Below are 72,089 nucleotides of genomic sequence, written 5' to 3'. Positions count from 1 at the left end.
CTGCCCTGCCATCCGCCACACTCTGCGCTAGGCTCTCTAGTGACGGTCTTGCTGTCACTGCGAGATGCCGCCATAAGCGGAAACCACTTTTTTAATCAGTCGTCAGTCATCAGTCAGTCCGTTGAGCACATGCTCTTATTTTTAACAATCGTTATTAAAGTATTTTATGTAGTTTGTACGCGAGTGTCTATTTTGATTTGTTCAACAAGACTCCCGACCTGCCCCGCGCACAGGACTACAACAGATAGGAAGAAAAATGTAACGATTGTATACAGGACACGATCACGGTGACAACAAATATGTTCGGAATAACTGCCTCGAGTATACACATTTCTACTTTCTTGGCGATTACAATTAGCAAAATTATTTGCCTTAAATCGATCATTTAAACAGGGGCGGATCCAGAAAAAAATTTCGGGAGGGGTCAGAATTTTCGATTTTAAAATGAAAATTGTACAATTCGTAATACCACAGATAACAGACGTTTAGGCTAGAACAAAATTTCTTCAAAATCCTGTGTAAACTTTCAAATTGATAAACGTTGGAAATCCGTGTTTCACTATTGCCATCTTCGCAACTGTTTGCTACACGTGTTTGACAGCTGCACTCTAACTGCATTGTATCGATCACTGCGCCATCTACAAACGTTTGCCAAACGTGTTTCACACGTCTGATTTATTCGGAATTTCAGTAGCGGGTATTTACACACGATTAAAATTGAGCCTAAACGTCTGTTATCTGTGGTAATACGTTACAATCTTATTTAATGAATAAGTTTTGCTGGTTAATTTTTTTTGGAATGATTTTGAGTTTGAAACTAATATAAAATTTGAACTCATTTAAAATTTCTCAATAAATAAAATAATTTCGGAGGGGGTCCGGACCCCCAGGACCCTCCCCCTGGATCCGCCACTACATTTGAAAAAAAAAAAATGGAAATAGGTTGGTCACTTCAGAAAATAAATTCAAAACGAGTAGCTTCATCATTGAAAGCCGTTGTGTGGAAGTCCATGCTCGCTAAAAGAAATATGCAGTTCTTCTCATCTCATTTTCTAATTACATTTTCAATAATGTACTGATGAACTTAGGACAACAATCTATAGATTAAATATTTCTTAATCGATTAATGGCTAGACAAATAAAATTATTCAATAAATTACAGTATAATTACCATGCAAATCTGAATTTTTCACATTGTAGGATCAAACCGTATCCAGTTTGAAACATGTAAGTTTGGCGGCTTTTTGTTTTATACAGCTTCAATGTGGAACTAGAACTGAAATAATTTCATCGCCAGTATAGCGTTTTGTTTTATAATTTCGAATATTTTTGTTTCAAAAGTTGAATTGGTATACACCGCCGTTTTGTTTGTTGATTAATTTAAAACTGGGTTACTGCTTTTAGGTTGACTACCAATAATTGCTAGTTTCGCAACTTTTTGATGCAAAACTGAATCTGCTCTAACATAACTCATAACTACTTGCCTACCACAATCTTCAACAAACCCCGGCGTTTCAGTAGACACTCACCCAGTTGAGTCCACCCGTGCTTTCGACATACCTACAGACTTCCTTAGTGTTAAAAAACGCATCACGTATATCCGAAATATGAAACATGTGTGCCAATAGACGCATTATCCTTCGTACCTACAAACCGCTGAAAACATTTTAGCTTGAGAATTCTCCCGTACCGTCAACCTAACGCACAGTGAGTCCTAATATGCAAAAACGTGTCTTCAGCAAAGTTTATTTATAAAATATTGCCCATTTTATAGAAGTATTAGTTTGGTGATTAATCCCCATAAACCTGAGAAGCAAATTTTGTTTAGTCATTTATGAAAAAAATGGAAAAAAGTTATTGGGAATATAATAAGCAACAACTTTGGTGGAGAACTATGTGTCCATCTGTTGAATTTTATAGACATGCGTCCAGTTTTATATAATGCAACCCTGAAAATCACTTTTTCAAAATAACTTCCTGGTGAATTTTTAGAATTGCAAAATGTTCTACGAAAATTTGTGTACTAGATCTGTATTGGTTTCTACCCTGGAGAATTTTCGAGTATGATTCTCTCTAAAACTTACGATAACTCCGCAGATGTTGGATATAGAAATATACTTGGATCACAAAAATTCAGTATTTTCTTATGCCGGATAAAATATTAAAACATTTTGCAAATCTAAAAAATCATCAGGAAAAGTTACTTTTAAATAATATGATTTTAGGGGTTTATCATACATAGGAAGATCCACAAATGTCTATTAAAATCAACAGACAGACACATACTGTGATGAACAAAGTTGTTACTTTTTATACTCCCTGTAACTTTGCATTTTTTTAAATTTTCATTAATGACCAAATAAAATTTTGCTTCTTAGTTTTAGTGGGATTATTCACCACTCTAATAGTTCTATAAAATAGGCAATATTTTATGATCAAACTTTACTGAAGATACTATAGCTCAAAAATCGTGGTCAAAACAATTTTGATAATACCTTTGCCTATTTCAAAACTCTGTACAACTCACACACCAACTTAAAATTAAATTAATTTGCCCCAACGTAAACGCGCAAGCAGCGCACACACGTCGCATCCCGCAATGTTGAACTCAATCCAAAAGCCACCCTTCCCACCCACTTTGCAAATGATGGTGTGTACACAACTCGCATCAATTGCATTCCTATATTCGTGCATGCATGCAAAGTTTCAAACCGCACAGCAAGCTGAAGAGCGCACTCTAAACTTTGCCTGCAGCGAGGAAATGGGTACAAGTAGAAAAACTCTAGAAAGAGAACTTCGGAGAGAAAAACAGCATTTTTGGCAACTTATGCCCCGGCATTGTATGGCAACACGTCCAATGTTATAAGGATAGGCAATGGTCGATTGGATTCGTTTTTTGACAGCTAAGCGCGAATCCAATCGATCCAAAATGGAGTCTCCGCAGTTCTCTGTCTAGAGTTTTTCTAGGTAGAACGAGATTACGAAAACTGAAGAAAGAAAACAAAGGTATCGGTGGGAAAGGAAAGCGAAAGTTGACAGACAAATCAATCGGTCAGCTAACAAAATTTTATGGGCTGGCGATTCGGAGAAATTCACATTCTGTAGCAGTGCAGTAAAATTTCATTGAATTCAATCGAAACTGAATGAACGCAGTCAATCTACGTCGTCTACGGTAGCATTCATATTCATTTAACGCATCAGATGCTGTTGATCTGAAGCTCGGTTCATGGCTCTTCACTCACCGTCGCTTTCAAATGAGTCGCAATTCATAGTCAACCTCCTTCGTTTGATCCTCTCAAATGAATAGATCCGCTTTCAATTTACCCAGTGAGCACCAGTCAAATGATATCAGGGTAAGCCTAAGACAAGAAGAGACAGACTTCGTGTTTTTGGTTATCTTGCCTTTCTTGTGCCAGATGACAGATGAGTGTATACAGCTAGCGCGGTTGGCAGTGCAGCCAATTTCTTTGTCATATTTAGATTGCTATAATACACATAATAATGACCGTTATATTAACACACATTTCGCCAAAATTTATCTGGTGCTAATCAATCCAACATTTTTATCACATACTAAATGTTTCTAGCAAATTTGACCAGCATAACAGCCTATTCATCAGAATAAAATTTTCAACAAAAATATAATAGAGATAAACTACCAAATACGTTTTTCATTGCAACCAGTTCCAACAAGCTGTTATTACTAGATTCATTATTTTTTGTCTGAAATCTGTAAATTTAAGAAATTTTGAAAAATAATTATGATAACCGCAGTATGCTATCATAATTGTACGAAGCTGTCAAATCCATTGCTAAAATCAAATATGTAATTCAGCAATTTTCTTTGCACCTCTACCAATATTTTCCTGTTCCGATGACATGGTAAGGGGGTAAAACACTTCCTCACAGTCTACAGACACGAGAACAGTCGATGTTTTCTTTCAGAAAGAATTCGAAAATATTTTGCTGGACATGCCATAAACAGGTCATATCGATGGTGGGTTTATTGATTTGAAGTAACCAAAAGTCGCCATATTGGATTGATTGAAAAATATCCTCAACCATCAGTTCCCGTCATCTACTGACCAGTCTTGCAAAAGTGATATAGATTTATGTTGATTATGATTTTCGCTTTAGTGGTTATTGGAAACCGCCATCTTTGTTCTCAAAATGATTATTAATTAATTAATAATCTTAATTAATAAATTCTGGTGTTTTAAGACTACTTTAAATGATACCCGTATTGATAGTTGTTTTCACTTTTTCTTGGTAACCAAAGGCCGCCATCTTGGATTTCAAAATGGACTCACCTCCTTTTAAATGGTATCCATGTTGCCCTCATCTCTTATTTTAAAATGATTTTAACCATCGAGCTTGAGCTTGAGGTTGATCTTATGCGACCACCCGTGGTTGTCACTCCGTTATCGTTCTGGACTAGCTGAAGTTGCACAGGGAATCAGAAGGTAATTATGCTTGGGATTAGGGAAACATCTTTCAATGTGCAACTCCTGGTAATCCTAAAGTGTTTATTGATCAAAACCGGCCAGGCCCGAACGTAGATTGCAGAAGGAACGTTAGTCCGATACTTTCTTTTGCTAGAGGCCGTATATACTACTGCGCACTCCACAAGTATCACGGGAGCAGGATATTTGTTAGTAACTAGATATCGACCCATCAACTCATGGACCGGGAACCAACGGCTTTACTTCTCTTCCGAAGGAACCATTTTCACCTCAGAAAAATCTCAACGACCTCGGCTGGGATTGAACCCAGACCAACTGGGATGGGTGGCTGTCACGCTTACCACTCAACCAACTGCGCCTTCATTGAAAATGACTTTAACCATCGATTTCCGTTATCTATCATCTTGGACCTTTAACGAGTTCGACCGTTTATTCAACGTTTATTCCTAAGACAAGACAAGGCAACTAGTAATACGATTTCTGTATATTTCTGTATTTTGGTAGAACGTCCATCATCAATTTTTGTGGCAAATTTGATTCTGATGAATAGGCTGTTATGCTGGCCAAATTTGCTAGAAACATGTAGTATGTGATAAAAATGTTGGATTGATTAGTTTCAGATATATTTTGGAGTAATGTGAGTTAATAAAATGGTCATTATTATGTGTATTATAGGAAAATATCTAAATATGACAAATAAATTGGCTGCACTGCCCACCTCGCTGCATACAGTCATCAGTCAACAATTAGTCAGCAAGGTACAAGAAAGGTAAGAAAACTAAAAATACAGAGACAACTGCTCCAAGATCAATAGAAAGAAAGGTTTGGAAAATTTGTCATTATTGAGTGTATTTGTTTTATACTTGTTAAATCAAGCATGGCCGCCGGGCCCCCGGTAGTAAACATATTCATCAGGACGAGCAACCCGATTCTTTGGCGCACGATGAAAAGAGAGAAAAGGCCTTTTTTTGAAACTACTACATCAAAATAATTACTACCAAACCAAAACAAAACTTATCTTAACAGAAAAGCCCACTACGTCATTTGATTATTCTTTTCTTTTTCATATCCTCCTGATTTATCAGCTTCATCGAAAAAAATGACAACCGCACTCATACAGAGAAAAAAATGTTCCTAGCTGTATCCGTCTTGAGTTGTCTCGTATTATCATAGCCTTTACCCTATATGTATTTATTATCTTGATCGGAGTTATTTTCATGTCAGTGAGTGTTCATTCATATTCATTTGTGAGTGGTTCAATGGAATGGTTCACTTCCATTAGCTGAGACCGTGCTAATGTGGGGTAGGTTTTCAATAGAAACTAAACAGGCAAAAACGTCGAATGACCAGAATCTGTTATTCAATTGACAGTGAACTCTGAGTGACTCAAATGAAGATGGTAGCGGAACTCAACTGATATAGTGGTGGTATGCTTATAGTGAATGACTCGCAGTTTCAATTGAAACGAATATTTTCGTTTGAAATTGATATTCTACCGCACTGGTATCTACTGCATTGAATAGTTCCGTTGATCCAACACCTGTTAATGTTTCGCTTGAACAACTGTTTGTTAAACTGAAGTTACATGATCGTTTTGTCAGCATAGGTGTAATTTACTTACCACCAGATCGTAAGAGTGATCTAGTCAGTGCAACCAACCATGTGCGATCAATTGATGCTGTTTTTTCTTGCCTTGGAAGTAATGACTGGGCAATATTGTTTGGAAACTACAATCAGTCTGGCCTCATTTGGGACACACATGACAATGTCGCACCAGTTGTCAACGTACTTCGCTCTTACATTTCTACCGCTTGCGCTGCGCTATTAGATAGATTCAGCTTCAACTGTCTCACACAAATTAATAGCATGGAAAACCGTTATGGTCATATCCTGGACTTTGTCTTATTGAATGAGACTGCACTTGCCGACTGTCAGATCCGCGATCCTGCCGAATCCTTCTCTGTTATTAATGCAAATCATCCACCAGTACAAGTTATTATCAGTCTGCCGAAACCTGTTATTTTTGAGGATATCCCGAATGATCTTGGTTTTGACTTTCACCCAGCTGATTTCTTGGGACTTGCATCAGCACTCCTTCATACTGATTGGCATTCACTTGAGCATACGGAAGATATTGACTGCGCCGTTGAACATTTCACTGCCGTGATTAATGCTCTCATGGCTGAATATGTTCCTTTGCGTAGGCCAGCTCGTAAGCCACCGTGGGGTAATGCACATCTACGATATCTTAAACGGCTCAGATCTAAAATACTTCGATTGTATTGTCGTACACGCTTTCGTTTCGCCAAATATCATTTTGCGCAAGCGAGTAATAATTATCGACAGTTTTGGAAATTTGTGAACTCCAAGCGGAAGGAGAACGGCTTACCTACTGATATGTTTTTGAAGGAGCAGACCGCCAATCTGGCTTCGGAGAAGTGTGACCTATTCGTTAATCACTTTAAAAGCGCATTCAATGAAACAATTTCATCTGCTGATCAAATTGCGCACGCTTGTAGAGACACTCCATTAAATATTTGTCCTTTGAGAAGTTTCACTGTTACAGATCGGCAGGTTATTGCAGCAATCAACAAGCTAAAATATTCAGTCACTCCTGGTCTTGACGGCATACCTTCATGTGTTCTCAAGAAATGCGCGGATGTACTAATTTTACCGTTGACAACTCTATTCAACAGTTCCTTCAGGCAGTGTCGTTATCTTTCCAGCTGGAAAAGATCAATTATGTTTCCTGTATTCAAAAAAGGAGATCGGCGAAATGTTGAAAATTACAGAGGAATTACATCGTTGTGTGCCTGCTCCAAAGTTTTTGAGATCATAATGAACGATGTGCTCTCTGCATCCTGCCAAAGCTACATTTCCCCTGATCAACACGGATTCATCCCAAAAAGATCAACCTCCACGAATCTCGCTCAATTCGTGTCATTCTGCTTATGTAATATAGACGCTGGTGCTCAGGTTGACACTGTATATACCGACTTGAAATCAGTATTTGACAGAGCTAATCACGCAATACTTTTGGAACGGCTGAAGTTATTAGGAGTGTCTCTTGATCTGATCCGTTGGCTCGAATCGTATCTGAGAGATCGAACACTTGTAGTAAAAATTGGATGTGTGTTCTCTGCCCCTTTTACGAACAACTCGGGTTTTCCCCAAGGAAGTAACTTGGGCCCACTCTTATTCACACTCTTTATCAATGATCTAGCCACGGTATTACCTCCGGGTTGTCGTATATTCTACGCTGATGACGTTAAATTATACATGATCGTTAAGTGCATCAGGGATTGTTTAGCTTTACAACAGCTCTTGGACACTTTCAATGATTGGTGCAACTTAAACTAGCTTACAATTAGTGTTCACAAGTTCAGTGTAATATCGTATCATCGCAAGCACAAGCCAATTTCGTACGACTACTGTATTGGAGATCAACATCTTGAGCGTGTACGACAAGTGTGTGACCTTGGAGTCACTTTGGATTCTGAATTCTCACTTTCCGACCTCACTTCGACTATATCATTAACAAGGCAAACCACCAGATGGGATTCATGTTTAAAATTTCGAATGAGTTTAACGACCCTCTTTGTCTTCGCTCACTGTACTACTGTACTGGAATCGAACTCCATAATATGGTGTCCGTATCAAGCAACATGGATAGCAAGAATTGAAGCCATTCAAAGAAAATTCGTTCGTTATGCGTTAAGACGCATTCCGTGGCAGGACCCTATTAATCTTCCGCCGTACGAAGACCGCTGTAGATTATTAGGTCTACACACGCTTGAAACGAGAAGGAGAGTAGCCCAAGCTGTTTTCGTCGCTAAGATTCTTCTAGGTGAGTTAGATACGCCGGAATTATTAGGTCAACTCCACATCTATGCACCAGAACGAGTGCTCCGTCAACGAAGCTTTTTGCTGTTGGAACATAGGAACTCCCTATATGGTGGTCATGATCCGATTCGTTTCATGTCTGCCATATTCAACGATGTGTTTGCGGATTTCGATTTCAACGTGTCATCCATCACTTTCAAGAACCGGCTGCTAAGGAGTCTCTGACTTGACAGTTATTTACCGACGACTTTTTAATCTGAAGTTTTATTTGCTGCTTTTCTTTTATATTTTTTAAACTTTTTCTTTGCTTTTTTTGTATTAGCCTGTTCTGTTACATTTTTTTTCTTTTTTTTATTGTTAAGTTATTATTGTTATTGTTAAGTTCTGTATTGTGTATTCAATTGAAAAGATATGGGGTTTTTATGCCAATTTGAGAAGAGTTAATGTTTCACTCAAATTGGCTTTTCCCAATCCCCATATTCATTAAGACTAACTAGATCAGATGATAAATAAAACAAAATAAAATTTATTTGGTTAAAATAAAATAGGGGCACTCGATTCGAGTTTTCGGGGCGCTTAAACACGAGCATTTCAACGTTTTCAAGGCATATGTGTGATCATATTATATTGAAGCAAAGCTGTTGATACCAATTTGTACGCATCAGATATCTGCTACGCCGCCATGATTTCAAAGCCAAGATCTAAAACGTCGCGTTAAGGTCGATCCACAATAAATATAATCGATTTCATTCGACACAACTTTGTGATGGTCCAGTTCGTTTAATTTGTTGGTATCATGACGAAAAGTTTTTGTTATTCACTGACATGTTCAAAACAACACTTTTCTTCACTTTTCGGTCCATTTTTTTTCACTTTTCGACAAACATCTAAAGATCGAGTTATACCGTACGGTATATGATTAGTGCAGAACGAGCTTCAAGCAAAATGAGCAGAACAATCTGAACTGTCAGTGGGGCCCCTAATTTGTGTGCCCGCTGAGATGTTGACTTATGTCAGTTCAATGCAAACGGGATAGGGGTGACATATACGTGGTATGCATTCTATTGATAGTAGGCCGTGTAATTAATAAATTCAAGCAAACTTATTGAAAAGGTCCTATGTGCAAATGAGAGCCTCTCTTTGTTTACTTTCTCTTCCGCTAATAACACGGTCGCATTTGTGTATGCTGCTTAACTCTTTGCATAATATGCTAGTCGAAATCGTACTCTACCAATATGTACTGGAACATTATTGGAAATATTAATAATAAACCCGTGATAATCGAAAGAGAAAGTAAACAGAGGCTCTCTTTTGCACATAGGTCCATTTCAAAAAGTACGCGAGAATTAGTGCGGCACTTTTCCCTAACCTTCTAATATATAAGTTTCCTTCCTGGAAGTACGGTTTTTAACCAAGAGAAAAGAATCAATGCAGCATTCACTGTGTGTAAAAATTGTAATGGTTTATTTTAATACCGCGGAGGCTTCTGCTATCGTTGGCTGTGGAAAAGTATTAGTATCATTGAGAGATCACAATCGCGGTGGAAGCAAAGTTCGTGATGGTTTCATTTTTATGTGAAAGAGAATTTTATGTAATTTTCAACGAACGCCGTGTGATATGAATATTGCGCCAAATTGGATCCTGTAGAGTCTGTGCTTAGATTTTTAACCTTCAAGGTCGTTAGTCACTAAATAAAACCAACAAAATCGTAATAATTTTTTCCATTACCAGAGCAGTCCTTCGCGAAAGCACTGCTGCGCCAGCCTACCAGCCGACCAGACGGGTACACCGCGCATTTCGCAGCAATCGAGCCCCGATGAAATACGATCGGTCCACTCGCGCCCAGGGTGGGACCAGCGAACTGCCACACAGCCCGTCCATAAAACGGTGCAATTTAACAACTAAATCAATCGCTGTTTAATAGGCGCACACTCACCCCCGAGAGCATCGGAAATCACGCGCAATCAATCGCCGTTTAGGAAGGAGCTGCAGTCGAACGCGCCAGGAAGAAATAAGAAGTTGTACAACTTTACAACACCAATAACTTCCCGATCGGATCGCGCAGATGATCTGATGGGACATGGGAACCGGCCCAACCAATCACCCGGACGGCCCCAAGGAGTAAGTAAACGCATAAACTGATTGCCCATTAAAATCAATCAAAATGAAAAATTGCAAATAAAGCATTAAATTTTATTTTAATGACCGCGCAAACCGTCAATGATGACGATCATCATCATCATCATCAGGGGGATAAACTTGACCCTCGCTTGCAGCAACGAGATAATTAGTCCGGCCGCAAACCGACCCGAAACCATTGAATCCGACCGACGAACGAGGATCCTCAAATTTCTGCAATTTTCACAACCGTCAGTGTCAGTGTTTGCCTTGCAATAAAGATTGATTGATGTTGATGGTAATTTGGGGCCGTACTGCAGCACACCGGGTGAGGTGCCACGAACATAAAAACAACACGCCAAATTTTCGTAGTCCGGCTGCCTTAATATCTACACAACGAAGCGACTACGGGTACGTTCGCCAGGACTCGCTGAAATCCTGACTGGATAAATGAACTGTTTGGCGGTACGGGTCATAAATTGTCACTCATTATGCCTCGGGAATCAACCGACCCAGGTGAGATGGGTGGAATTGTTTTTTGGCTTTAAATGCGAAGGCGAATGATTAATGGTTTGGTTGTTTTTAGTTAAATGCCTTGCGCAGCACCATGGCTTTTGAACCCAGATAATGTGGTGCATCTTCCGTTTATTCGTTATTGTGTTTCTTTCCCATTAAGATATTTTTTATTTGTGCTAAATTTGGAACATCTCACACTTCTATAATTGGTGTTTGCTTTTTGCTATCTGTGTTATTATTACTTACTTCAGCTTCCTTAACTCTTTTTATTCATGAATTTGATTTGACACGTCCCGTTACGTTAGGTTTAAGTTTTGTAAGTTTACGTAAATATTTAAAAAAAAATTCCGACTATCAGAAAATATGTCCCATCCCTCGACAGCAAATGTCATGTTTGTGGACACATTTCTCAAATCATTGAGCAGGAGTCTTATCTCCGTCTTCGAAGAGCGAACCGAAATAGAGCCATCAACATAAAACGTTCCATAAGTGTCACCCGAAAAGGAATTTCGATATGATTTTATCTTCGCATTAATATTTCTCCCCTTTCGGATGAGGATTTTCAGTCTGAACAAATCTCCATATTCTATTCTGCTATTATGCCGGAGCTAAGTTCGGCGATCGAGCGGTTCAAATCTTTGATGATAATTTAATTTCTCACACCCGACGCCCGACCTCGTCCTCCGGTGTTTTTTTTTTTTTTTTTTTTTTCATTTCGCGCCAGTCAGTATAGAACCTTGCTGATCCCAGTCAGCTTGTAGCTATAATCGAAAGGCAGTTCGAAGGCGACAGTAAAATCTGAAAACCCGAGGACAAACAGGAATATCCATTATATTAAGTGTGAATGGATTCGGAAAGCTTTCGGTCGCGGCCCGATGCGGCTGCGAAGGAGATAACGAGCGGCTTAGGGGTCGTGGCGATCGGCGCAGATCGGTCCCAAACAAATGTCCACTAATTCGGTGAATAAATTTCGGAATAATATGCATCGTACCTGTGCCAGCCGCGGGGGAAAATTGGCGAAAATTTGCATAATTAAGTCGTTGCCGATTTATTTTCATATTGGTTTTGTAGTGTGATTTGGGTTGATTGGAAGAATTTCGACGTCGTCACCGGCGAATGGTTCCGGGGCTCATCGGGGGCTACGGATCGGCCGACAGCCGCTCGCGGAGATACTATTGAGGAATATATTGGGTCGTTAGGGTGTTGCGAGGCGTTGATCTCGAGATTAAAATATGTTCCAGTTCCGATTCGATCTTGGTGGGGAAGGTGGTTTGGAGACGCGGGGTAAAAGGGACTTGTGTAGAGCAAATTTCTTGGTGTGTTGTTTGACACTTCAATCCGCCGACGGCAACATGCTGGTACATTTGGACCAATTTTCGCAAATTAACACAACGGAATGGGACGTAAAATGTACAAATATCCTCATCGATGAATACAATGTGTTGATTGGGTTGGCGTTGATTTATTTGAAGCAACTAATTTAAAGAAAGTCTCGACCGTGTGTGAAGGACGTGCAATAACTAAGGCTTTAGTTGGGCTATTCATAATATATATGGGCCACAACTAGGAAGATTACTCTCAGCCTAAGAATTATCAGCGAAATAGAACTCCAAAATTACGCAACAGCGGAGAACGAAAAAATTGTTTTGTTCCGGAACAGGCACGATCATAAAGGGATAAGCCATTAAGATCAAAACCAGGATCGTTCGCGAGGGTTATTAGCTCTCCTATAATTGGGTTTTGAACTGCCGTGAAAGTTTTAGAGATAATTGTTAAAGGACAATCGATGGGTTATGTACATAGATAGTGCTGGTATATTGTTGTGTGAACAATCAGCGCTCCGGAAAAACCATTCTTTTGAAACAGGGCTTAATCCAGGGGCGGCGAAACACGCCCGAGTGGGTAGAAAGCATAGGGGAGGGGTCCATTAGTAAGGATTTTTTCGCTTTTCGCAATGCACATGCTTACACGTTCGTTTATGCAAATGGAATTGTGGTCCATCGATGTTTTCAAATGTGTGTAGTGCGAGATACATGCGTTGCTCATCTATTTTTTTTTTGAAATGGTTCAAAATATCGAGTGGGTAATTACCCACTCGGTTATTTTAGAGTGGGTAGTACTATCCATACTACCCACGCTTTCCGCCGGCCCTGGCTTAATCTATTATTGTTGGAAGCAGGCCATTGAGAATGAAAAAGTTGTTTTGACAGTTTCTGTTGACTTAAAATGAGTATTTGGAACAGGCGGTGGTCAGCTATTTTCGTCCGCGTCCCTTATCACCTATTTTGTAAGGTGATTCATCAACGGTGCTATCTTTGAAAATGAACTACCTTGGTTATTCAACTAATTTTTCCGATCTTATTTTATTGGAAATAATTATATTATTATTCATTATATCCGGAATTGCACATGGTGTGTCGTATGTAATTTTAAATGTTCTTTGATTTGATGGCATTGCAAGGGACCACATATCCGCCGGTTGATGCCAATCTATCTGACATCTCTTTGGACTGAGCAAACTAATTTTTTTTTGATTAGTGTTTATTTGATCAAATAGGGAACTAATCCACTCGGCATTTAATGTGCGTGAGGAATACGCATGGTATTGTCTGAGTGAAAAAAATGGGAATTGATAGTTTCTCGAGAAGAATCAGAAGCCAGCTACCAATTCGCAGCAGTCATACCAGCACGAAGAACATACGTTTTATTGTCATATTCATTGGCTCACTTTTAGGCCAATAAATCAATTAAATTAAATCAATAATTTATGGTCCATTTTATATTGTCGACAACACTCCCGACAGCCGGCTGTCCGGAGTTCAAGTTGCTTTCGATGAAACAAACTCTCGATAAACAGTTATCCAGAGGTTAAACACCTTCACATAGCGAACATTTACGTATCCTAGTCAAAAAACTATTTAAACTTCTTATGCAATAAATTCTCAGTCGTATCGCTTGCTTGAGACGAATCCTGACTAACAACCCACCCACTACCCAATCCGTGATACTTATGGGAGTGTCACTGAGTCGGGGCCTTCCGTTAAGTAAGCACCACATCAACACTTCCTTTCTCATATCCCAAGCTACGGTAAAGATGGTCATGGCTAGCAATGGTGGTTCTCAGGCGAAATTTTCGCTTGGACTGGATCAATTGTTATTCCCAAACAATGCTCCTCAAGTAGTCTGGCTGGAAATGAGAGTCATCAGTCTGCAATCTACTAAGTATACCGTGCTTACGCAACGCAACGCAACTTTAAATGAGTATTTGGAACAATTGGTCGCCGTAAACTGATTTGAGTACTGGAGAGGCATGGTGTAAGAGAAAATACTCTTGAATGGTTTCACAGTTACGTAGAAAGACGTACGCAAGCTACAAGGTACATCAGCTCTGCATCATCGGAAGTCGAAATTGAAATCGGTGTTCCACAGGGTAGTGAACTAGAACCACTTTTGTTTATCCTATAAATTAACGGCATGAAAAAAATCTTGGAGTATCTAGCCTGTTTGCCGATGACACAGTTTTGTTCATGATCGGTGATGGTTTCGATGAGAGCATCAGGCTAACAAACCTTGAACTGGCACAGTTTAATGATTGGTTGAAATAGATAAAAATTCTGCTATGTTCCGCAGCTCAGTTCGTTTGGAACATTGTTGGTCAAAAAAATGTTCAAAGTCCCAATGATGATTGTAATTTCAAGAATTGTCCTCAAATTCTATTTTTCAAGACTTTTATTTATCACCTTCATCGTACCAGGGTTTTTTCCATCCCTTTTTGCCTTTCTCATATAGAAAGGTTATGCAATCACTATAAAACGCTGATTTTCACATGAACAGATCCCTTGCCAAACCATAGTTCTTTGACATGTAAACAAATTTGAATGAGTCGGGAAACTTGCCACGGACCTGGTATAATTTTAGCTCCAGGATGAGATTTTGCACCTAATTCATCATCGATCAAGACAAATTAATTGAACTTCATCAGTATTTGGACGTAGAGCATGTGAGATCGGATTTTGGCTGCTGTTTGTTGTTTGGGGTTTCCATTGGGTTGTTTTTTTGGTAACACTTAATATCATTTTCGAAAACAGATTTCTCAACAGAATAAAGGTTAGTATTTAGTTTTTTATCAAAGATTTTGGGATAAGTTTTGTTTTCCGAATAACATTGGGTTGTTCGGAAAGTGCAGTAACTGATAAACGGTTCCAATTCGACACTTCAATTGCTCTTAGTGGGTGGTTATGAAACTTCCCTTCTACTTTTTAATCATTCGACGCACAATTCCCTTAGAATAATCTAGCAGTTTCTTCTCATGTTCACTCGAACAATTTCATTAGAAACATTAGTTTTATTGCTCGCATTAATTATTTTTTCGAGATTTAATTTCAGACACGATGGTATGCTATTCTTCTGCGATTTGCTTCAAATTAGAAGAAAGCACTCCATGTGGGACCAAGAAACAACTCAGGGTTACGCCGATTGAGTTTTCAAAAAATCATGATTTTTCTGGGCCTTCTAATGGGAATACACGGAAGTGAAGTAAGATTAAAGGAATCTCTCTCACTTCAAAAGATGTGTATTGGTGTGAGATGGGTCATCACAGAAAACAAAAGTTTCAAACGCAAGGTTTCTGGTACTCTCTTCGGATACTGATGACATGCTTCTCAAGATTCTTACCAATCCGGATAGAAATTCTAATATAATCCTTCTCACACTTCTGGTTGAATATTGCTTCGGATTCTGATAGAATCCTTATCATTCCGATGGAATTCTAAATCGTAGCTACATTTTTACTCAGAATTTCAATTAAATTCCTCGCAGGATTCTGGAGACATTCATGTTAAAAAATTTTGTTGGAACTTTGTCAGGTTTCGGAGGAATTTAAAGAAAGGGATAAAGAAAAAATAATTGGATTCCCTCCACCCGATTCTCGATCAAGATAGTTTACTCGATACCATAAGTTCCCCGCTTTATGTAAAACTTCAACTAACGGTAATGACTGACAGACCTATTAAAAGGGACATTGCTCTCTCTCTCAGAGCTCATTTGGTCAAGTTAGGTAAATATAGTGTCTGCAGGAAATATGTACCATCAAGCGGAGAAAACATCCAAGCACATACTATGCGATTTTCCAGCTCTCGCTTGAGCCAGAATGAGCTCAATGATCTTTGGTAAATGATTCCTAGATCTTGAGACTTCTTAACGCAACATATTTCGGTTTTTAGGAACGTAGCAGATGTAAATGCTCTGCATTTCCACCATTTACGTCATGAGTTCACTTATCAATCAAGTTAAAAAACATTAGTCAAGCAAAATCTTTTGCTTCGCAGAACAACTTGAAACACGTAGTCGAATGTAAGGCTGTTTTATACAGCATCCCAACACAGTTATAAAAATAATGACTGTATTGAAAGGGGGTGGGTAGAGTTAAGTACTTGGAGGAAATTATTCCCATAACTTTGCAACGGCGTTCGTATGGTGAGAATGCATCCGACAACACCTATTCTCTCCTGCTTGGCCATCCCAAGCAAATCAGTTCAAGGTATTGCATATTCTCAACGAACACTGCTCACTTACCCAGAGCAGATTCCTACGTGCCAGCACTGTGATCAACCGCTACACCTAGGAAAACCTTGCGCAGAGGCTGCCGAGGAAATTCCACCTGTTACGACCAAAACCGGTATACAATTGATGGTAAAACACAACCAGTTGTGAAACCAATGACTACGGACCGGGCAGTAACAAACACCAGCTCAACAACGATCGGGCCCAGTACCACTAAAGCAACTGCCATTACTAACAGCGAAGTAACAACGATTACAACAAATATATCCAAACCAACATCACCAATAAAGAATCAAATGACGATGAAGAAGGATTTACTACAGTGACCCTTAAGTACAAGAAACAAACTAGAACATCCGATCGTGAGCATCATGAATGCAGTACCGATAACGACGTGGACGTGAACGAAAACGCAAGAGAAGACGGACCGAATGACCCCCAAGGTGCGGCAGACAACGCACCTAATGTTTCACCACCAAGGAAGAAGATCCCAACACACAGCTGCAAGGTGCGTCAACAAGAACCGATGGAAAGTTGAAAGTTAATTTTAATGTTGACCTATTATAAAAATCATAAAAGATCAACGGCTCAGTTATGCTAACGCATTGAGCCGTATCAAATAAATCTAGAGAAAATTCAGTATAGGAATAGGAGGTCTCTCTCTTCTGTTCATTACTCGGTCGTTTCCACATTTAGTACTCAACTCTTTGCAGAATATTCTAGTATTAACCATAGGCTTTCGATATGTACTGGTAAATTAGTGCAAAGTGTTATGGTGGCGTCGTAATAATCGAAAGAGAAAGTAAACAAAGAGAGGCTCTCGATGTCACTTACGTCCTATTCTAAATTTTCTCCTGAAATAAGAAGATCAAAAAATTCTCACTCAAGGCAAGGGTTCATAAAAGTTCAATGCAGGGCTTAGAGAAAATGACATCCCCACGTGAGCTTTAAAGAGACACAAAATTCTACCCATGCCCGTCGTGATGAAATGTTTGGTTAGTTTTCCTCGTCATTCGTTCTTTCGATGCAGCGCATTCAAAGTCGCTTATGTGCGGTTTCAGAATCAAACTGTTTTTTTGCTTCTATCCCAGCTCTGACAGGGATTATCGAGCAAAAGTACACCAAATATAGATTACGCAGTTCACTTATGCTCGAAAATGTAGAAGATGCCAATCTCTGCCCTGAAACTCTCCACGTAATATCAAATGAATGCTTTGGTTGGTGAAGGAATTTATATTTTCGCTGCACTCAAGCATTCTATTCTGCATGAAATTTCAGTCAGTTGGGAAATGAATGAATGAGAGAGGCGTTGAAACTGAATATTGGTTTCGGCAGATTCAAGCAGAAATAAACAAATGAGTGAAACGTCGCCTCACAAGTTCTATGTAGGGGCAAAGTGATCGGTTTTGACATTTAAGATGTCTTAATCCACTCTCTGGGACTACGTGATATTCTAAAATGTAAAGTATCTCGTACGTAACGAAATTAAGTAAGGTTTGCACTTATATAATTCCGCGTTACAAGATGGATTTTAATTATTTATACCCCAGCCGATTCATCAACGCCCAATTTAAATATATGAAATAATTTAATATCAGTAATAAAGTAGTCTATTGAGAATCGGTAAAATTGAAAAGTTCACGAAAACAGGGAAAATTATCATTCATGCAGCAGCTTTTTCAGGAAGAGCCGTCAATACGGTGATACAATAAGTTCGTAAATAGAACGAAAACTATTATGCAATACACGAATCCATTCATCGTTTTCTGTAACGAACCATTTTCGTGTATTGTAAAAAGTTGGTTTCATTCATTTAACTTTCTAAAAACATGGCGATTTGATGAACGAATTTTTTTGTGCTTTTAAATATTTAGTGTACATTGCACTAAATTCATCGTAGAAAACGAAACTATTTTTCGTGATTAAAACCAAATGGTTCTTCAGTTTTACTAGATGTTTGTGTATATCAGGAATGTTTCATTAGTCGCACGATTTCATTTTCGTTCACCGAACCAAATTTTCGTATATTTTTTCATCCGATCTTTACGGATCGATGTTTGACAACATCGATTTTTTTCGATCCTTATAGATCGGATGGAAAAATATACGAAAATTTAGTTTGGTGAACGAAAATGGAATCGTGCGACTAACAAAACATTTCTGATATATACAAACATCCGATAATACTAACAAAATATTCCGTTTGAATCACGAAAAACAATATCGTTTTCTGCGATGAATTTCGTGCAATGTGCACTAAATATTTAAAATCACGTAAATCGTAAACTCTCATTCAGCAAGTCGCTATGTGTTTCGTTCACGAAATGAAAGCATGTAATCTATTTTCAGCAGATTTACGAATAAATTTGTTCGGCGATATGAATATTTATGCATAACTATTTTGGGGATTCTTTGGAAAAAATCATTCATATTACGAAAGATGCTCGTAAATATTATAAAGACTTTCGTGTATTTTAACAAACAATTCGTTTGATTAATAAAACAGAATCGTAATAAGCCAACGAAAGCCGTTTCGTTGTTTTGACGAAAACCTCGCAATGAAAATAAAAAGGTTTCCGCAGAACTACGAATGATTCATCATATGTACGAAAAAATCGTATATTTTACGAAAGTTTTTTGCACGAAACCTACTCGTAGCAGATTTACGTATATATTCTCTTAAGGGGGTCTTCTACTCGCGAGGCCTAAACTTGAGCACATTTTTGGGAATAAAATGTAAAGCATCTACTCAATGGATTTAGAAACTTTTTTATTATTTTGAAGATACATGTTTTGACTTTTCAATTTTACTTTTGAAAACGAAAAGAAAAATCTCACGCGACCTTGAAACTTCATTGATGACATTGATGTTGAAACTGCATGGCTTCCGCTTAAGGTTGCACAGAGAAAGCGTAAAATTCGCAAACGAAAAAAGCAGTTTTTTTCCACACCGTATGTCAGATCTTCATAAAAATCAATCAGCAGTACTGTAACAACATTCTACATACGCTGATTGATTTTTATGAAGATCTGACATACGGTGTGGAAAAAAACTGCTTTTTTCGTTTGCGAATTTTACCCTTTCTCTGTGCAACCTTAAGTAAAGTTGTAGCAAATTGGGTAAACTCAAATTTTTTATAATCATAGTCACGTTAGGTATGTTTAGACGAGAGGGATTTCTTTTATTTCATAATTTTTAAAAGTTATGTAACGATTTGTGAAAATTTCCAATATTTACATTTTTTTTGGCCTATTAGGGGCCATAAAAATAGAACAAATTCACATTTAGCAAACCCCTCTCGACCAAACATAGTGGTATATTTTCTGAACAATTGGAGAAAAATTATTGAAATCGAACCAGTATTTCTATGAAAAGCCTTACTTGACCGCTTGAAAACACTACTTTCGGGAATACGCGTTTAAAGATAAAGTGCGATGTATAACTCGATTGTAGTACCTTACTAGATAATCTATTATACCGGGTCCGCAGAGCTCACCTTCCTCATCATGAAAATGTTCTTGGCTTTGCACATTTTGTTCTCTCTGTTGAATTCGGGACTGTTTTGCCGCGACACCCACTTTGCGTTTAGAACGAGTTATACGTTCACTGTCAAATCGAGAAGCACCTCTTTCAGCTTCAGTCCCCAAGGTAATTCCCATCACCTCCATATCTGGTAAGATCGATGAAAATCCTTGGTTGACGATACTGACTGCCAAATAAGTCACAACATCGACCACCTGCCTGCCAGAATTTGCGTATATGTTTTGGTGCTAAAGAACAGATTCCACTATTCACAGACTCATTCATGTTTTGGGTGTGAGCTCCTAAGCATCTTTCTAACAAATCTTTAGATGATAGGCTTTCGTAGATCCGTAGATCGTTTCTAAAGTTCCTTTTACTTCAGCCTGACGCCACTTGCACTAACTGTCCTCGCCGGGTGAACACTTTGAGCGTTTCGACGACGAGCAGTGTTCGATGGAAGCCCAGATTGTATTTCGCATAAGTTCTACAGAACAGTGCGGTAAAATATCAATTTCAAACGAAAATATTCGTTTCAATTGAAACTGCGAGTCATTCACTGTAAGCAACTGATATAGTATCAGTTGAGTTCCGCTACCATCTTCATTTGAGTCACTCAGAGTTCACTGTCAATTGAATAACAGATTCTGGTCATTCGACGTTTTTGCCTGTTTAGTTTCTATTGAAAACCTACCCCACATTAGCACGGTCTCAGCTAATGGAAGTGAACCATTCCATTGAACCACTCACAAATGAATATGAATGAACACTCACTGACATGAAAATAACTCCGATCAAGATAATAAATACATATAGGGTAAAGGCTATGATAATACGAGACAACTCAAGACGGATACAGCTAGGAACATTTTTTTCTCTGTATGAGTGCGGTTGTCATTTTTTTCGATGAAGCTGATAAATCAGGAGGATATGAAAAAGAAAAGAATAATCAAATGACGTAGTGGGCTTTTCTGTTAAGATAAGTTTTGTTTTGGTTTGGTAGTAATTATTTTGATGTAGTAGTTTCAAAAAAAGGCCTTTTCTCTCTTTTCATCGTGCGCCAAAGAATCGGGTTGCTCGTCCTGATGAATATGTTTACTACCGGGGGCCCGGCGGCCATGCTTGATTTAACAAGTATAAAACAAATACACTCAATAATGACAAATTTTCCAAACCTTTCTTTCTATTGATCTTGGAGCAGTTGTCTCTGTATTTTTAGTTTTCTTACCTTTCTTGTACCTTGCTGACTAATTGTTGACTGATGACTGTATGCAGCGAGGTGGGCAGTGCAGCCAATTTATTTGTCATATTTAGATATTTTCCTATAATACACATAATAATGACCATTTTATTAACTCACATTACTCCAAAATATATCTGAAACTAATCAATCCAACATTTTTATCACATACTACATGTTTCTAGCAAATTTGGCCAGCATAACAGCCTATTCATCAGAATCAAATTTGCCACAAAAATTGATGATGGACGTTCTACCAAAATACAGAAATATACAGAAATCGTATTACTAGTTGCCTTGTCTTGTCTTAGGAATAAACGTTGAATAAACGGTCGAACTCGTTAAAGGTCCAAGATGATAGATAACGGAAATCGATGGTTAAAGTCATTTTCAATGAAGGCGCAGTTGGTTGAGTGGTAAGCGTGACAGCCACCCATCCCAGTTGGTCTGGGTTCAATCCCAGCCGAGGTCGTTGAGATTTTTCTGAGGTGAAAATGGTTCCTTCGGAAGAGAAGTAAAGCCGTTGGTTCCCGGTCCATGAGTTGATGGGTCGATATCTAGTTACTAACAAATATCCTGCTCCCGTGATACTTGTGGAGTGCGCAGTAGTATATACGGCCTCTAGCAAAAGAAAGTATCGGACTAACGTTCCTTCTGCAATCTACGTTCGGGCCTGGCCGGTTTTGATCAATAAACACTTTAGGATTACCAGGAGTTGCACATTGAAAGATGTTTCCCTAATCCCAAGCATAATTACCTTCTGATTCCCTGTGCAACTTCAGCTAGTCCAGAACGATAACGGAGTGACAACCACGGGTGGTCGCATAAGATCAACCTCAAGCTCAAGCTCGATGGTTAAAATCATTTTAAAATAAGAGATGAGGGCAACATGGATACCATTTAAAAGGAGGTGAGTCCATTTTGAAATCCAAGATGGCGGCCTTTGGTTACCAAGAAAAAGTGAAAACAACTATCAATACGGGTATCATTTAAAGTAGTCTTAAAACACCAGAATTTATTAATTAAGATTATTAATTAATTAATAATCATTTTGAGAACAAAGATGGCGGTTTCCAATAACCACTAAAGCGAAAATCATAATCAACATAAATCTATATCACTTTTGCAAGACTGGTCAGTAGATGACGGGAACTGATGGTTGAGGATATTTTTCAATCAATCCAATATGGCGACTTTTGGTTACTTCAAATCAATAAACCCACCATCGATATGACCTGTTTATGGCATGTCCAGCAAAATATTTTCGAATTCTTTCTGAAAGAAAACATCGACTGTTCTCGTGTCTGTAGACTGTGAGGAAGTGTTTTACCCCCTTACCATGTCATCGGAACAGGAAAATATTGGTAGAGGTGCAAAGAAAATTGCTGAATTACATATTTGATTTTAGCAATGGATTTGACAGCTTCGTACAATTATGATAGCATACTGCGGTTATCATAATTATTTTTCAAAATTTCTTAAATTTACAGATTTCAGACAAAAAATAATGAATCTAGTAATAACAGCTTGTTGGAACTGGTTGCAATGAAAAACGTATTTGGTAGTTTATCTCTATTATATTTTTGTTGAAAATTTTATTCTGATGAATAGGCTGTTATGCTGGTCAAATTTGCTAGAAACATTTAGTATGTGATAAAAATGTTGGATTGATTAGCACCAGATAAATTTTGGCGAAATGTGTGTTAATATAACGGTCATTATTATGTGTATTATAGCAATCTAAATATGACAAAGAAATTGGCTGCACTGCCAACCGCGCTAGCTGTATACACTCATCTGTCATCTGGCACAAGAAAGGCAAGATAACCAAAAACACGAAGCCTGTCTCTTCTTGTCTTAGGCTTACCCTGATATCATTTGACTGGTGCTCACTGGGTAAATTGAAAGCGGATCTATTCATTTGAGAGGATCAAACGAAGGAGGTTGACTATGAATTGCGACTCATTTGAAAGCGACGGTGAGTGAAGAGCCATGAACCGAGCTTCAGATCAACAGCATCTGATGCGTTAAATGAATATGAATGCTACCGTAGACGACTGATTGACTGCGTTCATTCAGTTTCGATTGAATTCAATGAAATTTTACTGCACTGGTAGATACGGCGATGAGTACGCTCCCTCCGCGTGATTTACGGCTGTTTACAAAACTGCGATCGTTTCTATAAACAGCATATGAATCGCAAAAAAGCTGACGAGAATGAATTCTATCATCTAACCAAGTCTCGGTGAGAACAATTACATCGTAATGGGAGGAAGAGATTGCTATGAAAACTTCGTCGATTTTTGTGCGTAGGCCTCGAACGTTCTGGTAATAAATCGTCAGTTTACCATTCAAGTCTGCGTCGAGAGTCAATTCCTCCAATTCCCCCCACATCACTCCAAAGATGATCACTTGACGGTGTAACGCTGCAGGCTTGAAGACCAAGCAGATCTGATGAAGCGACAAAGCTTTGATGATCGGATGACGTCACACACGCCTGGAAGTTATCACTACTTAAATGGCGAGCAGTACAAGTCGAAGCTTCAGCAGGACATATACTGCTGCAAATGTTGTTACCGGACGGAGTAATGCTGCATACTAATGGAATAACGCTGGATGCTTGAAGACCAAACAGATTTGAAAACGTGTCGGAGCATTGAAAGATGGTGACAGCTGATCGGTCGGAAGTCCATCGCCTATATGCGACTTGGGTTTCCTTTCCAATGGTACTGCCGATGTCAACCTGACAATTTGCAAACCGTTTTTTGAGCGGCTATCTTCAAATTCACGAAACCGAACATTTTCTGGCCATGATTCATTTGAAAGAGTTTTGTCTTAGAATTTTTCATCGATGCCAACTTTGAATGACACAAATTGAAGCGAGCTAACGTCCTTTCCTCTGGGTACTAATTTAACTACCTTGGGTGTTACGTTAGACAGATCGAGGCATTCACTAACCAGTGAGGCAATCTGGTTCTCTGTAGTAGTCGGTTGAAAGGCAGATAGATATATCCAAAGCAACTGATCATCAGCACGATGGTTGAGATTCACAGTCTTGATCACATTTGGTGCCTTCGTAGTACCTACATTATTCGTTACGGCAGGGAAGCTAAATGAATTCCCATCGTTTGCTCTCCGACGTTTTGGTGTGTTGATTGGTATATCGAAGCGATTTACATTTGGCCAGGAAATCGGTGTAACAAAAGGAGAAGGCGTACTCGATTTGGAGTCTATTTTTGCAGTCAGTAATACAAATCCTGAGCGCAATTTTTCTATCTCCGTTTGCATGGATTGAATAGCGGCAGGCGAATTTGCAAATTTGTTGTCGAAACTGGTCATCAATTTGCATCATTTACAGAAAAGAAGAGCACAACCGTCGCACATCCAACATACGTTGTTTTTGTAATTTCTCATCTGGTCCAACAAAGGACCATCAACATTGGCACAAACTGCATGGAAGGATATACCGAAGTAATTCTTAGGGGAATTATGATTAAAACCGACACCTTAAGCTTAACACTTTTTCTAAGTTGCCACAAAACCAATAAAATTATAATTTTTATGCAGAATTCTTCTTCAGAAAATTCTTCACAAGACTTAATTTTTTCAGCACTTCAAAAAATTAATTTCATTAAAAAATATTGGTTGTAAAACTTGGAAAACAAAGTGACTTTTTGTAAGCACTGCGGGTAAAACCGACACCCCATAGGGGTAAGATCGACACCCCCTTTAATTTATTTTCTCTCCACTTTATTAAAATCTTTATCTTTATTAAACATGAGATATGTGCTTGATTAATAAAGTGTGAGTATGTATGATGCAAATATGTGCTTTTTATTGCTTCATCATGTAGTGAGGGGAAGAAAGTTCGAAAGCGTAGTACTATAAATAAGAGTATTTTATGCTATAGGATTATTTATTGATATGAGTATTTCCAAATAATCCTTGCGCACATCATTGCAACCTCCAGTGTCATTTTATTTCATAAGAGAAGATTTTCAAGCGTTCTACGTTCTGCTAATTGGATTCATTCACTTGTAAGTTACACACACACTTCTTAGTAAAACTATCTTTTTCAGATTTGATTTTTCAGACTCTGATCATCAACGATCTATTGGAGTATACATAATATCATTGTCTCATTGTGATAAAATTCGTCTATGACAAACCAAGAGAACACTATAAATTCGGTTTGATGACCTTTTTACAGAAATAGCAAAAGCTTCGTTAGAATCAGATAAGCAAAAATTCCAATTTTTGATTTTTAAAGAAACTTACAAGAAATAAACACAATAAAAGTATTTCTGTGTGTTTCTGCTAATACTGTAGTGTTCTAATAGGCTAATTGAAGTGTCACAAAGATCCCCAGTATTTTGAAATGAATCGCAACTATACACAACCATCTTAACAGGGTGTCGGTTTTACCCTAACCATAGGGTGTCGGTTTTACCCCAACAGCGCACATTTTTTTATAAAAGCAATTAAAAATATTTAATTTTTCAAACTCGTCTTCAATGCACCTAGTTGATCATAGGACAGGCCGATAATAATAGGTACTGAAAAATGGGGTGATTTGAAAAGCTTTCGTTCGGTTAAAACCTTAAAATCTACCAACGAAATTTTACATCCAGACGAGTATGAACGCTGCTGTCGAATGTTTTGTTAATTTTTATGACATTCGGCGCACTAACGTAAATCCAATTTTTCTTCAAATGCTTTAAATAAACATACTAATAATATTGTATCATTATGAAATGAATAAAAATTTGATTTCTAGGAAAAGTTGTGGGGTGTCGGTTTTACCCACAATTCCCCTACATATTACTGCCTCTTTATCTTTCACGATCTTCTGGCAGCGGTGACAAACCATGATGGTAATAAAGCAACAGAATGACGTTGATAATAACGATGATAATGGTTGGCAACTATCACTTCTACTGCAGTGCTGCAGTAAATATTGAAACACCAGCCAATAGCGACTTAAACACAACTTTATGTTGACAGCATAGCAAGAGGTTACGATAACGAATTGGAGGTAAAACTAGTATCCAACAACTCAAATTACATAAACAAATCAGTAAAAAACTGTACGCGTAGTATGAAAACAATAATCGTTAACAACCGTGTTGCCAAAAAATTGTTGCGCTACCCTTTGACTCTATGCGTTGAACAAAGATGGCAGACGCTGCTTTAACCAACGGCTTCAAATATAATAATAGAAATATGGCGAAAATAGGATCATCACCCTACCTAACACTACCTTTATTGCTTACAGTAAGACAGGCATGACTAACCCACGTGAAATGCCTCGCACTTGCATTCTTGCTGGTAAGGCTATTGGCGATTCTACGTTGAAACCGCTCGCAGATAGCGCAGGAAGGAAAGTGTTACTGATTTGATTCTGTTCTGTCATAGTGCATATATTTTCTGTGAACATTGGTAAAAAATGACTTTTAAACACCAAATTACCGATCAATTTGTTGATAATTGTTTATGAAAATGAAGGAAAACCATCATTTTATAAGATGATGAGTAAACATCTTGCGAAAAGAGTGTAAAACATAGTGGTTTCTAATATTATTCGTAGAGCTATATGCGCGCTGTTTCGAAATGTAATTTGTTGAGCACCGTAGCCGCCGCAACAGCATTTCCCGTTCGTCCTAAGTTAAGCTAAACCTTCATGAGATGGTGTAAATTCATGAAACTCTCCAGATCAGGCGAGGAAAGAATATATCCGACTAATAGGAAAGTGTCAGCTTTGTATCATGCACAGCCGATCCTTCTCTCCGATAGTCTTCACTGAATCTCCTACGTAGTTCAAAATATGAAGGAGTTTGACATTGGTACTGATTGGGTCTCGGTTTCGAGTTGGAACTTTATTTATGGAACGATTTTTTATAACCACAATAATACCCCGATTACATTTCGAAGAAATGTATGAGTGAAATAGTTGCAAATGGCTATATTTTCAGAATAATTGCAAATAAAACTAAATTTCTTACTCGTTTCATTCATATTTTGGCAGTGGTAAGCTTTTTCCGAGAAGATAATGAAGATTTTGTTGTAAGTTACGACTCACTTACGGGTGAAAAAAAGCAAACTGTATCACTTTGCCAGTTCATGAGCTGAATCATAGGTGTCGCATGACTAATTTTGGCTTTGCCGCAAATCGCCAATTGACGCGTGTCTCATGTTAGAGCTCACCACTCGCGATATCTGTGCAGACACAGTTATGTTGACTGTCGGTAACATAGGACGAATTCCACGAAGAGTCATCCGAAGATCTTTAAAATTTTGACCGACCATCTTAGATTCCGCTGAAACTTTACACGTTTCATCGGCATGGAGGACTAAACATTTTCCACGGTCAATAAGTTTATTTTGACACAAGAGAAATTTTTAAAAGAGCGTAAAAGTTTCTACATGTAGCCTTTTCGAAAAAAAAAAGTTCGATTACAGTATTTTATACAACAAAACTGTCTGAGAACGAGTTACAGGGACTTACTTTAGTGCGGAAAATTATACACCGAAAAAATTCTGTGCTATTTTGCACACAAACAAAAATTTATATTAAAAATTTATATTGCAAAAAAACATTTTTTTTTAGTTTTTCATATTTTGTCAACATAAACCTAAAGAGAAAAGAATTATTTTGAGAGCGATTGCATGATGGAGAACTTAGCAGTAAAAAGTTTTTCTAACAATAACTTTAAACATTTTTTTGCCTTTCTCCTATAGAAAAGCTATGCAATCACTCTGAAAACCGACTTTTTAACCGAGTCCCGGAGGGCTGAGTCTCTTATACCATTCGACTCAGTTCGTCGAGTTGGGCAAATGTCTGTGTGTGTGCGTATGTGTGTGTGTGCCTGTGTATGTATACATGTGACCAAAAATAAGCACATCGGTTACTCAAGAATGTTTGAACCGATTTTTTTAAACTTTATCTCGAATTAAATATATTCCTTGTTTGGACGTGAGTCTTTGTTTTTCCCTTTTTCTTATTTTTTTTTGTTCGACTGAGCTAGGAAAGGGGGCACACAGTGGTAATACATATCTCAAGCCTTGAGCGCCGTCCACTGGACCTAAAAATAGATAACGAGAGAGACTTGGCCCGATCGATGAGAGGGAGAGGTGACGATCTGCTTATAGGAGACATTGCGGGTCGATGGGTCAATTAGGAGGTATTGGAGACTGCGGCGATGAGCACGAAAACTGTTGGGAACATGTGACGGCATCATCACAGTTCCTCGATGGCGGAGTGGTTAACGCACCCAACTAGAGACTGGGTGATCGCAAGTTCGATTCCTGGTTGTGGACATATCTTTTCTCAGTGTTTCCAATAAAGGTGAATTTTCACCTTTTCTTTATTCTCGCCATTCCGGTCATTCTTTCTCTGTCTGTTTCCAGTGGACACGTTCGTAAAAATCCTCAAATGAAAGTTACAACGTTTCCATAGGCTGCTATTGAATTTCATTTAATTCTGACTTCCGGTTCTGGAGTTACAGGATGAAGAGTGGGGTCATGCATGAAATTCCCATACAAATCGGAGTCAGCATGGTATCTAAAAGATGCAAAACTTCATAAAATGTGTTCGAAAATGTTTGGATTTATAGTTCCCTACCAAATCCACATTGACCAAATTGGACAACTTCGGCGCAACCGAAAGCTTCGGGAATGTGGTTATGTTCCTGAGTTGGATTCACATCTGCTTATCAGGAATGTCCGACTCGATTTTCATAAAATCAGTCTCAAATGAAAGCTACAAAATTCCTATTGAATATTAAATTTCTTTTGAATCGGAGTTGTGGTTCCTGTGTTACGGGTTGAAGTATGCGGTCGCATGCGACATTTCCATATAAACCGGTAATCAATATATGTATAAATGATGCAAATATAATTGAAATGAGTTACAAATTGCAAATACGACGTGTGTATTCGTATGTGTGTATGTCTGTGTATGACCAACAATTGCGCATCGGTTACTCGGAGATAACCGAACCGATTTTCTTAAAACAAGTCTCAAATGGAAGGGATAATATGCAGTTTGGTGTAGTATCGCCCCCCACTTACCTTAACACCTCCACCCTTCATCAAACCTCCGAACCCTCTTGCTGGATCCGCTACTGGGTTCAAGTGTTTCAGCTTCGACACATAGCTTCTCAAGTTCGTGGCTGTCGATCCATTGTATGTATGTGCAAATCGTACTGAATATGGGATGAACATTTCCACCATTATATTGAACATAACATAACCAGCCATGGAATCGTACACGAAAAAACCAGTCATAAGTTCATGAACTAAAGGTCACGATTTCGTGAACTGAACAATTTACGAAAACCATGACCAAGTTCCTGAAATTATGAATTATAATCCTGGAATTCTTGAAACTATTCGTGTTTTCAAAAAAACTAGTTAGTACCCTAACTATCTGTTCCCTGGACATGTTTAGTTTTTGTTGTGTTCATGATTTGGGAATACACAGCCAGCAGTCAAATGATGTTCATGATTTCAAGAGCTTATTCGTGATACTTGTGATTTCTAATCACGTTATTGTACTATCTTATTCATGAGTCTACTATCGCATTTTTCTGTCAGACTAGCGGGATTAAAATTCATGATTTCAGGATCTTAGTCGCGATTTTTGTAATTTCTATTCACGTTATCGTGACATTTTAGTTATGAGTAGAGTGATTCATGTTAATGATTTCAGGATCTTGGTCACGATTTTAGAAATTCTTGTCGCGAGTTGTGTGATTTATCTTCATGATTTCAGGATCTAAGTCACGATTTTCTTGATTTCTGTTCATGTTATCGTAATGTTTTATTTTAGAACTTACTTCCAAATTTGAAACGAAGAGTAATATGACTAATGTTCATGATATCAGCAGTTTTACCATGGTATTCGTAAATTCTCTTCGCCTAATTGTGATCTATTTTTGGTTACTATCGGTTTTTTTTCGGAATAACGTGACAATATGAACTGTATTATAATCTATAATCGATATCTTGTTCTGTGAATTATATCACGCACACTGATTCTCAGCGATTTTTGTTTTCCGTCCAGACATCAACATTAACCTTATCAAACGAATAAAGATATTTGAGGTCCTAATAGTTTTTTTTATATCTAGTGCTCTATTACTATGGTCACCAGCAGCTGGACATTTCATAAAACCGTGCATGGAATGAAAATGATTCCACGAATAATTCTTCAAATTTTGTGACACGAAAAATAGATTGTAAATCATGTACTAGGCATCATGAACTAGTTCACGAATACATGAATAATATTTCATGATTTCGTGAACTATTTAACGTGCACGTATATTGAATAGTACCTAATATATTAGAGATCATGAATTAGTTCAGGAGAATTAAATGGATCCATAAATACAGTTTTGAATTTCGCGAAATTGTTCATGAGGACATATCCATAATATTTTGATTTTGTGAACTAAGGCTCCTATGTCTATGAAAATCATCATGAGTCCTTTGGTTTTATGAATAATGTTCATAAAGTTGTGAAATAGTTCGCGTACTGAAAATCGCATTAGAAATGACTTGGCGGAAACCGTGACTGAAGATCACAAAACAAAAACAAATAGTTCCACTAAAATAAGCGTTTTGCGGGCGCTACTGAGGAGAAATTGAACATAATTATAAAACACATGATTTTTGTTCATGGTCCTGTTTTCATAACGTAGAAACGTGATTGTTCCAGGATTCATGACACTTTATTCACGATTTTGGGGACAATTTTTTTCCCTGTAATTTGGATTAATGAGAAAGGTATAATTGCACCGCAAGGTAGATTTAAACAGGCCTGGATGCAAATGCTCATCACATCATTTGGGGCAGCTCAGACATCAATCTGAGGTGCTCTGAACTGATGGAGTACATAAGTAGTACGAATCTCCTCATTCTGAATGTGGGAAACCGATAAATTTTTGCGTGGTCTGGGAGAGAGGAGGTGTTAGACATAGCGCTTTGCTCAGAAAGAGTTTTACATGCGCTGGGAAATTGGCAGGTTCCAAATGAAACTGTACCGTCTCTATCCGACCATAAATATATAATTTTTGATCATATTGATGTCACCCTCAATGTTGTAACATATCGTCAGCCTTAATCTACAAACTGGAAAACTTGGCGACTTCATTCCATGGATATTTTCCAACAATTAGTCAATTAAACGACTTAGATGACACCGTGGATTTGACAATTCCATTCATAATAGCATCCCACGAAGAAGTTTATTCAATTCGTACTGTTAAATCGACTCTTGGTGAAGGCCGAATTTGAAAGAATAAAGAAAGATATAAGAAGAGCGTGGAACCGGCGTCAGCGTGATGACTCTAGGGCTTTCAGGTAAAGTGACAGTACATATAATTAAAGTCTTAGATCTGCGGAACGGGCTGGCTGGCAAAACCTATGCACTAATGTCTTTAGCCTGAATGAGGCTAGCAGGTTAAACAAATTCTCTCAAAATCGAAAGATTTTCAGATGAGCTCCTTAAAAACCAGAGATGATGTTTGTTGACGGACGAAAAAGATTCTTAATTGTCTCTTCGACGCACACTTTCCAGGTTGTATCGATCCGGAGCTGAACAACGTTTACAAATTTCCTTCTGGTGATTCGGATTCGTGGGCGTTAGCACGCAAATTGGTTACCACTGAAACGGTCAAGTGAGCAGTTGAGAGCTTTGCTCCATAAAAATCGCCCGGAAAAGACGGAATCTTTTACGTGCTACTGCAAAAAAGCATTGGATATTCTCAAACATATCTTGAAAAAGATTATGCTTTCCAGTGTTGCTGCCGGGTATATCCCGAAAGCATGGCGAGAAATAACTGTTAGATTTGTAAGTAGCGGTTTGTCCACTACTCGGGTTCCTTTTTCCCGGCGGACCCTTCTTTTCAGGGCGGCCAAGGTGCTGCTAAAGAGTTTCGTATTTTCATTTCACAACAAAAAAGATAAACAAACAAAATGAATTAATAAGTTTACCGACTTTATTTCTCCTCTGCTCCTCCTTTTTGGAACCTCCCTAGCGACGTTGGCGACGAATCGTCGGATCGTCTACTCGCCGTAAACGATCCCGGAAGTCACCGCAGTGCACTTCCCAGGGGAAACCTTTGTCCGCCCTGCTTCGTTCTCCTTGACGATTAGCTGTAAAGGAGAGCTTGGCTCGTTTGACTTAGCCACTACAGCGAGAACGGTCGGTGATTCGATTCCTTAGCGTTTGGCCGGGGTAGCGAAAACACTCCTTTTCGTTTAGCTTACCCCTTGATGGCGCGCGTGTGACGGTCTTTGCTTGCCGTCACACGCGCGCACAGAAACGGTTTTCTAGTGGCGGTAAACTGTCCCGAAAACTTGTAAATGGACGTCTGTCTCTTAACCGGGGTTCGTCACAAACTGACTTTTCACGATGGCCGCCTTCCGCACTCGACCATAACAAACAGCCAAGCATAATCAGTGCATACGTATTTTCGCAGGAGGAGGCCGGAGCCTAACTAAGCCCTGTTCACCGTGCACAAACGCGAAACTATACAACAATTTACAAGCTAAATGTGAACAGTATCGAACAGCGGTGAGAATAACTTTAAGTAAACAAATACACTCTACGGAGAGAGTACGCACAAATAGGTATATTTCCACCCAGTGCTAAATTGTTACCCTGACGGGTTACAGATTTATTCCCAAAGTTTTAGGTTTATCAGTTTAAGTTCTTTTCTTCTGAAAGCTTTGGAACGGATAATTGATTATCACATCAGGAACGTTATTTTAGTTGAATATCCACTGCACAAAATGCAACATGCATATCAGTGTGGGAAATCCACGATCTGCTTCAAGATGTTGGTTACAACATTGAGAAAGCCTTTTCGCTCAAGCAGTCTAGCTTGGGTGTATTCCCAGATATTGAGTGTGCTTTTGATAATATGTTCTTCCAGTCAATTCTGGAAGCGACGCGCGGTCATGAGATATCTGCCTGCATGCATCTCGGGTTGGATAAACGCAATGCTTAGTAACCGCATTCTTTGTTCGTCACTGCGACAGGCTGAGATACGGAAGTTGAGTATTTGCGGTTGTCCTCAGGGTGGCGTTCTGTAACTTTTGTTATGGAATCTGGGTGCCGACAGCTTGTTGAGGAAACTCAATGAGCTTGGATTTCCAACCTACGGGTTTGTTGACGATTACCAAATATTAATTACTGGACTTTGCATCGGAACAATCTTTAACTTAATGCAACAAACATTCAAAGCTATCGAACAGTGGTGTCGACAAGTTAAATTATCAGTCAATCCAAGCAAGCGAAAAACATTCGGGGTTCGTCCCTTGGAGTTCTTTGATTCTGAGCTACTGTGTGGAGATCAAGTCAAATACGTTGGAATTATATTGGATTCCAAATGTTTCGATTTCATTAGTTCTCATCAGCTTCAAATGAGCTCCTTTTCTTGCAAAACATCACGCTTGATTTGCTCAGGAACACAAATTGTGTCTTCGTTTTTTGAAGCTAGCGTCAATCCGACGCTAGCTTAGTCCTGTCACAAAGTTGGTGTCGAGTTCTGATGAGACGAGGTTAAAAAATATATCCCATAACTACACGAACCAAAATTCAGCTCAGAAGCGAAAACCTTAGTTGATTTTCTGGTTTTGATTAGTTATTATTTAGGACAACTAAGATTTTTTTCATTTTGCTAATTTGGATTAGTTATTCTTAACCCCCCTGTATAAAATGAAAATGTTGGTTGAAATTGCTGTTTTTAGTTAATATTGTGATGTATAATGTGCTGTCAGTTTTAGCAGAGACACACTCACTCTCGTATTCAACTAATTTGTGTGGCTAATTCAGCAAAAAAAATTATTGATTCTAACCACCATGGAAGGTAAATTTCAACAACATTCTGTGATGAATTTAGTAATTATATTTATTGATTTCAACTAATTCTTGTTTGAATTGTTTTATTTTTATTGAATTCAATTTTTCTTTGTTTAAATGACTAAAAAATCAAATTTAATCGAATGTTTATTTGTACTCCATATTATTGTTCAATTAACTGCTGGCTTATCAGTATCAATATTTGTATTATAAGCACTGTTCTCGTTTTTTTTTTATTTTTTTTTATTTTTATCCCTTTATGGGCAGCTAGGGCCGAGGGTGGTGGCTAGCGGGTTTCATACATCCTTGACCTGACGGACAAAGCTATGGTGCCTTGAACACAGGCAACGCAGATCCAAGGCCATCATTGAAATGATAAGTTCTGCGTTTGAGATGTACTTCCCCCGGTTGCCAGACGAATACCTGCAATTATTACTTGTTGCTTTGTGTGTATGAATCTAATGTTCAGTCCTGGGTGGTGTATGCGTGGAAGGTGTGGTTTTTAGCGTTCGAGTCCAGGAGCGCATATCTGTCTGGGTTAGCGTGGGCGTTTACTAATTGTGTAATAGTGTGATCACCAAAGGCTCGAGCATTTGAATGCTAGCGTGTCTCTAACTTTGCGTACATAAATTCGATTTTAGATTCGTGTGGCCATTCGCATATTCACGTGTATTCTTGAACGATCGCGCGCGGACCGTGAATATGATAATTAATTTTTAGTGTATGGTAGAGGAACGTGTTGTTTGGTGAATATGCATCATTCATTGCATCATTCTTGATTGGTCCAACTGAAGGCATGAGTCGAGAGTAGAGAATTCCGAACGTAGCTGGTCTATGATCGCGCGAGTGGTGGGTTAATGCTTGAGACCGCGGTTGTAAAGTTATAGGTGCTGAAACGTTCACTTAAGTAAGGGGGTGTTTTAATGTTGGCGAAATTGCGAGCGTGGATGATTGAAATTGTAATGTAAATTCGCGTTTTTGACCAGGTTTGTGTTATCGCGAAAGTTAGGGGCGTTTGTGCGCTTTGGATGTGAGTGTATATGGGAGAATATGCTATTGATTGTGTTAGTGAGTATGAGTATGAACCTAACTTAAGATATAGTAATAAAAGGAAAAATAACATGCCGAATGTTTCTTTTTTTAGGTCACTAACCGTGCATTGCAGAATGCCCGAAAACTCTGAACTAGGCCTCGTCGAGTCCAGTTTGTCAGTCTCGTCCTGTCGTGTCTGGGGTTTCCAGGTTACATGCATTCACCAGATGAGACTAGCTTATGTCAGCTTACTTGTGCACTGGTTTCGTAGAATCGAGGCGATCATCGAAATGATAGATCCTACGAGTGAATGCATTTGGCCTAGTCACCTGTCAAGCATTTGTGTATTTGTGTATGTTGAGATATGTGTGGAGCCTGTAAATAATATTCTAATACGAATAATAATTTATACGTTGAAATAAGAAATTTGTTATATACTACTTGCAGTTTGTTGATCGTTCCTACTTATCTGATTCCATCAAGTATTATTCTCATACTCATCTCCATTGTTCTAAAACCTGGCGACGTCTGATGGCAGAGAAGAATCATTGTTGGCAGCAATGTTGCTCTTCTTGGATGTATGAGCTCGTGAAGGTCATCACAAGAATAAAACGCATGAGACCGAAAATAAATAAAAATAAAATAAAGAGAAGAGTTAGTATTGTTATTGAGTATTAATAATATTCCGATTTTTTTTCGAGAGTTGTCCTACTGGAGCTGTGGAGTTATTTGATTCAATTAAGGCGTGGACCTAGACTTCTGGGATGGAGGATAGACTCTTCCGGACGTGAACGATTCATGAATGCGCGAGTGCGGGGGACTGTAGGTTCACGCTTGAGACTGCGTTTGAGTGATTACAAGTGCTGAGACGTTCATATTATTACCGGGATGTTATAATGTCTGGAAGAGTGCGAGTATAGATTGCGTGGATGGTCGCGAAGGGCTCAAGCATTTTTATATTTGTTTGTCGCGTGTATGTGACTTTGTGTGTATACATTCGATTTTATGTAGTTTAGTGGATATGAGCATTATATTTTTGATTGGTTCACCTGAAAGCATTGGACTTATGCTACTAGGGCCGAGAATAGGGGATTCCGGACGAAACCGATTCATGATCGCGTGAACACGGGCATTTGGAGGTTCACTCTCGAGACCGGGATTGTTAATTTATAAGTGCTAAACCATTCACTTAGTCACCGGGGTGTTATACTTTTTATGAGATCGTGGGTGTGGTCGTGCGTGGATGATCGCGAAGGACTCGAGCGTTTGTATGTGGACGTTTTTGTCGCGTGTGCTAGTATATATGTAACTTCTCGTGGACACATTATTTTTATAAGCCTGTTCGCGTATTCTTCAATGATCGCGCGTTGACGTCTTGTCTAGTTTTATTTCTATTGGTCCAACTAAAGGCATGAATTTGGGCTGCTAGGATCAAGGGCGGAGACTTCCGGAGGTGACCGATTCATGATTGCGTGAGCTTAGGTTCTTAGGTTCCAACGTTCACCTAATCAATCGGGGTGTTTGAATATTGGCGAGATCGCGGGCGTTCGTATTTGTGACCAGGTTTGTGTTATCGCGTAGGCCACGTTTGTACGGAAATGAGAGATTGTTAGTGTATATGAGAGAATAAGCAATTTGTGTTAGTGAGTGTTAGCATGGATCTAATTGAAAATATAGCAACAAAAGAGGGTGCCTGCAGAAAGAATTGGACCCTAAACCCACATTGTATATTATTTGACCATGGCAGTGGATAATAAAGGTCGCCAAGTTAAGTACTAAAATTGATCACAATGTAGCTTAACTAAAAAGAAATTAATCGTATCCCAAGTTTCTGTGATATAATCGCTGTAATACTGCTTTGGTGGAAAAGCCCCCGGACCACATCAAGGTACAGTATCATGCCGAGGGGTATTATAAGCACTGTTCTCGTTAGAAATAAATTATTGTAATATTATCGTAATGTAAGTTATTTTTAACCATATTAACCGGTATCACTGGTATTCCTTTAGAACAAGACCGATTCTGTGGGTGAAGATGAGAAGAACGTGTAGTGCAGATTTGTAGCTTCTATCCGCAGCCAATTGGAGATAAATTTTCCTCATCTATCAAAAATTCTAAAAAAATGAAACATAGAACAATAACTTACATATCTGAGTTTTATACAAACAATTCCCACTACAATCGATTATTTGATAACACGAATCATCGATGTCCTGCTTGAAAAACAAAGATCCAATCGAATACAAAATGAATAAAAAATGCTGAAACATTAAGTAACTAGATGCTATAGTTTATCTCAGAATTTAAATTTTTCACATTTTTAAATACTTTATTGTATTGCTACAGAGTACACATCAATATAAGCGCTTAGCTCCGTGATGGGCATGACAGCCCCATCAACTAAGATTTTCTAATGCAGATGAGACTATTATGCATATCGCGAGAGGTTACTATTTATATTATTTCAATTACTTACAATACAACTAACACGAAGCGCAATATCGCTGGTTTCATAAGTGGCTTCGGCAGTACTGTTCAAAGTCAACGCATCATATCATTGCTGAAAAAATGTACACAAAGTAAACAAAGTTATAAAAAAAATATGTTCGTACACTTATCTGATAAACTCATAAAACCAAGCATCGATGCAGGTAATAAATTTGCTGAAATGAAATTTAATTAGGAAAAATAGGGTAACAGGGGTATTTTGGACCGCTTTAGGAAGTCATGAGAAAAAAATCTGAAAAAAATACGGCTTGGCTACGTAATTTGGATCATTTAACATGGCTAATATGTACGGGCTTATCATTTTTTGGATAAGTAGTGTTCTAAATAGTCAAATAAACGTAAATACTTGGGAAAAATGAAAAATCGTTAACGCGCATTTTTCTTATTTTGGACCACTCAACTTTATTTTGAACCGTAAACAAAGCATATTTTGGACCATCGAATCCTTTGTGCCATTGCTGCAAACATATTTTGTATAAATCTCGAAACAGATTTTGGACCATCTAAATAGCATAGCATAGCATAACAAAAACGACCGCAATCATCATGTGTGGCTGGTACAGTGACATCTTTGTATACAATAGTATAGTTCACTACACACTTGGCCATGTCCTTACGATCGCCAAAGGGAAGGAAATGTTAATTGAATACCTGCTTAAGAAGATGTGGGAAACTCACACAATCACCATAGGCATTACGGATGTTAGAATTGGTTAGTAGGGAAGGGAATTGAGATGTGGGTTTGGAGTTATTTATATAATATTCAACTATATGGATAATAAAAATTAATTATAAAATAGATTTATCTCACCAAATTCACTTGGCTGGTCTGTAACAGGTGCAGGCTTCCGAAACCACCGTTATGGCACTTTTCCCGAGCATTCCACTTAGATGGGATACCACAACAATAAAAAATGACACTAAATCCAAAAAATGACACCAGCAGATTTTGGACCATCTAAATGTTCACATATCTTACTTTGTAGGATGAATTTGTACATGATTGACTAAGAAGTGCTTTTCTAGGAACAAAAAGTGAACTTTTTTTTAAATGCAGAGTAGATATGCAAAGAGCTGTCAGCGTTGATTGGGAGCATGGCGATAATATGTTATCGTTTGGAAATAGCTCACATATTTTGGACATACCCAAAATAACAATTTCCATACATCTAATTGCTTTTTTCAACCTAAAATCAATTTCTTATACATTTTATAAGCATGGTAACGATATTTGCATGATTGAAATGTTTACACTTTAGAAATAATAACTCTTCGATGTTGGTTACAACAATGCTACCTCCTCCTGATTTTGGATCAGTTCAGCTGAAACGTGAAAACACGATTAAAAATTTTCAATTCATTGCTTCCAATTAAACCATTTCACTCAGAATATAACGGGAGGTGCTTTCTAACATGATAATTTAAGTGTTACATTAGCAATATTTCAATTTGTTATGAGCTTTAAATGGAAAAATGTACAAATCATCGTCAGGTGGTCCAAAATATGGTACTGGTCCAAAATACCCTCGTTACCCTACGGCTTTGAAAAACAGTTTGTAAGCTTACCTTAAACATAAATGCTAACACATAGAGAAACTAGGAGAAACTTGAAAACTGAACTTCATTTCAGAAAGATCAACATTCCCGACTTAGCGAGCAGTGTTGTCAGACCTTACGATTTATTGGTAGTTTTACCGATCTTAGACGATCTTACCGCTTCACAGGCGAGTGAGGTAAGACAATTGTTACTTTTATTGCTACAGAAAGTTAGTTTTATTCTGGGCACGTACTACAACATCATTTATTTTTGCATAGGTGTACTAAAGTCTCACGGATGCTGGGTTGTCTGTGAAATGAATGACCAATTAGGATATTTTTCAATTTCTTTATGGCTTCATTTGTCATTTACGTCATTCATTATTTTTCAATGCTATAGAGTTCTATGCAAATGTTTTCACTCGCACTACTTGGCGGTTTGTTTTCCTCTAGCTGTCACATGTAAAACTGTCAGTCAATTTAAATCGCTTGCTTAAAGTATTTATGATGGTGTTTAAATGCACTGTATCACTGTGAAACTTATTCCGAAGACGCGCAATACCGATTAGTTGGAATCCATCATGTAAACAATCCGACCGAAAATCTAGTTTCGATTTGTTTTCCTCTACCTATCAGAATATTATGACAGATGGAGGAAAACAAATCGTTGAACACATTAATACAGTTACACTTTGCCAAGTACTCTATGCAAGTATCACGTTTTGGAGCATATAATAGGTTTGTTCCAGTACATGGAAGTTACTCCCTGTTGCTCCGGAGCAAAAAATTCTTGCTCCTTTTCACTCCGGTTTTCCACCAGAAGAAGAAAAAAGAGAAGAAGATAGTACGGGAACGATTTTCTCCCTGTTTGCTCCGAAGTACTTCCAGTTTCTCCTGGTACTGGAACAAACCTTTTATTTAATTTAATTTAATTTTATTTAATATTTTGGTAAGTCTACCGATATCAGAGATGCCAGAGTTGCAAACAAGTCTGCAAATTCGCAGACTTTTAATTTAAGCTGCAGATTTCTTCGATGACGCAGATATTTGCAGATTTTTTAGTTTGGTTGCAGATATTTGCAGCTTTTTTAGTTTGGTTGCAGATATTTACAGATTTTTGAATGTAAAGGCTTTTGGTTACACTAGCTTTCCCGACATTTTTGTGCTTCCCTGACTTTTAAAATTATTATTGCAGACATTTGAAAAAAGTACCTGGCATCTTTGACCGATATTGACAAATTGAATCTGGCGACCCTGTTCTTGAGACATCTTTTGTGTTATTTATACGCAGCGATGCCAGATGTGAAGACATGTCTTCATTTCAAAGACAATTGAAGTGTTGTGAAGACATTTTTACTATTTCATGACAAGTTTTTTTTTTTCAGAATTCGGCGAGGTTACTGGCAGACATATAATGCAAAATCAATGATCGATTCAGAATCCTAATCATGAAGACAAAATTTGTGAAGACTTTTTTTTAATTAAATATGAAGACATTTCAAAAATATACCTGGTATCCCTGTTTACACGTCGTCATGAAAAGGATTTTGAGCGACCCATGTAGCAGCTCATATGAACGTCAATGCTAATGCTCTTCACATACAGATGACGCTGATCATCTTTATTTGATTTGTGAAAATTGATGCGTTCACCGGTTTATATTCGATAATATTTGTGTTTGAAGGTTAATGGATGTTTAATGGATTGTTGAGGCTCAGATTTACACAAATTGCATTGGGAAATTTGGTCGGTTACTGCATTACAATATTGGTCGTCATTTCTCATCTCCGCTACTATTCTACATTAAAAAACCATTAACATCATGTGGAAAACAATTGAAGCTATTCAATCCTCAAACATGAAATGCACACGGATGATTTATCTATTTATTTATTAATTTATTTATCTACATAATCATTTATTTATTTATCCATTTATTTATTTAGTTATATACTTACTTATTGGTTTACCTCTTTGATAATTTGTGTTTTTTGCTTGTTTAAAATTGTCTTGTAGTATGTATTTAGTATTTATAACTTGTTTTGTTAATTTTTTTATAATTTTTTCCCAAATAAAAAAATATCATCCACTTATTTTTTTAATCTTTTTTAGTTAATTGCTCCTTTTCTTTCTCCATTGAGTTATTTATTTATTTTTTAATTATTTACTCATTTCAATATTCGTTTATTTATTCATTCATTGTAATTTTAGTATATTTATTCACTGGTTTATTAATTCTTTTCAGTGTCTTTTCTAAACAACATTAGACTTTTTCCAGTGTTCGATTTTTGCTCCCCGTTTCTCCGGAGCAATTGGGAGCGGAAAAACTCGCTTCTATTTACTTCGTTTTGCTATCAAAAAAAATCGCCGTTGCCAATTCAGGAACAACTATTTTTTGCTTCGCAATGCTCCCAGTTTCTTCTAGTACTGGAAGATCCCAATTTATTACTGGAACATTATTTTCTTATTATCCTCATTATATTATGACTCCATTGCATTGCTCTTTCGCATATTTTCAGCTGTTACTTGTAATTTAGTAATTTTCTAATTAAATTGAAATTCACAATGATGACTGACATGGAATTTATAAATTGTAAAACTTCGTAAGATTTAAATTGTTAAAAAAAATAGTTCAGTGTATTGCAAAGTGGAAAATGCTGCATGCACACAGAAAAAATGTTGGTAAAAATAAGAGTTTTTCACTCTTAGCAAAAAACAACCAACGCATACTCTTAGTTTAAAAATAAAACTTTTGTTTTGAGTACTATTCTTCATTTGCTTAAAAGGAAAACTTTTACTTTGATTATTATTCTTGATTAATTTAAAAGTTTTACTTTCAACCTAATAGTTGGCGTTGGTTGTTTTTTGCTAAGAGCGGAACACTCTTACTTTTACCAATATTTTTTTTTCTGTGTGTGGGTTCACCAGTGACGAATAGCCTATTTGAAACCTTTCGCATTATTAGTAAATAACCAAAACACACTATGTTTTATCAAACCCCTTTTAAACCGGAATGACATTTTCTGCGCCCTATGTTTACTGCTGTTCGTCTATTTTCTTACTATGTATGTGCTATGTATGTATGTGTTTTTATTATTCTTCGGTCAGTTTTTCTGATATTGTTAGTGTCTAGAGTGTTTATATTATTTTATCTGGTAGTATTACTTTATCTTATCATTTTTAAATTATGTTTTATATATTTAAAAAAAACACCGGCAACCTGACAGCATTTGTTCAGGTCAAGAAAGCTTTATTTCATCGTGAATTCTTTAAAGTTTAGCTTGTTTAAAGCATATTAATAACATTTTTTTTGCAGATCCGAAGTACATCTTGTTTATTAGATAAATTTATTAAATGCAATTTGTTCCAGGTGAAGCAAATTTATTGGATTTCTGTAAATATTGCAGGTAAAATCGATTTTATTTTTTTTAGACCCAACCGAGGCAGATAAAATATTAAATTTATTCTTTACATTTTAACAACATTCAATTAGCTAGAGAAAGTTTTAAAAATGTTAAGCCATAATACTCAAGTGAGAGTAAGAATACTTCCCATCCTTGCTCTCACTTGAGTACTATGGCTCAAAATTTAAAAAAAACTTTTTAAAACTATACAGATCGGAAAACTAGTGGCTGGGTCATTAGAACAGGCATAATACGCTTACGGGCTTAAATTTTGTCTTCTGTTGATTGGGGTCGAGCTTAGGCAGCATCACTACGAATCCCTCAAGTTCACCAACATGCCTCCTGTCCCTCTTTACCGTGGGAATTGACAAATCTTAAATATATGAGAAAGACAAAACCAAAAGTGAAAGTAGTAAAATTCAAAGAATAATACTTAAACCTGAATCCAGAATTTGAGAGTTTCTTCAAAACGATAATATACTAGGTTCATGTTTTACATACGGCGGTTCAACAAGAGATTTAATATACCATACAATATACGCTTTTGCCGTCATTCCTGTTGACCTCGTTCTAGATATTGCGAGATGCAATCGGGTAACATACCGTTTTATCCTTTCTTTTAAAAACAGCAAATTCGTTGACGGTAAATCGTCACATATGGTGCATTGTTTTACATAAGTTTTTTGCTCTCTGATGAACTTTTCTCTATACTATCAATATTTGGTAATTGTATCTTTGTCGGTTGCTGATATTCTAGCAGAAAGTTAAAAATTAGCATTAGCAAAATAACCTGAACAAAGAAACTAGTTCATATTCAAGAAAGTATTTGAAGCTTGGAAGAATTGCTTCAGAGTTGAAAAGTAACGGGTTGTTTATTTATTTGACAACAATTTTGTGTTTTACTCCTAGTCTTCAATGGATGTCTAAATGTTCAATGTACCGCGCAAATGCTGTATACCATTAATTAGCTTCGAAGTTTTTATTGGGTTTGTAACTAACTTTTAATTACCTGATTATCTATTCACTTGTCGACATTCCGCTTTGTGCATTACAGGGAATTGTGTTCTTGTTTCGATTATGGAGGTTTTAACCTTGGGGACATTCGCCTGTCACAACAGAATGATTTTGTTATCAGTTTCATGAATGCAAACCACTTTAAATCCAAACATAAATGCTCCGTAATACAGAACAATTTTGATCTCCAGAATGAAATGTTCATTTGCTTAGTTGTTTTATTGCGTTTCATGTTTACCAATGCTCTTTGCATCGATATGAGAAATCGCACTTACCATTATATATCGGCAAATAAAACAAAGAACTAGAACTTAGTATCACATCGTATTATATTTTCCTAATGAAAACTGCAAACAAAGCACTTATGACTTTGGCTTCAAATTTTGGATTAATTATAGCTCTCTGACATTAACGAAGAATGTCTGCTATTTTCAGCGTTGGTTTTGGTTAAAAACCCGCCAGAGATTTCTGTTTTTCGTTGTGCTGGCTCTTTTTGCACAACGAAGTTGAAAGCAGCATTCGAATTCCTGATTTCAACCAAATACATAGTTCATAGGACAAATTTCTTTCTTAGTTTTTGTTTTGCTGGTTTGTGTCCTGGATGTCATGCAACTGAATCCTTCCCTTAAAAATAAATTTTTAGAAAAGTTTGAGTTGAATATCAACTGAATTGATTATTATTTTCTCTGTTTTCTTCTTAAATTTAACTAATCTGAAAACAGAAACAGTAATTAGCCGCACAGCTGATTTCATTCTTTCCGTGTATTCTAGTTATAAGATCTGTTATCTTCCCGCGCAAAGATTAAACAATTTTCTTCCTAATGGAGAAAAAATAGTGTTTATTGTTCTCCACGAAGCAATATGGCCAATATAGCATAGTGAATTTTCTAGAAATTTTTTATACTTTTGATATGAATAAGTGTTGAAATATCAATGATTGTGAATATTTAAAAGAAAGGTAATTTTCCCTGTTAATCATCAGTATGGTGTTTCTTTTCATTCTTCTACGGAGCGTATTGCATGCGCTTTTCGTTCATAAGGTTATTGATCTTAATTTCGATTGCGAAGCGACAGTCTATATGTACCTAATCTGAGGTTTGGCAGCACTATGAAGGCTTCGCATCACTATTACTGTTTTAGAAAGCACCTTGCCCATCGATCTCATCACGTAACGACCATTCTCCCGAACCAGACGCCAATCCCGGTTGACCCAGTCTCCATCGAAACATCACGCCACACTCTCCGAAGCCAAATTCGACTCCAAAGCATCAAACCGCAACCTTTGCGAGACCCACTCAAGCAAAACTGAACCTCAGCCAAGGGTGTTAATTGGTTTAAGTAGTACAGGCCGTATCAGGGAATCTGATTTCTTAAATTTACTCTCTTTAAAGGCCAACAAAAGCCAATGGCCACATTGATTTCGCAGACGGCAGACTACGGAATCAGCTGTCTGCAATGAGGGACTGGAGCGGGTACAAAACAAAAAAAAAGCCACCCGAGTGAATCAAGATTATGACGCCGGTGTTTGGCTTCCCATCGGTTGGCTTGACGAGGAAGGTTGCGCTTGCGGTTTTTCCTGGAATCGAAAATTAATGTAGTCCCACACCTATAAAATCGATCATGCTTGGCTGACAACGTGTTCATTGAAGGATTCATAGGTGTCATGTTCGTAGCTGAAGTGGTTGAAGGTTTTTTTTTGTAAATTAGAGCCCCGGCACACACCGGTCGGGATATGGGACGAAATGCATGCAACACTACGGTGTGCAACACTATCCCATCTGGATAGACTTTTGCTAGAAAATCTCTCCAGCAGATAATCGTCTTGCAGTGGAAAAGTGTAAAAAGGTACTCATCGCGTCGAGCGCACGATTTAAGATTATTAAACACTAATAGAATTTTTATTGGCTCATTAACAGTTGCTCGCAGAGCTCTACTCCCCTGCTCACACCGTGGCTAGCCCGGTTGGCAAATACAAACCACATGAGGAATCTTCCTTCGTTGGCCAGTCTCCCCAACATAAGCCAACGCCGGCAACCGAATGCGACGTAAATTTATACCAATGTTGTTTTAAGAGTTTTGGACTAAAACAGAAACTTTACCCGGCTCGGAATGGGTATTAAGTTTATTTCTTAATTTTTAATAGCTTTCTCAGGTTTGCTGCCTTACTTGTAGTACGACCAGACAAGGGGTGGTGCGTTCAATGATTACGACAACCGTCGCTCTAATTTTATTTACCCATTCGTTAGGTAGCTTCTTTTACGGAGACACCCCTACTCCGGAATCGTACAGAATGACCATATTAATTTCCCTGCTTCACTCTATGGGTTACATGCTACATGTTGAACAGCAATCGTTATCACTATCTAAATAAATATAAAAACACAAAAGCATCCCGTCTCCACCCGACCGGACCCGAGCTCGACCCGTCCGAGAGGACGGACCCATTTCGATGTGGTGCTCTTTTTCGAACACCTTCGATCACGCCTGCAGACGCAAAGCCAGCCAAAAGCGGAAAAGGATAGGTGCCGTTTCTCGGAGGCTCAAGGCTTAAACACATTAGCTTCTTCAGGGAACCTAATTTAGGCGCAGGTAGGAATGACTCACGAACTCGATCTGATCCCGAGCTGCTGCTGATGGTGTCGCCTTCGTTCGCTGCTTCCAACGCCCTGTGGTATTAGGTGGTGGTGAGGTGTTGAAATTTAACTTCTTAATTATTTATTTCAGATTGCTGGCCAGCCACAGTGTTCGTTCGGTTCCCTGGAATGCCACTAAAAGCAGACCAGCTAAATCAACAAATTAAGAAATAAAACAGCAATAATCAGGTTCCTCGTTCTTCTTCCGCGCTCGCTGAGATTCGTGCGCTCCGTTCGCTGCTTCGGTATGAGGAGAGCTGATCGTCCACCAACACGGAGTTGAAGGTAAAGTCTGCGCAGTCCCGAAACTCATTCGAAAGCAATAATTCACTAGAAACAAATAAATTTGCTCTCCAGCGAGCCTGGCAGAGCAGGGCATTCGTGCTCGTGAGCTTTGGTTTCCCAACAACATCATCATCATCATCACCACCACGAGTCCAGATTATCTAGGAAATTGTTTGTCTTTCGGTGTTCGGACCGCGAGAAAAGGAACGCTTCATTACATTTTTATGCTAATTTCTAGCTAAATCAATTAATTAATGCCCATGCGAGCGAACGTGTTAGCATTGCTCCGGTGATGCTCGCGGGACCAAGCTGGGTCCAGCTTACCACATTCTAATCAATTAAGGCCAATATTTCTGTTAATAGCGTTTTCGGATTCGATGGGGAGAAAACTGGGGATATTTATGATTTTGTGGTGAGGACTTTTGCAGTGTGTAGATTATTTCCATCGCTGCCCAGGTTCGCTGGAAGTCTCTGTTTTCGCCAGGCAGTTTCAGTGACTTTTGCCTTCCAAGTGCTTTTATGATGATTCTGTTTTCATAAATTTATTGGTCAAATAAATTTTTATGATTTAATTTATGAGCACTGCCAGTGTTTAAATAAAAGTAAACAATCCTCTCCGAAATGAGAACTCGAACTGTGGAGAGTGCCACAATCGTTGGGCTGGAATAGTTTTTGATGGGAGAACCGAATGCTATGATATTGGTGGTAAAACGATTTTGTTTTAAAAAGATATCAGAAATTAATCGCAACAATGATCCTTTACTGTACTTTAAGGAATGATACAAGGATTGCCTACTTTGGGGTGAAACAGTATTGTAAAATTATCTCCATACAAAAGTTTCAGAAAAATTACGACTCTAGAGCACTAGGAATTCCGCAATTCAAGTCATTTGGAATTCTATAATCCATGAATCAAAAAATCCGGGAATTCCGGACTCCTTGATTTCGGGATTCCTTTATCATGTCTACACACTTAAACATATTTACATCTCACAAGATGCACAATAAAAGGAGCGTCGCAATTCACTTGAATTTACATTCAAGGACATGCAAAAATACGCTTTGTACACAATTCTCTATCTCCATTCAACCGAGGAGAGATCATAGTAACCATGTTAAGGAATTTTAAATTAGTCTCTCAACTCAAAATCATTTCAAACCAATTTTTTCATAGGTTTTTCAGACCCACTAGGAAAGTTTATTATAGAGGAATTAGAAAATTTTATTCGCCTGGAGGGGTACTTGATGAGCGAAGGGCGGTTTAGGGAAGGATGGTGAGTGATGTGGGGGGGGCCCCCCTCACCGAATCCCCCTAACTACGACCCTGTTAAAATACAGAAAACCTATGTAAGTCGGGATTAGGTTGACGATGTTCAGAGTGATTGCATAACCTTTCTATAAGAGAAAGGCAAAAATCGTCCGACAAAAGTGCGTTGTAAGTGGTAACGATGCTTCTAACGACTCTGAAAATACATATGATAGATTGATTATTAGAAAACCTGTTTTAATCCACCTAGCGGTGCAATTGTGCCTTTCTCAATCATGAACACGAGAATGTTTGTGTTGTTTATATTCATTAAAAACTTTCAAATTCAAATATTACATTTTATTATCATACATAACATGACAAATATTTAAGAAAAGAAATCATTATTCGAGTTCTAAAATTTTGTAAAAGAAAGAAAGAGCCAGTCGATTTTTACGTGATGACATAAAATCTTGACGTTTCATACATTTTAAAGATGTTTGACATCAAAAATACGAATTTGATTTCTGAAATTTCATGGGGTCCCCCCTTTGAAAAAAAATTTGAGCTCCGGCTTATATGGGAATTTCATATGTGACCGGACGGTTCAGTCTATATTTCCGGAACCATATAAGCGATCCGTGCGAAATTTTGTAGACATCTGTGGGGATATTATAGCTATCATTTGGGATTAAGTTTGTGAAAATCGGCCCAACCATTTCCGGGAAACTGATGTGAATTCGTAAATTTTGAAAGATGGCCGCTTTTCCCGGGCACTTCCGGAACCGTCTATGGTGGTCAATGTAGTCAACGAAAGTTTGGTTGGCCGTCGGTGACCTAGAACAGCAAATTTAAGTTGTTTGAGAGACATTTTAGCGAAATTTTTACCTTTTTTGCTTTCATCGGAGTATCGGTTTGAATCACAATTTGCTATGTGATCGCACGCCACAACCTGTAACTCCGGAATCGGAAGTCGGATCGGGATGAAATTAAATAGGCATTTACGGAGACGCAATACCTTTCATTTGAGACCAAGTTTAGTCGAATCGGTCTAGCCATCTCCGAGAAACCGATGTGACTGTTATTCTGAATTTAGATACTTCCGCCGGGGCTTCCGGAACCGATTATGGTGGCCAATGTAGCCAAATAGTCTTTGAATGGATGTTAGTGACCTAATACTACAAATCGAAGCAGTTGTGGTCATATTTTCGAAAAAATTTCACCTTTATGCATTCATTGCAGAATTTATTAAAATCGACATTTTCTGCGTGTTCGTACTCATCACCCTGTAATTCCGGAACCGGAAGTCGGATTAATTAGAAATTCAATAGCAGCCTACGGGAACGTTGCACCTTTCATTTGAGACTAAGTTTGTCAAAATCGGTTCAGCCATCTCTGAGAAAAATGAGTGACATTTTTGGTAACATACACACATACATACACACACAGACATTTGCCGAACTCGACGAACTGAATCGAATGGTATATGTCACTCGGCCCTCCGGGCCTGCGTTAAATAGTCGGTTTTCAGAGCAATTGCAATACCTTTCTATTGAGAAAGGCGAAAATTTCACCTTTTTACATTCATCGCAGAATTCGTTAGAATCGAGATTTGCTGCGTGATAGTACGTATCACCCTGTAATTCAGGAACCAGAACTCGGATCCACACAAAATTCAACAGCAGCTGATGGACTTTCCATTTAAAATTCAACAGCAGCTGATGGACTTTCCATTTAAAATTCAACAGCAGCTGATGGACTTTCCATTTAAAATCAAGTTTGTCAAAATCGGTTCAGAAAATTCCGAGAAACCGATGTGGACAAATCAACAAATTTTGTTTTGTAACCATACTCTTCAACTCGTAATCCGGGACAAGATGTCGGTTGAAAATCAAATTCAATAGCAACCTATGGGAATATTATATCTTTCATTTGAATCTTAGTTTGTAAAAATCGGTTCAGCCATCTCCGAGAAACCGATGTGGACATTTTGTTAATAAATCCGCACATACACACATACATACATACATACATACATACATACATACATACATACATACATACATACATACATACATACATACATACATACATACATACATACATACATACATACATACATACATACATACATACATACATACATACATACATACATACATACATACATACATACATACATACATACATACATACATACATACATACATACATACATACATACATACATACATACATACATACATACATACATACATACATACATACATACATACATACATACATACATACATACATACATACATACATACATACATACATACATACATACATACATACATACATACATACATACATACATACATACATACATACATACATACATACATACATACATACATACATACATACATACATACATACATACATACATACATACATACATACATACATACATACATACATACATACATACATACATACATACATACATACATACATACATACACACATGCATACACACAGATATTTTGCGATCTCGGCGAACTGAGTCAAATGTTATATGAGACTCGGCCCTCCGGGCCTCGGTTAGACAGTCGGTTTTTGGAGCAATTGCGTAACCTTTCTATATGAGAAAGGCAAAAGAATAGTATTTAATTAGCTTAATCAGCATGAGTTCAATGTTATCTTCATGTGATTATATTTTGAAATGTTGGTGGAATGGGTTTGAAAGTGGAGGGAATGGGGGGTTGGTAGAGTGGGAGTGGAGGATGTGTCAGAAATCCTTCATCTTATTTTGGTATACGGGGTGGATGAAGGAAATGCGGGCGTGAGGGTGGTCCAAGGGGACGGTAGTGATGAAGGAGGGAGATGTAAGGGCAAGGCGGGGACGGAGGGGCTCTGATGCAATACTCAGCTGCATATTTTGCCTTCCATTTGAGACTTGGTTTGAGAAAATCGGTTCAGTCATCACCGAAGAACCGATGTGACTTTATTTGTGGAATATGCCCGGAATTCCGGACTTCCGGAATCGTCGATAGTGGACAATATATTCAAAGAATGTTTGATTGGCAATCAGTGATCTAGATCTGCGATAAGAAGTAATTTGGTGACCATTTCAATAGTTTTTAGCCTCTGAGGTATTACGATTGTACCGATTTATATGGGAAATTCCAGTGTATCCTTACTAACACCCCTGTAACTCCGGAAGCAAGAGTCAGAACAAAATGAAATTCAGCAGCAGTCAATGGTATTACTGTATCTTTCATTTGAAATCAAGTTTGTAAAAATCGGTAGAGAATTCGTTGGGGAAATGGTGTGATATTAGTTTAGGCACTTGACGGGTTCCCCGAGGGCGTCATGATCCGTCGTAGGTGGCCAATGTGGTCAAAGCTGCATTGATTGATCATTAGTGATCAAGTCCCGCAAAGTAGAGTAATGTTACATCAATTTTAATATGTTTTACATCATTTGAACATCATGGTGGTACCAGTGTATATGGGAATTTGCTGTGTGACCGCACTCTTCAACCCGTAACTCCGGAACCGGAAGTTGGATCAACTAAAAATTCAATAGCAGCTTATGGGAGCGTTATACCTTTCATATGAAACTATGCGAAAATCGGTTCAGCCATCTCTGAGAAAATTGTGTGAGTTTAAATGACACACACATAAACACACACATACATACACACACAGACATTTGCCGATCTCGACGAACTGAACCGAATGGTGTATGAAAAATTTAAAAAAATTAAAGTGCTTAACTATTTGAAGAAAGAGCAAAATTGAAACAATCAAATTAAACGAAAGAAATGATGAAAATTAGATAAATATTGAAGAAATAGAAAAATATTTTGCTATAGGTAAAATAGTGAAAAACGAGCAAGTAATAAAATGAAAAATAAAACATCATGAACATGGAGTGCAGTATTATTGGCAAAAGAAAGAAAAATGAATACAAAAAATATAAAAACTAGACAACAATAAACAAATATTGAAATGAACAAAATGGATCCACTGAGTTAAACGTAAAAATAAAAACTATGCAAAAATGTTTGAAATGTAAAAAAATAGTAGCAATTAAAACAAAAGAAATAGAAAAAAAAAATTATTGCGTAAATGAGAGAAACCTAAAATGAAAAAAGGCGGATAGAGAAATACTAAAACAAGTTAATTGGAAGATATGAAAAAATACAAAGAAATAATAGAAAAAAAAAGTTTAGTTAAATAAATTAAATAAATTTAATGAAATAAGTTAAACAAACAAATACAAATGAAACGAATGAAACGATCGATGAAATGGAAAAAAACGTTAGAATTAAAGAATTAAAAAAAGAATTGAAAAAAGGGCAAATAAAATACGAAATACAAGTGCAAAAATTGGGACAGATTTTAACAGGGATTGAATTGGTAAAAATAGAAAAACGAAAATATGGGGCAAAATATACAAAAAAGTTAAATAAGATTGAATGCAGAAAACCTAGATGAAATGGAGCAAGAAACAGAAAAAGCAAATATGAAAGTGAGCAAAATGGGAAAGTTTCTTTAAACTGAGAAAGTCAGTTGAAAATGACAAAAACTTTCGGGTTGGCGTATTTAAATAAAAAATGTCAAGTGAATAAGAAAAGTTACTATGGATTGCTTTCTTCGTGGATTTTCATATTATTTCTTGATTTTTGGTGTTAATCAGAATTCGTTTCACAAGGATTCGAGTGTGTATCTTCGTCGCGAGCGGTTGACTCTCGTAGAGCTCCCTTCGAGTCAGTTAATTTTCATCATTTTCGGAACAGTTTACTGCCTCCCGGCTATCAAAAGTGTGAATAACGGCGCAATTTAACGATTATACAAAGTGAAGTTGCTTATAAAAGCATTTTTCGGCATATTTTCGACAGACGCGAGTGGTGACAGTTTGTGAAAATCGAATTCCGGCAAATGAAAAAAATATCTTTTCCTCGTATTACGGGCCGTCGATTCCCGATGCAAGGACAATAAAAGTGCACAGAAAATGTCTAGAAACACAGTGTACATTGTAAAAATAGTGAAAAATGGTTTTTCAGAGAAAAAAATTCAATCCGAAAAGTGAAAAAATATGGCAATAAGAAAAATTGACGTATTCAAATACTTGGCGTTTCACCAGCGTCTAGCGACTGCCAGGAGTCGCCCCAAAATTCTTCGCCCGAAAAATAGGTGGCAAACCAGCCAGTCGGTGCTCAGCCAATTTCGTCCGCGTCCCTTGTCACCTATTTTTATTAAGTGATTCATCGGCGGTACTATCTTTGAAAATGAGCCGCCTTGGATATTCAACTGTTTATTTTTACTTTCTTATTTTATTGCAAATGAGTAGAGGTTTTAAATCTTTTATATTTGGGATTGCAAATATTTTGTCGCATGTAAATTTTGGGTGTCCGTTGATGTGATGGCGCTGTAAGGGAACACGTATCTGCCGGTTGGCAAACTAATTTCTATGTTTGTTTAGGGTTTGGGAACTGATCCACAGAGCATTCAATGTGCTTAGGGAAATGACCTTATTTGAGTGGAATGATGACTTCAATCATGTATAAGGTTTGAGAATTGACAATTCGCGAGAGGGATCGGGTACCGGTTGGCAATTACATTCAGTTATGTTTGCATGAAGAATAAGTGATTTGCTGTCATTTTCATTGGTTAGCTTTCAATTCTATCTCATGCCTCCACGCGAGTCTAAGTCTATTGATGACATTTGGTCCTTAGACCGGCGACGACTGGGAGCTATCAGCCTTCTGCCGATAGTAGCAGAATGAGAGCGTGCGAACAGATCTAGCCGAGAAAGCAATACCGTAAATGTTGTTCGGAAATCAGCTCCAATAAGACTTTCATTTGACTAGTATCGATGATCGCGGATCAATACGTACTGAAAATTCGCCGCGTCTGTTTTAATTAATGTAATTTCAAATTCCGTTATTGGTAACAAGCCCGTGCATCAGGTTAACGATCCTCTGTATTTCCCTTCAATGTTCGATATAATCGTATACGTGTATTTCACAACCAATCCGATATTACAAATAGGAAGCACCTTCGTTGACTTATAACATCCAGAGCTATCATAACTCTTTGTCTGAATAACGTGTTATCACTCGGTAGTTTGCAACCCGAAAAATATATCGTAGAGAAGGATTAGCGAAATTAGTCTAAATAATGTCGCAATAAATAGTGATCCGGCCCATTACACAGATAAGATTAGCTTTTCTAGGCAATACTCCCACGATCGGCTGTGTGGATGTGAAATTGCTTTTGTTTAGAAAACATAGGATACTCTCGGTAGCCGGCTACCCAGATTTTAAAAGAACAAAAAACTAAACAAGATCTTATTTTTCGAGCGATCGTGTTCTCGAAAACTAACTGAACTACAAACTAATAAACTATCCTAGACCCTATTTCCAACCAATCCACCAACTCCGCGACACCTATGGAAGAGTCTGATGAACCTTCTGTATAAGATTCTTCATTTTATTCAAACGATCGCCGGGTAAAATCAGCACTGACACGATAGAAACCACGAAAAAATTCGTCGCGTGATTGAATATTATTAAAAAATATAAGTAGTGCTCCTTTAAGCCGGCTATCCGGAGTTCAAGATGCTTATTTTGCTAATCGTATTAATACAACTGTTCGGGCTCACATAGTAGTTGTGTCAAATGACGGTGGCGTAGAACAGTTTTTGGAAACGCACCTAGCATTTGGCGCAACTCTTAATTGATGACAAACCTATACCGCCTAAATAGCTATTCGAGCAGTTAGTTGTATGCAAGATGTGGTACGCGAGGTGTCCACATAATCGCTTAATATATTTCATGGCAGTCCTGGTCCAACCACCGCTGAGTTTCGATCGTAAAATATATTTGAGTCCTAACGCAATAAAGTTTAATTCGATTTCGTGAAAGTTATTTGAATTTGTGCTGAAGATTACGCTCCATCCTCCAGTGATCGCGTTATGTGAATTTATGTTGATCACGTTACGTTACGTTAATTTACATCCGATGCTAGTTAATTTGATCCAGAAGTCTGAGAGTCTGTTCCGGAATTTCCCGCCCGCCGTTTTATGTGCCAGTAGAACCACCCGCCTTCCCGAACCTCATCCAACATATTTTGGTGCCGTGACCAGGATTTGGCGCTTACGACCAAGCTATCGAGCGTTCTTGAGGTTCTTTAAAGGACAGATCGCCATCTTCCAAGTATTCATCAATTGTTCTTGGCCGTTGGGCGCCATCGAAACCGTTGCAAAGCCGCGCCAGTTCGCCATTGCAATTCTGAACAATTGAACCAAGCCAAGCTGCCTTCTCCGCTAGCAGTAGTAGTTACGTATTTCTCCAGCACTTCCTGTATCCTGTTGATACCGTTGCATCCTACGCCACAGCATTTGGAACAAAATAAATACAAGGCACAAACTTGCTTTGGTCAGGTGAGAGTCTTTCCAATCCATTAAATTTATTTTGTCAGTGCTACCTGGTCATCTGTTTGTCAGGTCTGCCCTACCGCACCCGCTGCCATCAACCGCCTCACCTCTACCGAGTCCACCAGTGGCGTGTGCAAGCTAATACAAGGACCGCGCTGTACTTCTGATTACAATTATAACAATCCAAGGCATATATCCGCCTTGGTCAGGTGAGGACCGTTCCAAGTACTTATTATCTCCCGCCAGTGCTACCGGGTCTTTTATTTTATCAGATATTACCGACATACCGTGAATTCCCGATCAGCGTTTGCTACGATGGAAGGCTTTCGGACCAAGCAACAATTGACAACGAGGAGAACTACGTTGCTCGCTTCGTTGAGCCGCGCCGAGCAGTTCATGGAACGATACAATGAGGAACGGGACAAACTCGAGGCATCCATACGCTTGGAAAATTTGAACATGCTTTGGCAAGCACTGGAGGAAGTACAGACGGAATTAGAGGATGGCGAGGAAACGAATGAAGGTCTGGTGAGAAATTTAAATTTCCGTGCACATTTTGAGCCTATGCTCTTCAAAATAAAAGCTTTCCTTTGCTCTAAAATCCCTCCTCCTATCAGTTCACACAACGATCTCCCTCACAACACAAACACAGGGTCCACCTCCGCTCTTCACGGTCTAAAACTGCCTACAATCTCGTTACCGGAGTTCTCTGGCGATTATAAGGACTGGCTAGCTTTCCACGACACATTTTCCGCGCTCATACACTCGAATCCTGACGTGGCAGATATCCAAAAATTTCATTATCTACGCGCAGCTTTAAAAGGGGAAGCAGCGCAGATTGTTGAATCCATCGGAATTAGTGCCGCCAACTATAAACTGGCATGGGACTCTTTAACCAACCGATACTCCAATGAATATTTACTTAAAAAACGCCATCTTCAAGCGCTGTTTAATACTACAGAAATGGCAAGGGAGACTGCCTCAACATTGCATGCGATTGTTGATGAATTTGAGCGACATGTGAAGATTTTGGGACAATTGGATGAGCCAGTTGATTCATGGAGCACTATTCTGGAGCATCTTCTTTGCACACGTTTACACGCTGACACGTTAGCAGCTTGGGAGGATCACGCATCAACTTTAGACAAGCCCACCTACAAGTGTTTAATTGGTTTCCTTCAGCGTCGCATGCGGGTACTGGAATCGATTTCGGTCAATCAACACCATGCAATTCCATCCGCATCCTCAGCATGCATTGGTGATTCGGAAAAGACCATTCATGCAAATGTTTTGTCTCATGGAGCGACTGAGAATGTTCCGTTTAAATGCTATGTCTGCGACCAACACCACCCCTTAATAAAGTGTTCAAAGTTCGAACGGCTCCCGATAGCCGAGAAAATGAGTCTAATGAATGCCAATCACTTGTGTCTGAATTGTTTCCGTGCCGATCACTATGCGAGAAACTGTACATCCAGGTACAGTTGCAGATTTTGTAGAAGACGTCACCACTCACTCATCCATTCAGCATTTGCCGACAACTTAAGCCGAGTTAATCAAAATACTGTCCCTTCATCGTCAGGAAGTTACCCAGTAACATCGACACAAACGCGCGATGGTCCCATTAATGAATCTTCGGTGTTTTCCGCGACAACTGCCGTCAAATTAGCGAAACCTGGCCACCATTCACCGCTGCCTGATGCCGAGAAGAGTATTTTAATGCTGACGGTGGTTCTGGTTGTAGTCGATCGATATGGGAAGGAACATTTGGCTCGAGCTTTGCTGGACTGTGGTTCGCAGCCAAACATAATTTCCGAAAGAATGGTACAAATCCTTCGGTTAAAGCGAAAAAGGGCGAATGTGCTTATTCAGGGAATAGGCAACCAGCCACAACATGTAACTCAATCCGTTTCCACGCAAGTCCGGTCTCGCAAGGAAGATTTCGCGTTGGATGTGAACTTCTTGGTTTTGGAAAAGGTAACGTCAAACTTACCAGCCTGTGACGTGCTTATTGATGACTGGTGTCTTCCCGAGAAATTATTTTTGGCTGATCCAAATTTCAACAAACGAGCCGGTATTGATATGATATCGGAAACGAACACTTTTTCTCATGTTTTAAAACAGCTGCAAGAATTGAGCTCTCCAATTCCCTGCCGACATTAGTGGACAGCGTCTTCGGATGGTTAGTTTCAGGAACAGCGACTGTATTTCAACCCTCACATGAAGTTTTGCATCACTCTGTTACCGCTGTTTCACTTGCTACCTTCGAGGAAAGTCTAGAACGGTTTTGGGAAACAGAAGAGCTGCCAAACCAATCCAATTATTCCATCGATGAGCAAAACTGTGAGCAGTTATATGCAGCGAATGTTGCCAGAGATTCTGAGGGAAGATACGTGGTGCGATTTCCCCGCCACCCCAACTTCGAAGAAATGCTTGGGGAGTCTAAAGCGGCTGCACAGAGACGTTTTGAATCCCTAGAGCGAAGGTTGTACCACGATGACCAGCTGCAAAAAGAATATAGTAAATTCCTTCATGAGTACATAGCCCTTGGACATATGCGCCTGGTTCCATCCCACGACAAATTTGTTTCCAACCAATGTTTCCTCCCACACCACCCGGTTGTTAAAGAGGCAAGCACGACAACAAAGCTTCGCGTCGTTTTTGACGGATCAGCCAAGACGTCATCAGGTCACTCTCTTAATGACGCACTGCTGGTAGGACCAGTAGTACAAGACGATTTACTATCAATCATTCTAAGATTTCGTACATATCCTGTAGCATTGGTCGCGGACATCGAAAAAATGTACCGTCAAGTAAAACTAAATACCGATGATACACCATTCCAACGTATATTATGGCGCTTCTGTCGGCAAGAACCAATACAAACTAACGAACTTCTAACAGTTACCTACGGCCTCGCTTCCTCGTCGTTTCTTGCAACTAGAACCCTCCAACAGCTTGCCGACGACGAAGGAAGGTCGTACCCCTTGGGAGGCCCAGCTCTGCGTAAAGGCTTTTACGTGGATGATTTCATCGCCGGAGCTCAATCAGTGGAAGAAGCAACACAACTACGATCTGAGTTGAATGAACTGTTATCCAAAGGCGGATTTTCTCTGCGAAAGTGGACATCGAACAAGCTCCAGGTTCTACAGGGCCTTTCGGCGGATGAAATTGGAACTCACTCATCTTTGAAGTTCGACAAGAATGAAACTGTCAAAGCTCTCGGCATCTCATGGGAACCTCAAAGAGACATATTGAGATTCGATACTAACATCAGCCAGAAAGGAAAGTTGACAAAGCGAGCAATACTTTCCGAAATTTCACAACTTTTCGACCCTTTGGGTCTGATCGCTCCAGTTATAATACGCGGTAAAATTCTAATGCAACACCTGTGGTTGGAGTCCTGTGGATGGGATGATGAAGTTCCCGAGAACATAGCTACGAAATGGAAACGATACTCCGAGCAGCTACCATTGCTAACTGGTTTCAGAGTGAGCCGCTATGCCGTTCTGCCGAACGCCGAGATTCAATTACACACGTTTGCAGACGCCTCCGAAACAGCCTATGGAGCATGTACATACGCAAGATCCGTCAACACTCAGTGCAACATTTCAGTACAACTGTTGGCGTCAAAATCTCGTGTAGCACCGCTCAAGCGGGTTACTCTTCCTAGGCTGGAGTTGTGTGCTGCTGATCTTGCCGCAAAACTCCATTCCAGGATAATCCAAGCACTGCAGATCAACATCGCCTCATCGTTTTTTTGGTCCGACTCCATGGTTACATTACAATGGCTGAAATCTCCACCAAACACCTGGAAAACCTATATAGCCAATCGAGTGTCGGCTATTCAGACTGCTACCCACGGAGCGCAATGGAAACATGTTGCTAGTAAGCAAAACCCAGCTGACCTAGTATCACGGGGTTTGGAGACAAGTGAACTATTAAATAGCGCAGTTTGGAAACATGGTCCCGCCTGGTTATCCCACATCCAAGAACAGTTTCCTTCATCGAGCATTCCTGATTACCCCAGCGATGGAAAAGAAAGACGAAAGGTGGTAGTTGCTAGCGCCAAAATAGAACCACTGCACAATCCCTACTTTGCACGATTTTCATCGCACAATCGACTTGTTCGCGTTACAGCTTATTGTCTCCGGTTTGCCCAAAGATGTCTCACGAAAACCCGGACGCAGTTATCCAATGAACCTCTACGTATTTCGCTTACAGTCAAGGAGTTGACAAACGCCCAATCGATTCTCGTTCGAATTGCTCAGCATGATGTGTTCAAGCAGGAGATCAAAGATTTGACAAAGGACAGAACAGTTTCCAAGCATTCCTCACTTCGACTTCTCAAGCCTTTTGTAGACCCGGAGGGAACGATAAGAGTGGGAGGGAGGTTGAGATTGTCTGAGCAGCCCTACATTCATAAACACCCAGCCCTTCTACCAAGTTTCCATCCCTATACCCGCCTCCTCGCTAAACACTATCACCTGAAACTTATGCACGGTGGCGGTCGGCTTACTCTTGCTGCCATGAGGGAGAAATATTGGCCAATAAATGGAAGACGCCTAATGAGAAGCGTTATCCGAGGGTGCTACCAATGCGCCCGAGTGAGTCCCGTTCCTGCGAGTCAATATATGGGGCAACTACCTCTAGCTCGAATTACTCCAAGCCGCCCGTTCACTGCTAGTGGAGTGGACTATGCCGGTCCAATATATTTGAAACCTATCCACAAGAGAGCAAACGCAGCGAAGGCATACATTTGTATATTTGTTTGCTTTAGTACAAAGGCCGTTCACATTGAGTTGGTAAGCGACCTCTCCACGCCAGCCTTTATAGCCGCGCTACGACGTTTCATTGCCCGGAGAGGTCGTCCAACTGACATCTTCTCGGACAACGGCAAGAACTTCGAGGGTGCCAAAAACGAGCTCGAGCAACTATACCACTGGCTCGGAGGCAACGAAGGGGAAGCCATTCAGTCACACTGCGCCAACGAAGGCATCAATTGGCACTTAAATCCGCCAAAGGCTCCCAACTTTGGCGGTTTATGGGAAGCTGCAGTGAAGGTTGCTAAAAATCATATGTACCGCCAGTTGAGAAATTCCCGTTTGTCATTCGAGGACTTGAACACAGTCCTGACAGAAATCGAAGCCGCAATGAATTCTCGACCATTGGTGCCGCTTTCCGAAGATCCGAACGATTTATCCTGCCTCACTCCGGCCCATTTTCTAATTGGGTCGACAATGCACTTCATACCAGAAACCAATATAATGGACGTTCAGATGAGCAGATTGAACCACTACCAATCCATGCAGCGTCTATTCCAGCAATTTTGGCATCATTGGCGCGGCGAGTATCTGCAAGAGATGCAAAAATGCACAAAATTAACCGGAGAAAACAATGAGCTACGTATTGGACGCCTCGTGGTTATCGTCGACGAATTTCAGCATCCAGTGAAATGGCCGCTCGCGAGAATTCTCTCCATCCATCCAGGACCGGATCAGCTTACGAGAGTTGTAACACTACGAACCGCTCGCGGCGTCCTAAAGCGGCCGATCACTAAAATTTGTTTGCTCCCTTGTGAATCCTACGACGAGTCTGCAGCAAATGGTTCAGCGCATCGTGACACCAGTGTGATGAGGCCGATAAATCACGATAATGAGCGGACGGCTTCAGTCGCTTGACGTTTACATTGATTTAGTTTTAGTTTGGTGTAGGTGTTAGTATTAGTGATATGATGTATTATAGTTGAAAGTAAATATTTCAAGGGTGGGGGTGATGTTCGGGCTCACATAGTAGTTGTGTCAAATGACGGTTGCGTAGAACAGTTTTTGGAAACGCACCTAGCATTTGGCGCAACTCTTAATTGATGACAAACCTATACCGCCTAAATAGCTATTCGAGCAGTTAGTTGTATGCAAGATGTGGTACGCGAGGTGTCCACATAATCGCTTAATATATTTCATGGCAGTCCTGGTCCAACCACCGCTGAGTTTCGATCGTAAAATATATTTGAGTCCTAACGCAATAAAGTTTAATTCGATTTCGTGAAAGTTATTTGAATTTGTGCTGAAGATTACGCTCCATCCTCCAGTGATCGCGTTATGTGAATTTATGTTGATCACGTTACGTTACGTTAATTTACATCCGATGCTAGTTAATTTGATCCAGAAGTCTGAGAGTCTGTTCCGGAATTTCCCGCCCGCCGTTTTATGTGCCAATAGAACCAGCCGCCTTCCCGAACCTCATCCAACAACAAATGATAAATTTCCCAAATTCTCGGCAGCCGGCTGCCCAGAGCAATTATTACAGGATAACGCTATTGGCACACTTACTAACAACTCTCCCCTTCTCGTGATACATGTGGAGATGCAGAGGATTCCTCGGTCTCTAGTAGCAACATGTATCGGACTAACATTCCTTCCTTTCCCAGAAGATCTGCATTCGGACGTGGCCGGCGTCGGTATTGATCAGCATGCAGGGATCAGAATAGATTGTACAATGTGGCTCATCATGTTATTCCCAAGCATGATGTTCCAATCAACATTTTGCAACCTAATTTGGTTCTGGTCAATAACGGAGTAGCAACTATGGGCGATCTCTTATGCTTATGCTTATGCTTAATCAGAATTCGTTTCACAAGTCCTATTTGTACAATTAGGAATTATTTAGTAAAACACGAATCAAAATCATTTTCGAGAGCCCAGAACTTTCTACTTTAACTAGCTCAATTTTTTAAATAGTTATTCGAAATCCATGAAATATTTGTTGTAAAATATGAAATAGAAAACAAATTTCAGTTTTTTAACACACAATTTACAAAAAAGATTTTATGTATTTTTGCCCATTGCGTGTTAAAATGTTTTTTGAGTTCTAAGCTTCCAAGTTTTCTTTTGAATTGTCTTTCATGAAGTATAAACTTTATAATGTAATGTACGATTAACTTTATGATAGAAATTGGAGGACACATCATACCAATATTGAAACTCTAATTGAATTTTCCAATAAATTGTTATTAAACTAATATTTAACAGAATCATTCCTTCTGTTCAACTGTTCAACGGGTCCCCTCCACAACTTCGGACCCGGGGGAAAACACCCCGTCCCCCCTTCCCTCTCGGTGAACTGTTTATAAATAAGCAAATCAATCATGCATAGGAATCTATTTATTTGGCAACAGTGGAAAATTCGACATGTATTTATATAAGAAATACCGTAATAACTGGTTTTGAATGAACTTTTCAGAAGATAGTAACAATTGGAGCATTCGTATTATTCTACCTCACTTTGGTTATGTCTCTGACATTACTTATCCATCTTTTTCAAATCTGTTTATCATAAACAAGTAACGAATGGTTCAAGAAAAATTTACGTAACCCAAAATCATGTCGCTTCTCGGAACCATTTACAACATTGTAACCCGTACCGAACGTTCACGTGGAGAAATCATCCGGACCGAAATAAAACTCCGCTAATGGATTAATTTGTTTTACTTTGTCCAGCCTTGATAGCGCTGACAAGTTTTACACCACTCGCTTGTTAATATGGCGTCTTCCAGGTTCCTTCCATACGAGTCCGGCTGATGGCCGATGGGTGAGTAGATGTTTTATTACAGTTCTACGTTGAAGTAGGTACCTACCTACTCTGACGAACGACGGCGATACGATACGACTAGAGGTTATGATTTGATTCCTGTGCACGCTACATTATCGCGACAGAGGTTTGGACGCGACAGAGGATCAGCGCTTTTATTATCCCTATTAAGACATCGTATCGTAGTTCAGGTGGATGGTTTTTGTTTTTGTTTTTTTTCCGACTGATTAAGCTTTAACGATGGGCACTTCTTTGGGGCTTTCTAAGATGACCGAGCGGCACCAGCTGTGGTGACCTCTTTGGTTGAACACTCTTAGGCAGGAACTAGTTTCTATTTGAGGGTGCTCGGTGGCAAGTGGACGGAGGAGGTATCTCATCTACGTGTGGATGCGCTTGTTTAAGTTGATGACTTAATTCGTTGGGATGATGACACTGGCGGATTTTTTTTTTGTATTTTCATATTATAGAAACCTTATTCAATAAATTCAAGAAAATCAATTTTAATTTTAAGCACATCCATTTTGAAATATCTAGTTGATTATTTTTTTTTTAAATCAGGTGGGAAAAAGTAGTCAAAGAATCATATTCAGTATGCCTTAACCTAAATATTATATTTCGAAATACAAGTCCGCAGTAGATTCCCAACCTACAGCAACATTTTAGGGCTAGCGAATCGATTCTAATCATACATAGTTGAGACAGGACTATGTAACGTCTTTCGGATTATACTTTTGAAATCACCAATATCCATTTTTGTTTCGATGACGAAAACAGATTTGTGAATTTGACCTACCCAAAAATAAGGTTCACTTTTCCCTTAGTGTCTCCGATGGCTTTGGTGTTGCTCATGTGAAAAGGGTTTTTATTACACATGTTCCTGACGCGCATGGTCATGGCCACTTGGGAGATATTTCTGTTGCACTTATATACAATCTACAAAACTTCCGAGCGAGTTGGCGGAATAGCCAATCTAATGAGTGGTTCTTCATTTTTACCCGTTAACCTAGGGAGGTAAGCCTAAAGTGTCAATGTTTTCAGTTGATCGAAAGAACAAATGGCGTGATATGGGTTAGTGTCTAGTTACGATCTTCAACTAGCTAACAGTTTCAATCGAGCAATTAATAAGCTTATTACCCTATCCACTTCATTTTATTAACACCACGTTCGCTTAAATGGCTTCAGGCTTGACTCTTCACTCTGTAGTTATTGTTTATTTATATAACGTAAGTATTCTGTGTACACGCCGGTAGAAATCCGCACATTAAGTTACGTGGGATGATTTACGAGGTCCGGCACACGACTCAATTAAGCTTGCGGTTGCAGCTTAACGTTTTGAGTAATCGTGACCTTATTTCGCTTATTTGGTGAAATCGGGAACTTACTCACTGAGCACAGTTGAACAAGAAGTCGATTTTTTGGATATATTCCATTAGCAAACCATGTGACGGTGTTATGGACGATGCGATCTACGTTACGATGAAATTTCGTCATTTGCCGGGGTAAATATATTATGTTGCTCTGTATCAGTAGGTTGGAGGATTTGACAACAAATTTCTAAATTGGCAAGCTGTTTGTAATTGTGGCCAATTGAGTGTATCCTTTATAATGCAAGCCCTACCTCGTTTTGGACTGATTTGACATTATACCCAACGTATGTTGGACTGGTGTAACAATTTTCAATTAGTACCAAATGTAACTATTGTGTTCAGAATAAATTGGCTTGGTTGGCACGTTCCCCAATCACATAAAGGATTTTTTTTAGGAACGTATCCAATGCAAAATAGACAGAGAGGAAAAATGATCGTAACGGTGACAATTCACCTTTTTATTGGACGCACTGAATAAAGATATGTCCTCAAGTAGAAATCGAATCTGCGATCTCCCAGTTCCTAGTTGGGTGCGTTAACCACTTCGCCATCGTGGAACTGTTATGATGTCATCACAGATTCCCAAACAGTATCGTTATCAGCGGCAATACCGCAAATTTGTGATAAAAATACTTAAAATTATTTTTTGTCCCTCACAATTAGTATTGTAAATACCATTTTACAGAAAGTCTGTTTTTTCATCAAATTTGTTATGGAATTTGTGTGTTGACTTCGTCTCATCAGAATCTGACACTAACTTAGTGACAGGACTAAGCTGGTGCCGGATTGATGCTAGCTTCAAAAAACGCAAACATTATTTGTGTTTCCTAAAAAACCCCGTAAGAAAAGGAGTGTGATTAAGCTGATGAAAATTACTTAAATCGAAACTGGTTTAGCTTAGCACGCCAATGCAATATGCACTATGTTAGTGTCGGATTCTGATAAGACGAAGTCATAAATGCAAATTTCATAACTAATTTAGTTATAGGTTTTGTGCTCATTACGCCCAAAGATGATTTCAAACAAAGTTCTCCTTAATGGAGAAGAAATAGCTTTTTCCTAAATTTTTCTAGCATACCCAGGTAACAATTGAAGTTTTATAGCATACTACAAGTGCAACCTAAGTTTTATGAGAGACCAGAAAATTACCATAAAACCCCAATTGTTACTAGGGTAGTGTATTATTTCATATCCGAAAATCAAGTAACCTTTTCGTTTAAAAATGTAACGTAATTCAAATCTTCTAGTTAACAACTTCATTCTGAAAGCTCAGTAACAATCCCACAATTTTGGTAATTATTATAGACGTTTTCACTTTAACTATATTTCACATCGTACAATGCCACGAACAACAACCTTAATTTGAAAACTCCATAGCTAATTCATGAACTTGATTTTCTGATAGAGTTTTGTTTGTGTTCCCATTTCACAAAAATAAAGAAACATTTGTATAATGCATTCCCAAAAGCCATCACCGGTAATGGCACGTAACATTTATGTCTTTTTTTATGGCGAAAGCAACCCTACGATCGCTCTCGGACAGTCCCTATCACCAAATTTCCCATATGCCGAAGCGTTCGATTAAGAGGTATAAAATCAGAAATTAATTCAATTTCCACCGGCCGGGACATCACACCCGTTTCCCCCCCAACTGTATCCGATACTCTCACTCTCTCTCCCTCTCCCGCCCTGGGCTGCGGCAAATTGCCATCAGCACCCCAGATTCCGACCGAACGGTCCAGCGCGCACCACACCGGCAATTCGGTATCTCTGCTTCGTCGATTATTCTAATTTATTTAAATTTTTTAATAATGTCTTCTTTTATGCCCGATGGTAGTTCGGTCACCGTCCCCTGCCGTCGGTCGGTCACAGGCGATTCGATTCCGATCCCGTTCCCGGCGTGTATGGCTTTTTTTGTTGTTCTCTCCACACATTCGATCCACATGTTGGCCGCGATCCGCGACAGATCGAGTGGGACCAGGCATTCGGTGGGCGAGAGGGGGAAAACATCTGATTCACTAATAAATTTTGAATTAAATTGTTTCGGGTTGAAAACTGTGCCTTTTAATGGTGTTATAAATGATCCCGGCTTCTTTCTCCCAAGCTTCGGGATCGTTGTCGTGGTCAGAAGAAGGGGTCAGGTGGAAAGACGGGGTGTCTCCTATTAAGTGATCACCGTAACCGATCTCTAATGGACGGATTATTTGGAGCGAGACGCACATGTATGGCTGAATTGAAGAATTCGGGACGGTCGGCACAGGTTTCGCTGCTGCTGTGGCTGTAGCCGAAAAAACGGACCGAATTTGTGGCAAGGAGGTGTGATATATTGACATTAGCCCGGATACTGTGCTGTTGATTTGATTAAGCTTTTGTTTATGTTCGGTCATAAAATACTAAAACAAGGCGACGAACCATGTCTTTTTTTCTAGCGGGTTTTATCTAGCAGGGACCTCTCGAGAAACGGTGGGAAAGCCGCGCGGCGGGAGATGCATCGTAATGGGCCTTATTCGGATCGGCTCGATTGGGTCAGAGACAGTTGAAATGGTTTCCAAATTTGTGAGCAGCGGTAGGCGGCAAAGAAGGTAAAAATGGCTACATATAACGAACTTTGTAAAAATTAAAAATCCTATCTAGGAATTACATTATAAATTTTTAAACCATGTAAATGTCCGGAAGAAATTGTTTTATTCAAAACATTGATAATGTGACAGTTTAGGAGTTTAGGGAGGGTGAGGGTTGTTCGGTCTAAAAGAACCTTAAAAAAATGTGACGATACAGGGACTGATAATACATTCATTCAACTTTCTTATAATAATGCCGCAAATGAACAATACTTTCTCAAATTTTCACTGAAAAATACGAAAAGTTAGCCGAGTGACAGTGAATCTCCGGAGATGACTCGATGAAGTCTTGTTTTGCGGTGTAAATCTTAACTTAAATTTTTTACAGTTATTCTACAAATATTCCCCAACTAATTCATTTAAATCAATCTATAAACAATTTGTGTTTGCGGAATGAGTTGCCTTACATTTTATCAAAAATCAAGAAAACGATATTATTTAAAACCTAGCATTTCCGGGACCCCAAAAAGTTAAAAACAATCGAAAATTTGTAGTTTTTTTGTTCCGCAAAGAAATACAAACAATCATATCTTCTCAGCTAAAAGAGATGGAGATTTGATACGTGAAATCTATATACAACATTCGAAAAATCGATCTTTCTCTTTTTTCTTTAATCAATAGTTTGAAAGTCGTACTAAGAATAATTTCGGAGTATCTGTATCTGTACAAGTAGGTCAAAAATGCCTCCATTTTTAACGTCAATTACTAATAGGGTTGCCACCCCTCCAGGTTTGATCCGGATATTCCGGTTTTTGCAGACGATCTCCGGGTCTGCGGGTTTTACATCGATTTCTCCGGGTCTAATAATTTTAATTGAATTTGTTTCAAAGGTGTTCCGGTGTCAATGTTAGTCGCTCCGGCTGCAATCCTTAACTGTGGGCCAGGGAGAAAAGCTTTGCTCTTTTGTTGGAATCTCCCCAGTGACTTAGTTATTGGCAAGGCATTTTAAGCTTCTCTCCCGAGTGACTGTGATGACGAATAATCTGTTTTTTGCGCCCTACGAAACACTCCGGAAGACACCTGCCTGCTTCGCTCTACTTCTCCTGTTAGCTGTGGCAGATAGCTTGTCCAGCTTATCCTCCACAGCGAGAGTGGACGGTGCTTTTAGACTTTTGTCGTTAGTCAGGGAAGTGAAATTGCGCACTTATCTAAATCGACAAAATGGTTTACAAAGGCGAAAAATTTATAGATTAACGAGAAAAGCTCAGAACAGTGATGTGCATTATGTTTTGTCAACTAGGTCTGGTTTTAATGTATACTTGTGTTTTATAAGTTTATCCCTACTCAGTAAGAAGCTCCGGGTAAAAGCCTCATCGGGGATGGCAACCCTAATTACTATAAAATGTGGAAATATGTGGAAGACATTCTATGAGAAAGAAGGTGAAAAGTACTACAAGAAAAATACTAATCCACGGAGCTGTAGTTAAAAATATTTTCCTGCAATGAATGTTTGCTATTTTGAAAAATAAATATGTTGGATTTTTTCAACATAACTTTTTTTGGTGATTTTGTTTATTTCTTAAATGTTCTAAAAAGCCTTGGGCGTATCAAAATACACACATAAATCTAGACCTCTTTGTTTCTGTAATGTCAAGTTTGCGAGTTACTCATAAGTTAACACGATATCGAATGTGAATAGCTAAAAGATGCGCATTTGGATATGTATTTGGAATAGTAAGAACCATCTATCTCAATTTTTGGTGGTAAACGAGAACAAAATGCAGTGATTGAATTTCCGAGATGTGTACTACCCATGATCGCATAGTTGTCCTGTTTTCTATGGGATTTCCTATCTTTATGGGACTGATATGCGATCATGGGCAGTATAGTAGTCTTTACAGCTTGTTCGGACACTATGATGATGATTATGATGAATAATATGGTGCTGACGTGTCTGCAGAAAATTTTCAAGCCGCCCCCCACTGCAGTAAGAATCCAACACTATCACGAGCCGGCAGGTAGCGGTGTCTGTTGAAGATTCTCGTTCGATAACGGAGATTGACCCAATTAGTTCAACTAAGTCGATTGTTGACGTCACACAGCTGAATCTTAATCACTGTGCAGCTGCCCAACAGCCGTTGTGGCAGTCGGTCTTGGAGTTGAGGACAGATGTCGCCCTCCTATCCGACCCGTTCAATGCCGATAACGGCAATTGGGAATCGGACGGGTCTGGGAATGCGGAAATCTGTACAACGGGACGGTTCCCGGTTCAAGAGGTAATATACTCCTCCGTCGAGGGTGTTGCGATTGCCAAGATCAATGGTGTGTTCTATTGCGCTCCACCAAGGTGGCCTATAGAACAGTTCAACCAGATGATCGACAAGCTCTCGTCCGACCTAGTGGGCCGGAAACCGGTAGTCATAGCGGGAGACTTCAACGCTTGGGCAGTGGAGTGGGGCAGCCGCTGTACAAATAGCAGGGGCCAAGCGCTACTGGAGAACTCCGCTAGCGAATGACGGATCTCAATAGTAGCATGTCTGTAATAACCTACGCACTTGGAACTATTGAAAACCAGAGCTACAGGTCCAAAGCCCCGGTAAAGGAGGATGGTTGTGATGATCCGGGCCGCGGTCACCACGTAAAGCAAAAAAATGGTCATAACCCCAAGTCCAAGCCGTGAAGCGACCCGTGCCGAGGGATGAGTGATCGAGGGGGTGAAAAAGATGCTCGATCGTTAACGGAGCCTGTGGGGTACCTGGGCAACCCCCACAGTAAGCGTCCCTTACCACGTTACTGTGGAGCTCTGGCGTGGCGGACCTTTCTTTCTCGCGCGACTCGTGGGATCAATGAGCGACGTGAAAAATAACAAAAACCAAAACCGAACCCCTTTCCTAAAGGTGGTTTGATGAGGTCTCCCCCCAGTGGGGAGAGTAGTGGAGCGACGAGGGCTGTATCCAACAGCACCAGTGACCCCCCAGCAGTTGTAGAAAATAGCCCTACCAACGCGCTGGACGGGCCATTATCCGCGATGCGGTGAAGCAGCTCGATGCTATAATCGAGTTCACTAGCGCGAAGCAAAATATCAGCAAGGAGCTGAAACAGAGCCTGCTGGTGCTCCGGAAGGCTGTTCGTGTCGCAAGACAGGAACAGCAAGCTTACGCCAAGAGGGTGGAATGTTGGGAGAAGTCCGACAGAGGAACCCAGACAGTGGCCTCCAAGAGGGAGGGAAGAGAGAAGGCCGACATAGGTACCCAGACAGGGCCTTCACTTTCCCCTTCTATGGAGCAGCCATGTCGCTCGAAGCGGCGGCTGAGTTCCCCTCGAAGGGCAAGGGCAAGGGCAAGCGCAAGACGACGTCGAACGCGAAGCGCCCTAGGAAGTCACCAGGCGAGGGTGCAAAAACCAACACCATACGGCATGTAACCGTCACGGCCAAACGCCGTTTGGTCGAGGTAAACCGGGGCGCAAATGACCCCGCCGGGCAGAAAGAAGGGCAGATAGCAACTCGGCGCAACCGGGGTAGGGGGGCGTAAGCCCCTGGACGCTGGTCACCAAGAAGAAGTCGACACTGACACCGGATGCACAGCGGACCGTGAAGAAGGCCAGGACAGAGACGTGGCCTTGTGGTTAAAGACCGACGTCCTAAAGTCGATGAGGGCGGCCGAAAGCCTCTCGACCCTAGGGCAAGACGTGCGCAGCGTGAGACGCACCAATACAAGCGAAATGCTTTTGGTGCTGAAGCGAGGCGCACAATCCAGTGCTGTCTATAAGGCCTTGGCCCAAGAGGTCCTGGGTGAAGGTGCCCAGGTGAGGTCGTTAGGGGCGAAAATGACTCTCCAGTGTAAGCATCTGGACGAGTTCACGACCACAGACGATGTCGTCGCAGCCGTCAAGGAGCAATGCGACGTAACAATTGAGCGGGCCTCTGTGCGCTTGAGAGGGGGACCTTCCGGCACCCAAGTAGCCTACCTCAGGCTGCTGAAAGCAGATGCCAAAAAGGTTACCGTGATAGGTAAACTGAAGATCGGCTGGTCGGTATGCCCAATTAGCATACCCCAGCCGCCTTCAGTGGATAGGTGCTATCGGTGCCTTGAGTCCGGCCATAAGTCGTGCGAATGTAAGGGTACAGACAGGAGCAAACTATGTCGTCGCTGCGGCGAGGAGGGACATAAGGAACGGGGCTGCACTAAGGCGCATAAATGCCTTATCTGCACCGCTAAGAAGCAAGCCCGTAATCATGCTATGGGCGGACCTTCGTGTCCCTTCGGTGAGGTAAATAAGAAGAAGACGTGAACGTCACACAGCTAAATCTTAACCATTGTGCAGCAGCCCAACAGCTGTTGTGGCAGTCGGTTTCGGAGTCAAGGACAGATGTCGCCCTCCTATCAGACTCGTACAACATCCCTGCCGGCAACGGCAATTGGGTGTCGGACGGGTCTGGAATGGTGGCAATCTGTACAACGGGACGGTTTCCGGTTCAAGAGGTAATACACTCCTCCGCCGAGGGTGTTGCGATTGCCAAGATCAATGGTGTGTTCTATTGTAGCTGCTACGCTCCACCAGGGTGGCCTATAGAACAGTTCAACCAGATGATCGACAGGCTCTCGTCAGACCTAGTGGGCCGGAAACTGGTAGTTATAGCGGGAGACTTTAACGCTTGGGCAGTAGAGTGGGGCAGCCGCTGTACAAATAGCCGGGGTCAAGCGCTACTGGAGGCGCTTGCGAAACTCGACGCTGTGTTAGCCAATAATGGCTCCGCTAGCACATTCCGTAGAAACGGGGTGGAGGCATGGATTGACGTAACATTTGCCAGCCCGAGTCTGGTTCCAGGCATGGAATGGAGGGTAGACGAGGGCTACACCCATCAACTATGGTGTGCAGCATCCGAGGGCGGGAGATCCCTGTTAGGTACGCGGGTGGAAGTCCAATCACTTCGACAGCGAAGCTTTCACCGCGACCCTGGGATTGGAGGCCAACACCGACAGTCTAAGCGGGGATGCGCTGGTAGCCGTTCTATCACGCGCGTGCTACGCCACTATGCCGAGGAAAGCCCTGCCAAGAAACGGCTGATGCCCGGTATACTGGTGGAGTGCCGAGATTGCAGTTCTACGATCAGCCTGCCTCAGAGCTAGACGTAGGATGCAAAGAACCCGCACCGAGGATGCAAGAGAGAACCACCGTGAAGTGTTTCGAGCCACAAACAAGGCCATTAAAAGCAGCATGAGAGCGTGTTTCGACAACCTGTCTGAGAGTGCCAACGCGAATCCGTGGGGTGACGCCTACAGAATCGTGATGGCGGATCGGTTGGCGACGATTATCGAAGCACTCTTCCCGTCTCGAGCAACAAGC

The 72,089-nt window shown here is 39.4% G+C and overlaps 1 protein-coding gene across 1 annotated transcript; it reads left to right on the top strand.

The window, feature by feature from the left end:
- The first annotated feature begins 56,678 nt into the window (after positions 1 to 56,678).
- Positions 56,679 to 60,903, top strand: LOC131686975 (uncharacterized). Its single transcript, XM_058971008.1, has 3 exons — positions 56,679 to 56,700; positions 56,805 to 57,296; positions 57,347 to 60,903. The coding sequence occupies exons 1-3, from the start codon at positions 56,679 to 56,681 to the stop codon at positions 60,901 to 60,903; spliced, it is 4,071 nt and encodes a 1,356-aa protein (XP_058826991.1).
- Positions 60,904 to 72,089: the final 11,186 nt, after the last annotated feature.

This window comes from Topomyia yanbarensis, chromosome 3 (assembly GCF_030247195.1).
Source record: "Topomyia yanbarensis strain Yona2022 chromosome 3, ASM3024719v1, whole genome shotgun sequence".
NCBI lineage: Eukaryota > Metazoa > Arthropoda > Insecta > Diptera > Culicidae > Topomyia > Topomyia yanbarensis.
The sequence above is the reverse complement of the archived record's forward strand: the minus strand, read 5'-3'. Positions and strand labels throughout refer to the sequence as shown.

What these genes read in the sequence shown, in the direction of transcription:
- LOC131686975 (XM_058971008.1), top strand. Translation starts at nt 56,679, where the DNA reads ATGCGAGAAACTGTACATCCAG. An exon ending in GCGAGAAACTGTACATCCAG is followed by an intron (nt 56,701 to 56,804) that starts GTACAGTTGCAG and finishes CTTCATCGTCAG; the next exon opens with GAAGTTACCCAGTAACATCG. An exon ending in AAATTTCAACAAACGAGCCG is followed by an intron (nt 57,297 to 57,346) that starts GTATTGATATGA and finishes GTTTTAAAACAG; the next exon opens with CTGCAAGAATTGAGCTCTCC.